This window comes from Spinacia oleracea, chromosome 5 (assembly GCF_020520425.1).
Source record: "Spinacia oleracea cultivar Varoflay chromosome 5, BTI_SOV_V1, whole genome shotgun sequence".
In the NCBI taxonomy this organism is placed as follows: Eukaryota; Viridiplantae; Streptophyta; class Magnoliopsida; order Caryophyllales; family Amaranthaceae; genus Spinacia; species Spinacia oleracea.
In genome coordinates, this window is record NC_079491.1 from 57,822,722 (window position 1) to 57,894,810 (window position 72,089).

At 37.7% G+C, this 72,089-nt stretch overlaps 1 protein-coding gene and 2 long non-coding RNA genes across 4 annotated transcripts; 1 reads left to right on the forward strand and 2 right to left on the reverse strand.

Annotated features, from left to right (window-relative positions):
- Positions 1–13,542: 13,542 nt before the first annotated feature.
- Positions 13,543–53,565, forward strand: LOC110793028 (exocyst complex component SEC6). Its single transcript, XM_021997854.2, has 25 exons — positions 13,543–14,015; positions 18,575–18,613; positions 18,734–18,822; positions 20,817–20,907; positions 21,953–22,042; positions 22,128–22,207; positions 23,498–23,590; positions 24,591–24,617; positions 28,672–28,779; positions 30,039–30,162; positions 31,430–31,474; positions 33,895–33,950; positions 38,455–38,563; positions 40,048–40,188; positions 40,304–40,483; positions 42,199–42,282; positions 42,377–42,463; positions 43,243–43,287; positions 43,887–43,965; positions 47,231–47,300; positions 51,493–51,580; positions 51,703–51,792; positions 51,906–52,022; positions 52,163–52,225; positions 53,066–53,565. Exons 1-25 carry the CDS (start codon positions 13,887–13,889, stop codon positions 53,195–53,197), a joined length of 2,256 nt encoding a protein of 751 aa, XP_021853546.1. The 5' UTR covers positions 13,543–13,886; the 3' UTR covers positions 53,198–53,565.
- Positions 53,566–60,731: 7,166 nt separating this feature from the next.
- On the reverse strand, positions 60,732–61,353 carry LOC130462098 (uncharacterized). The gene is made up of 3 exons (XR_008922235.1): positions 61,336–61,353; positions 61,026–61,227; positions 60,732–60,928 (listed from the first exon to the last, which is right to left on the reverse strand). It is a non-coding gene; the product is annotated as an uncharacterized lncRNA (long non-coding RNA).
- Positions 61,354–61,783: 430 nt separating this feature from the next.
- Positions 61,784–62,384, reverse strand: LOC130462099 (uncharacterized). Of its 2 annotated transcripts, none has more exons than XR_008922236.1 (3): positions 62,229–62,384; positions 62,002–62,086; positions 61,784–61,847 (listed from the first exon to the last, which is right to left on the reverse strand). It is a non-coding gene; the product is annotated as an uncharacterized lncRNA (long non-coding RNA). The 2 variants fall into 2 exon arrangements; XR_008922237.1 differs by having other exon boundaries at positions 61,789–61,838.
- Between the last annotated feature and the right edge of the window lie 9,705 nt (positions 62,385–72,089).

Consider the following 72,089-nt stretch of genomic DNA (forward strand, 5'->3'; position numbering starts at 1 on the left):
AGTGTCGTTGGTTTAAAGCTAGGTATGCGTTTATCTCGATGTTACAAGTGAGTCAAAAAGATTTCTAAATATGATTATGGGTAAAGAAAGGCACCTACCTTTTGGTCAAGGCACACTTCAACATGTGACTACCTTGACCATGGCAATGTCGCACAATACGACATTTACAAGAGAAGTAGCAAATCACTACTCGAACGTACCTCGCACTAAACGAGTCTGGTTCAAACTATTCATGATCCATGTCACCATGAATGCATAAAAACGTATGCCAAGCATTATAGCACCAAGCCAATCCCGTAGCTACAGTTGAAGGCTTGAGAAAAACACTCTAAAAATGCCTGAAATGACGATTTTATCGCAAATTCTCGACGCTAATGCTATACACACGTCATAGGGGCACAATCCTAAACTTTAATCGTGTAAAACGAACCTTAGAATGGCTACAACCCCTCCCAAATTCTAAGTGCTACTTAGAATATATAAAGTCATCTCACTAACAAGGGTAACTGAAAATCACGAGTCACCAAAACTCCGATCAAACTACTGCACATAACGCTCATCGCCCTACAAGCGCCCGTTACACAGTCTACGTCGTTCCAAAGCAAAGGTGAAAGAAAAAAAATCAAGGATAAAAAATAAAAAAAAAATGTCAAATTCTTCCCAGAAATTATCTTCAACGCCCAGAGCTGGGCGCCGATATCTTTAACGCCCCAGCCTGGGCGCTGAATCTCTCTGCTTGCCAAAATTTTGCCCAGATATAAAAACAAGAAAGAAACATCTATGAATCCTCGCATCGAACGAAGTAATAAACCGTGCACACCCACGCAGAAGGTGCTACACTTGTTCAAGCACCTGAACAAGGCGTGATGAAGTACTCCAATGCAAAAAATAATAATGATATCCCAACACCTGGAGGAATGTTCTAAGACACCCCGTTAGGCCACACGAGCCTACGTCGCACCATAAGTTCAACCGTCCCACGGTACAAGTCTAAAAAAAAAGAGTAAGGCATATTGCACTAATGCGGGCACGACCAAGAGTAAGAGGCAAAGACTACTTATCGCCCAAATTCAAAATGCAAGCCCCACGATTCCTACATTAAGGATTAAAGGTAGCGATATATTACCTACCACGGAAGGGATAGCTCGCACCTACACGAGCGGAACCCCAAGGCGTCTTTCTCGAAAGAACCTACAAAAATCGTACGCCAAAAGGAAGCATCCCAACATGCATACTTGGGGGCTCCAAGCTACGAAGCAACCATAGCAAAATAAAAAAATCTCGAAGCAAATGTTTGAACAATCGAAAGGGCACGATGGTTGAGCCCACTTCATGAATGGGCCTGAACCCTATCAAGCTTCTAAGCAAACTATTCAAAATCAGTCATTGCTCAAAAAAAAAAAAATGATTCAAGCAAACTGATTAATGGACCGCACACAACGACCATTCTATGAACGCTCGTTCGCACATACATATCATCGTTCTAAGTATCGAACATTCACGAACGCGTTCAAAAGAAAAAATATATACGAGCGATCAAAAATATACGCCTCAAGGTATGTTCCTCGGGCCATATAGACTCGCCCAACTATTGCAATAACTGCACGCCTTAAGAGCGACAGTTCCTTTAAATAAGCGCCCCAAAGCGACAAACACCGTAGTCCACCAATCGGCTACGGCTTCTCGAGAAATCATCACGATCACTCAGCTTATTGTGATCTCTAATAAAATTCTACGTTCCAAAAATAAAGAAAAACAAAAGAGAAGAGAATACGTAGAATCTCCAAGTGAAGTAAGCAAACGAAAAAGAGACAGATCTGCCCAATAATCAACTCCGACGCCAAATCCCACGCCTGACTTTGGGCGTTGAAGATTAATCCCACAATCGTTCTAAGCTAAGAAATGGCGAACGAATAAGGAAATAATAAACACCGTTGGTCCACTATTAGGCTACGGTTTCTCGAGAAATAGGTTCGTTCCAAAAAGAGAATCTCTAGACGAAAAGAAAAAAAAGAAAACGAACGAACAAGAGGCCAACTGTGTCATCAAGAAACCTCGCCAGAAATGATTTTCAGCGCCGAGCGCTGGGCGCCGAAATCTTTAACGCCCAGGCAAGGGCGCCGAAAATGATCCCAGACCCAAAAAGGCCCCTGACTTCTATATGGCCCTACCGTATCCATTCGACTCCAAAATTGCCGATTTCTTTACTGAAAGTCGCACCTCACGGCTTTGTTAGGAGTAGCACACCACTAGAAAGATCGCTCGCACTTACGAGCACGATCCCAAACACGATCAAGGACATTACAAAATGCTTATCCCCAAGGAACCTCTTTGACAAGAGATGACCGTCAAGCACGAGTGCTTGGGGGGTGAAGGAAAATATATATTATGCAAAGTTAAAACAATATTCCCAGACTACGCTGTACGAAGTCCCGTGTTTGGATGTCTCAAAAAAAAAAAAAAACCGGTTTACGACCTCAAGACAAAGGCCGTCGTTGATACTTATACATAGTCCCCTAATCAAGGACCCAGGTAGTGGCAAAATTGAGCCGAAAAGACTAGCTCAAAACCATGAAAAGGTGATGACCACAAAACAATGGTCAGTCTAAGCACGTTGTCAACCCACATTCAGGTTACAACTAAATCCGAGCATCCCTCGAAAGAATTCGCTCTTACAAGAATGAATAAAAGAAATTCTCAAAAGAAATCACGATAGGGACTTGCCCACCTCAATCGGGCAAGATCGCGCCACGAACCACGCAAGTTCCAAATAAAAAAAACGAATTCAGAGACATCTACCCTCAGCGGACAGGGCTCGCCCACCTTCAGCGGGCGGGGTCTGCGTCACTAGCCGCGCAGGTCCTCAGTTTTCGAAAAATAGAATCTTCAAAAAACAAATGAAACAGGCTCGCCATCTTCAGCCGGCAGGGTCTACGTCACAAGCCGCGTAGGTCCTTATTTTCAAAAAGCACAAACAAATTTCAAAATAGATTCGTCCACTTCTATCGGACGGGGTGTCCACCCTTAGAGGACAGGTTCGCCATCTTCAGCCGGCGGGGTCTACATCACAAACCGCATAGGTCCTTATTTTCAAACTTCAAAACAGATTCGTCCACTTCTATCGGACGGGGTGTCCACCCTTAGCGGATAGGCTCGCCATCTTTAGCCGGCGGGGTCTGCGCCACTAACCGCGCAGGTCCTTAGTCACTGCAGCGATAACTTTTTCGGGTTTTCCCTTTTTCCAAAAATTAAAGGATTGGTTTTCCGTTTTTCCAAAAAAGAACGATGTGAGTAGTTTTCCTTTTTTCCAAAAATTAAAGGATTGGTTTTCCGTTTTTCCAAAAAAAGAACGATGTGCTGGATTTTCCTTCGTTTTACGTCCCATAAAAACAAGGGGGTTTTCTCGTTTAGCTAACCCTGAAAATGAGAATCTTTCAAAAACATATTTACCTCTTGATTGGGCTTGGCCAGGCCCAATTACACTTTATAGCTTTGATTTCGAAAACATATGTAGCTACTCCCAATGACAAAGTGAGGGAGTTTCTACGCCTCTTTAGATACTTCCAATGACAAAGTGAGGGAGTTTCTATACTATCCGTTGACAAATCCCAATGACACGTGAGGGATATGTCGACACTTCAAGTGATGACCCTTAAGTCAAATGTTATCACTCGGGGGCTCGTGAGACCCTCGCAAAACAAGTCACACACACTATGGCTTGTGTGACGCACTCCGTCTAGTACTTTGACCATCGTCTCATCCCGAGACTCAGTCAAAGTGGGGGCTAACTGTAGACACCTACTTTTGTCCCCATTCCCGAAAGGGAAGGTTCGATGATGAGAACATAAATTCTCCACTTGGCAACGCATCTCCTATAAAATAACGAATCTCAATCCCCCTTTTCATTTCACCCGAAACCTGCTATTTATAGAAACCTGCTATTTATGGAAACCTGCTAAAAATAGCAACTGTCGTAATGGGTAGTTGTTAAAAGTGGCAAGTCATAAAAGATAGAAACCTGTCAGAATTAGGTGTTGCACTCCAACATAAATCCTAAATGAGATAGAAATTGCAAGGGGAATCCTATTCCTAATATGATTTGAAAATAAGAGTTACGTATTAATTAAAATCCTAACGAGCTTAGAGTTCATAACGGGCCCGAACGTATTCCGTCATAAAGTTCATACGCACTAAAAGACTCGAATAAGTCTCAAACACTCCGTATTCCACGAGTCCGAATCTGACAAGGAAATACGGCCCAGACCCTATTTTCAACGCCTGGCTCTGGGCGCCGAAATCTTCGGCGCCCAGCCCTGGGCGCTGAAAATACCTGGGTACGTGTTCTCTCCTAATCCTTCTTGGATTAGAGCTCTACAATTCTATCTTTCCACGAACTCTTTTCTATAAATATAGCCCCAAATTCGACGTGAAGGAGACACACACAATTCATATTCTGAGTATTGACTCCAACCCTTAGGCCTAAGCCTCACGCTGCGAAATTGATCCCGCGTTCTGTCGCAACCGATCCAAAAAATGAACAGAACGTATCATGTCCCTTGTAGCTAAAGAATTAAGCCTAGAAACTTGAGATTCGTTAAATAAAAGGAGAAATAGCAAAGCCAAAGTGGTTAGTTTTCTGAGAACCGTGACGCACCTCTCAAGGGTGCGTCGTAATGTGTCCCTCCGCGTGATTTAATTGCTTTCCTCGCCCTTTTATAAATTGTTAAACTATTAAATCTGATTGTTCTATCACGCCTAATAAAGATAATATTTCTGGAAATTGAACTATCATGCTAGGTCCCTTAAAACAATCTAAATCAGATAATCGCGATCGATCTAGTATTATGTGTTGCATATTGTTAAAATCAACTCAGATTAGTTTAATAGTTAACGTATGTCCCTTCAATTGTTTATGCTGAGCTAGTAAGGATATCCTGCCTCTGGAGTTATCGAAGAGCGAGTACTCCTCTCGGTAGTTACAGTCCCCCGAACCCTCAATCTCTACCTTGCGGGTGTATGTTGAGAGATCCCCACACCAGGGATCACAAGGGAACCTATGGCCGTCGTGGTCAAACATAATTGCACTCCCTTTATGTCACGATAACCGGGTTTTGTCAGTTATTCTCATTGCCGTTAAAAACTGAATGGCGACTCCTATATTACTAGTCAATTGGGTGTAAACTCACAAGAAATCCAATTACACTTGATTTGACAAAAAGAAACGTCACACCCACGAGGGACGAGGTCACGCATTAGCCTCGTGCTTTTTCGACCCCCTCACACATAGCACACACAACCAACACCATTTCCCCGCGCGCGCACCATGCTATGTTGCTCGCTTCATTCGTACCGCACGGGCGACGAGCTCCCTTGCTCGTCGTCGCGTGCCCGCATGACAGGCTAAAGTCGTATCACCTAGTAAAAAATAAACCTAATTCCACTAACAAGGTAGCAAGGGAAGTCAGGATCGTATCCACAGGGAAACAAGCGTTCTTTCTACTATTAAAACTAAGGTCTAAACTATTGGGAAACAAGAAAGTTGGTTGATTTGTATATTAAAACTAAGACAATAACAAAAGAGGAATAAATAAGATATTAAGAGGTCTAGGGCATAGGTTCACCAATGAACAACAATCCGGGATGATAAACAATATTAATAATCAATAGAACAGTTAATTAGATTAGCATGCTCTCTCGAATCGATACTAATCATAGACTTAGAATTAACGGGCTCTCGCTACGTATTAATCGCAGTTCTACCTATTGACACAAGCCTAAACATCAAATTGCATCTCTCGAATCTTAACTTGATATTGCTAGACTAATACAATTAGACCTGCGCAAATCTAATCGCATAGTAAATGAAATCAATCAATAGGAATTAACCACAATACCAACAATCAACAACATTCAATCATCCCTTCATATTAATTCATGGATTCCCAAAACCCTAGAATATAAACTACTCACAAATATTTAATTTAAACAAAGCAAACATGATTAATGAAAACATAATTAAAATTGAATAAAGAAGGAAAGAAATAATAAATACCAAATTGAAGAACAAAGGATGAAATTTAAAGTTTGAAACTTGAAAGCAATAATAAAAGTAATTAACAAAAGTTTAGAGAAAGAATAAAAACTAAGCAATAAACTAAGGTACTAGAAAAATAAGATCCCAAATAATATGTCTAAGGGCTACATTTATAGTCTTGCCCAAAAGTAGAAGAAAAAAAACCGGAAACAAAGCAAAAATCCGCGCCCAGGGGTTGTCGTCGCCCGATCGGGCAATGGGCCGCCCGATCGGGCGATCTCCTCGTCAAATTGCACGATCCCGTATCTTAAAAACACCATATCTCCTTCGTTATAAGTCGGAATTAGGCGAGTGACCACTCGTTGGAAAGTTCTTGAAGTCTAGAATCCAACCCAATTTGAATCGCTGCATTTGGAGTTGTATAACTCGAGTTATGATCAAAAGAGTGGACGACATTCAGTTTTCTACTTCTTTCACTATTCGCTTTGCATGAAAATTCTTCCAACTCAATGTTTGCGCTCTCGAAAGTATATAATCTCTTGTATTGATTCAAAAAAAATATGTTAATTCCTACAATGATGAACCTGAAACTACAAACACACTACAAGGAGCACATTAGTACTAAAAATCGCTCCGAAGAGCTCATTTGAGATCAAAAAGTACTAAGGGACGGGGGTAAAAACTCTATATAAAACGCATATATCAAACTCCCCCAAGCTAGATCCTTGCTTGTCCCTAAGCAAGGAAATCATCGATGAATACAAGATCAACTTCACCCCTAACATATTTCAAAACGAAAGACATAATTCAAGGCAAAATCTAACGAGCATGCATCAATGTCAACCAATCAAATCCACCAACCACAAATCCTCCCTAACAATCGTCACGCAAAGTGAACCACAAATGCACAATGGAATTCAAGACTAGTGCTCACACACTCGTCACTCATTTATGTGGCGGATAAAAGATGTACCCGTTCGCTCTCCTCCCAACATATAAGTGTACAATGCCCTCCCAAAACTCACAACACTCGTGTGTCTAGAAAAACATACACTCAACCTAATAGTCGACTCGGAATATGTCATGTCATAACTTGCATTGATAAACAACTACTTTCACATTAATATGACTATGCACAAAGGTCGGAAGGTCTTCAAAGCTTGTAATGATAGGCTTAGGTAGGGGTGCAGTAAATTTGGGTAAAATGTGAGCTTAAAGCCTTGGCTTTGGGGAGCATAAATCCTAGCAAAACCATGATCAACCACAAATGATGACCACAACTCTCCCACTCAACACATGATGAAACAACAAACAAACCACACTATACTTTCTTGCCTTTCTTTCACAATTAAAATCAATCACTCATAAAGATAAGAAATTACAATACTTCAGTGAAACAATGCTTTGAATTTTTTCTGAGAGTAATGAATTTTTTTCTTTTTATTTTTTTCAATTTCCTTTTTTTTTCCTTTGGAAACCTTCATATTTTCTATTCTTCTCATCTCTTTCACTCTTCATTATTTTTTTTTTCTTTTTCAAACAACAAACAAGATAAGAAGAACTCCCTTATTTCCTTTTCAACACTCACTTTGTGCTCAAAACTAAGCACACTACAACTCCCTCACCTCACTTACTATTAGCTCCCCCAAGCTAGGCTTGGGACTAGTAACCAATGGGGCTTTCATGGGCTTGTAATATGGCTAGTCACCGAATAAAGGGGCACAAGCAACAACATGGGTAGAAAAGGAGGGAACAAATGTATCTAGATTCATCTGAAGGCTACCTAAACAGAAAAATGCCTTCGTCCTCCACAATGTGCATGTATATGAGTCATAAAACACTACTAACAGTTGCAAACCAATACTCAAAATCAATGACACACCAGGAAGCTATCACACATCCTAACCAAGTCAACTAGCCAAGCACCAAGTCCACAAATAGTTAGTCAGAGTTGACTCATGTTAAGGCATCAAAGCAATCGAATATCAAATCATGGCTAACACATCCACATTGCTCGTCATCAAATACCAAGAATCAAATCAATTTTCAATCAAAGGGGCACAGGGAAGCATGATATTGTATTCATTGGGACGTATTTTTGTATTTTTTTTTTCAAAAGCGATAAACTAATCTAGAAAGCAATAACACATACCTCCCCAAAGCCAAACTCAGCAATGTCCCCAGTGCTTAAAGGAGTGAAGATCGAGGGTCTCAATAATCGTTGAACCCCTCCGGGTCCAAGTCTTCTATGCCTTCCGCTCGACCTTGGTTAGTAAATAACCAACCAAGGAGCGCAGAAGCTTGTCATGCGCACTCGCACATCTTTCGTGCAACCGGACATGCACGATAACCAACAACAAAAATTGCATAAAGTCCGAACGAACTCTATGCCAGTAAGGAGTAGGATGCCTAAAGGAAGAAGAACAAAAGGAAAAAACAATAATAAAAGAAGAATAGGAAAAAGAAGGAAAAGAGAAAGTAGGCATACTCTCCTTATGGAAGCTATTTTTGTGGACTATTGATTCTTCAACCTCAACGATCAATGAAATATCACTCTCTGTGTTTGGGAATTCATGGTGGACAAGCTCTTCACCATATAGAGCTCTTTGCAAAGCATCCACCTCTTCTTTGTAATTACTGCAAGTACCTGCAAAAGATTCACAAAGAGGAACCGGAAAAGAATAATAATCCATTTTTTTTTCCAAAGAGAAACTAAAGAAAAGAAAATATGTACATGCTCCCAAAAAACACGAAGTTCTTCGAGACTCAGGAAAATAATCTAGACCACAAAATTAATAGCAGAAAATAAAACCGTTTTCCCCGGCAACGGCGCCAAAATTTGACAGGCTAAAGTCGTATCACCTAGTCAAAAATAAACCTAATTCCACTAACAAGGTAGCAAGGGAAGTCAGGATCGTATCCACAGGGAAACAAGCGTTCTTTCTACTATTAAAACTAAGGTCTAAACTATTGGGAAACAAGAAAGTTGGTTGATTTGTATATTAAAACTAAGACAATAATAAAAGAGGAATAAATAAGATATTAAGAGGTCTAGGGCATAGGTTCACCAATGAACAACAATCCGGGATGATAAACAATATTAATAATCAATAGAACAGTTAATTAGATTAGCATGCTCTCTCGAATCGATACTAATCATAGACTTAGAATTAACGGGCTCTCGCTACGTATTAATCGCAGTTCTACCTATTGACACAAGCCTAAACATCAAATTGCATCTCTCGAATCTTAACTTGATATTGCTAGACTAATACAATTAGACCTGCGCAAATCTAATCGCATAGTAAATGAAATCAATCAATAGGAATTAACCACAATACCAACAATCAACAACATTCAATCATCTCTTCATATTAATTCATGGATTCCCAAAACCCTAGAATATAAACTACTCACAAATATTTAATTTAAACAAAGCAAACATGATTAATGAAAACATAATTAAAATTGAATAAAGAAGGAAAGAAATAATAAATACCAAATTGAAGAACAAATGATGAAATTTAAAGTTTGAAACTTGAAAGCAATAATAAAAGTAATTAACAAAAGTTTAGAGAAAGAATAAAAACTAAGCAATAAACTAAGGTACTAGAAAAATAAGATCCCAAATAATATGTCTAAGGGCTACATTTATAGTCTTGCCCAAAAGTAGAAGAAAAAAAACCGGAAACAAAGCAAAAATCCGCGCCCAGGGGTTGTCGTCGCCCGATCGGGCGATCTGCTCGTCAAACTGCACGATCCCGTATCTTAAAAACACCATATCTCCTTCGTTATAAGTCGGAAATAGGCGAGTGACTACTCGTTGGAAAGCTCTTGAAGTCTAGAATCCAACCCAATTTGAATCGCTGCATTTGGAGTTGTATAACTCGAGTTATGATCAAAAGAGTGGACGACATTCAGTTTTCTACTTCTTTCACTATTCGCTTTGCATGAAAATTCTTCCAACTCAATGTTTGCGCTCTCGAAAGTATATAATATCTTGTATTGATTCAAATAAGTAGGAAATGCACAAAAATATGTTAATTCCTACAATGATGAACCTGAAACTACAAACACACTACAAGGAGCACATTAGTACTAAAAATCGCTCCGAATAGCTCATTTGAGATCAAAAAGTACTAAGGGACGGGGGTAAAAACTCTATATAAAACGCATATATCACCGCACTATACAACACCCCTTTAGGGTAACACGTAGCGTCCTTTGCTTTGTGCGTGCAACATTTATGAGCGTTTTTCATAAAAATTTAAAATTTTTAATTCAAAATTAATGACAAATTAATAAATCATATTAATTTCATAATTTTAGGGCGAAAAATTGAAAATTTATTAATTAATTAATTTCCGATTAACATGGATTCAAATATAGGTCATAAAAATTTAAAATTTATCACAAATTAACAATTTTTATGGTGGTTTTTAATCATGGATACCTAATTAAATTATTAATTAATTATGAAAATCAAATCAATTCTAAATTATTCGAATTTCAACAAATTAATCATAATTACAAGTTAGGTTGTATAATTAACAAGTCTAGGCATTCAAATTTGTTAAACATATACAGTAGGTCAATCAAAAATTCAAGATTTATCAACAAGAATCGCAAATATTCAATTTAACATCTTAACTTTACAAACTTTTGCGTTGAAAAAACTAAAACCTCCGAAAAGTCATAGTTAGGCTTCGAATTTGGAAATTCTGGGTTCGGCCAAAAATAGTACTTTTGTCAAAATTTTAGAATGCCTTTTACATGCGGGATTGACACAAAAATCACTCGATTTGGATGAGTAACAAAGAAACTGCCGAAAAACTGCGTACATATAATTAAATAAACGCAATTTGCAATTAATTAACAATTACGAAAATTAATCGCCCCTTTTTAATTATTTGCAAATTTGTAAAATTTAACCATGTTTAAGCAATTATAGATCATGCAATTAATAAGGGGCTCGTGATACCACTGTTAGGTTATGATACATATGAACAACATAAATCATGCGGAAAAACCTTAATGCCAGGAATCAAATTAATTGCACATAATCATATAATTAGTCTAGGATGCATACACTTTGTAGCGTGCCCTCCCTAGCTGCGCCCGAACCGAACAAGTCTTTAGGACTCCAAGTGTCGTCCCTCCGTAGAAAGTCCACAGCACGTCCGGATCCGCCTTAAGCTTGACCAACTAGAATCGCCCTTAAGGTTCTTAGAATATTCGGCTATTAGGGTGCAAGTGTTTGGCTGATTTTTGCTTGAAAATCTTACCTTTGAATACTTGAAAACTTCTTGTATAAATTTGTGAACCTAGGCACATATTTATAGAGTCATGAAAAAGGATTTAGAATCCTATTAGAATACCAATTAGTTTAATTAGAATCCCTTTAGAACTCTATTAAATAAATTCTATCTACTAGGATTAGGATTTAATCATAGAACGAATTCCAATAGCTTTAGGATTCGTATCGCACACAACCGCACACGAGCACGAGCACCGCACAGCCTGTGCAAGCCTCACGGCCCACGCGAGCTGCACAGCTCGCAGCCCATGAGCATTTGCTCGCAGCCCATGTTGCGCGCGCGCCATGCTGGGCCTGGCCTTGTGTTGGGCCTGACGTGGGCTTGCTGCGTTGTGTTGATGCGCATGGCTTGCTGGACGCAGGCCTGGCTTCGTGCTGGGCCTTCGTCTAGCAAGTCTCGTCCGATGCTAATTCGTACGATGCGCTTCCGATTAAATTCCCGATTCCGGAATTCATTTCCGATACGAACAATATTTAACATTTCCGATTCCGGAATTAATTTCCGTTTCGAACAAATATTTAATATTTCCGTTTCCGGAATTATTTTCCGATTCCGATAATATTTCCGATTCTGACAATATTTCCGTTTCCGGCAATATTTCCGATTCCGGCAATATTTCCATTTCCGATAATATTTTCCGATACGTACCATGTTTCCGTTTCCAGCAACATCTACGACTTGGATAATATTTATATTTCCGATACGATCCATATTTCCGTTTCCGGCAATATCATCGTTTTCAGAGTATTCATTTACTTGCCTTTGACGATCTTAGCTCCCACTGAAACCAAGATCCGTCGATTCCGAATATCCATAGATGGAGTAAGCTGATCCGTTTACGTACTATTTGTGTGACCCTACGGGTTCAGTCAAGAGTAAGCTGTGGATTAATATCATTAATTCTACTTGAACTGAAGCGGCCTCTAGCTAGGCATTCAGCTCACTTGATCTCACTGAATTATTAACTTGTTAATTAATACTGAACCGCATTTATTAGACTTAACATTAAATGCATACTTGGACCAAGGGCATTATTTCCTTCAACTCACTCAAAAGGCAATTAATTAATCACATATTCAATCAGGCATCAATCAAGCAAGAAAAAAAGGAGAATTTTTTTAAAAGGAAATTTAAATACAAATTTAACTCAATTAATCAAATTTACATATCTTAAATAATTACAATCTAACTTAATAAAAATCAAAGTTTCCGAAATAAGCATAAAAAATCAACAATAGGAAGAAATAATATAATTTCAGAAATAAACCTAAAATAAGTAATACGTATATAGCACACTATAAAAAGTAAAAAGAACAAGTACGTAGGAAATGATACACACTATACAGACTAGGGAAGAAATTAAATAATATAATTTCAATTTCCATTATACATACTAAAATCCTAATAAATAGAGATTTTAAATGAGAAAATTGGTTTAGTTAGAATCTTAAAAATACACTATAAAGTTATCTTCCAAAATCTCCTGTTCAATCTCTAACAAATAACAATGTCTATCAAAATCACACAATTAAAGAAACATGACATTGATTGAATTTTTAAATTTTGACAACTAAATTTGGAGGGTAAAGCATTCCCGTAATATGAAATAAAAAAATACGTAGTATAAAGATCCTTTGGTAAAAATTATAATTTTTAGATTTAATAAGTTTGGAGGATTATAAAAACTCAAGTTTATAAACACTAAAAATTATGAAGCATATCAACAAAATATTTACGTAAGCATCATATGAATTCATTTACTTTTATTCTACGTGTTTCAAAAGAAGAAAATGAAGTAATGTGGGTGGTGACTCACGAAAATCCTTTGAATTAGATGAGAAGAATAACTTGAATGGGATTAGAACAATAACTTTATTATTGCGACAGGGCATCCACAAATTAAAATTAACCGCATAATTATTTTCGAAGTTTTTATTTGCAAAGGTCATCATGATTTTCTAAAAATGTTCTTTATTGTTCTTAATTAGTTTCTTAATATGATTTTATGTTTATCCAAACATTATACGGAGTATTCATATCCATTGTGATGTTGATTCTCTATAAATATTGTTAATCATTATACAATGTATTGATTTACATACTAGTTAAAAGTTAATCAGGATATATTTAAAGATAATAATTCTTTTTTTTTGTTAAAAGTAGGACAATGTATAATAAAATTTATGGTGCAGCCTGACTTTTGCATTTTGATTTCTTTGAAAAAATTGCTGTTGGCAAATCTGTTGCATATTCCTTCCTTTCGCTTCCCCTACCCCTGGACCCTGGTAGAGTCTTGACTAATCTTGATCCCCATTTTGTTTTGCTGTCTCTTTCCATTTGTGTGCTTCATTTTCCACTCTCTTGAAATCCTGCCAAATCGCCGATAAACACACCAGAAAATCTCTTCCAATATCCCAGGAAAAATATTACCACTTCGAATTCCGCCATTGTTGCTATGATTCAGATCGCCTAAAAATTCACAATTTTGAATTTCAAGCTCACCTCAGTCGATTGGATTACATTGATTGACAAAAATGATGGTGGAAGACCTCGGCGTCGAAGCTCGAGAAGCCGCCGTGCGCGAGGTTGCTAAGCTTTTGCCGGTTCCCGAGCTTCTACAGTCCATTTCTTCGATTAAGGCTGATTACATTTCGCGGCAGCAGGTAAATTTGTTTTGTTTTGCTCTTAATTTCTGTTTATGTATTTGTAATTCTGGAATTGGAATGCAATTTGTTCGCGGTGATGTGAAATTAGGTGTCAGCTGATTTATATACTCTTCCGAATTAATTGTGACGTCAATAGTGTAAATTTAACCGGTAATGTGATAGTTATATCGGGACGGAGGGATTTGTTAATACTAGGAGTATTAAGGTTGTTGCAAATAGCTGATGACCTCAAACTAATGGTAATTGTTTGGTACAAACGTTTTTGGATCGATAAGGAACATAGCTCGTGATTTATACTATTCAGTAGTTTCTATGAGAAGAAAGAATTTCGTTGTTTTGATCACCTTTAGCCAGTTTCCTACGGGTTTTCATGTTTCGCCTTAATGAGAGAAATGGGTTGATGTTTATCGTGATTAGTTATTACCTTTGGTTTATCTCCGTGCCTTTTGTGTTTCATGGTACCGAGGAATGGCTGAGGTCTTGGTTACTAGGAGTTGCTATTCACTAGAATTTGAACACCATAATGCTTTTCCATCTATGGGAGTTTTACACTCATTTTGATTTTGAGAGAAATAGTGTTGGTGGGTTGGTGAACATACAAATTGATGTATGCCTGTATGGATATTAATAGAGTTTACAATTTGGTCGGACGTGGATTAACAAGGTAGAAGAAAATGTAGTTTGGCAAACGTTTATTAGGCAAATAGTTTATGGAAGCAAATGCCCTCATCATTCGAGGAACTTTGAATATGAAGGAACGGGCTACTGAAGTATAAATGAATTGACACGTGAAGCTCATGAGGCTACATCTGCTACAAAGCCCAAGTATTCTTTTCCTTAAATTCTTTGCATTTACGTTTGAAAATTCTTTAAACTTACCCGTACTTCACTTTACTGAAGTGAGCTTATGAGCCTAGGATTGATCTTAAATGTACACCTCTTAGTAGATAATTGGCTATAGCATATCCCTTTAGGATCTAGTTCTGACAGAGACTGATTGAAAGCAGATATGGACCAATAAATCATAGATTTCTGCAGGAATAATTGGGCTGCTATCTGCACCAGATTGCAATGAACTGACAAATGGGGAGGGGCACTTTGGGGAGTATCTTTATAAGTTAGTTATGAGTAGCTTGAGAATAAGTTAGGGAAGAAATTCTAATAAGAGAAGATCAGGGAGAATGAATTAATACTGAATATTATTAATAACTTTCATTTTGGGAGTGAACAAGCCTCTGGAATGCTTGTAACTATCATCATTATTGATGTTTTCCGGATTATAAGCAATCAAACTTCTTCTTCCCTTAATTTTCTCATTTTATCTTTTAATTATGTCCAAAGCTATGTTGAATCATAGCACAGATCTCATATAAAGTTTCTACATGGGATATGGATGTCTTATGCATTTTCTGATGTTCTACAAGATCGAAGCAGTTCTACAAGATCGAAGCACCTATGAATTAGATTTCATGTTTTGTTTGGGGAAGACTCATTGACTTCTAAGTTCTAACTCCATCAACATGTTTACTAAAAAGCTCTTTAATTCTGATGTATTGCGAAATAGGACGAAAGAAATAGTACAAACAAAGTGGACAAGTTGTCCTCTAAATGGAAACCAAAATTGCATATTAAACTTGTTTCTTTAAACCTCCCCAATTGAGCCCAATATCATGGCGCAAGCACAAACCGTCCATTGAATCCCCGAGGCTTGATCTAGACCAACCTACCCCATAAATGCAACAAACTTCATACACAACTAAATACGATGACATAACACGCAATGTCCCCTAAAAAAATAAAATAAATTGAAATAGTACGCAATGATATTTACCTGCATCAACATAGGAAACATGCATAAGGAGTTGCCTCATATGGGACACGATACACCATAGAATGGGGGAAATGCGAAAACATGAAACACGCGACACTCAACTGCCTTAGCCCATACTGAACCTAAGTGACTTTTCCTATAACAAAGCTAAATGATTAAGAAGAAGGCGATTTCTAAAAATTCTTTGAATTCCGCTCCATCCACATACACTACTATGATTACCATAAAAGTGTTGCTCCACAAGAACTTATCCTCCTTAACCTTAAAAAAACCTTCGATATGTAATCCGTAGCCAATCAACTCTAAAGAGAAAACCCAAGATTTGTCATGCAAACAGCCTCCTTCAGAAATATATTGCCTTGTGAGTAGCAACAATAACAACAACCAAGCCTTGGTCCCGAAATGATTGGGGTTGGCCAACATGAACCGTTATAAAGAACTGTGTGGGTAATGTGGAGTAAGAAAAATTAAAAGTTATGTTAAAGAGAGTAAAGATGCAAAAATGAGAAAGCGAAGGTGAGGGTAATGAGACACGGAAAATAAGGAAAAAGAAAACAAGATGGTTTAAAGAAGAGGCGCAAATATGTTTTGGAAAAATAAAGAAAAAAAGGAAAACGAGAGAAGTTTGCAAAGTATAGAAAAAAGGAAAAAGAAGTCATGTTGAGTTGAGTTGTCGACATATATTATCTCCCTCCATTCTTCCCTATCTAACACCATATTTTCCTCAATACCCAATAAACTCATATCACTCTCAATCACCCTTTTCCATGTTTGTTTTCGTCTTCCCAGTCTTCCCCTACCCCTCACACTTCCATCCCTTTGCCACTCTTCAAGCATTTTAACCGGTGCATGAGTTGGTCTCCGTCTTACATGGCCAAACCACCTTAGTTGATTCTTCTTCATCCTGTTCTCAACCGACGTAATCCCTATTTCTCCCTAATTACCTAATTCCTCAACCGATTCTTTCTTGTATGGCCACACATCCAACGGAACATACGCATCTCCGCAACACTCATCTTATGAATATGACATTGTTTCACAACCTAACATTCATCACCATATAATACAGAATTGTGCAACTATAATTGCCGCCCGATAGAATTTCCCTTCAATTTATGGGGCATGCCAGATCACATAGAGCACTCTTCCATTTCAACTAACCTGATTTAGTTCTATGGCAACATCTCCATCCAACACCCAATCCTTTTGGATAATAGATCTTAGGTAGCAAAAGAAATCTGAACCTTCAACAGTCCTCCCACCCAAGGTGATCGTCCCTACCTCTTTGCTTCTAATGTCGCTAAAACATACACTCGAAATATTGTGTCTTACTTCTACTCAAACTTAAAGCCATGAGATTCCAAAGTATGTCTCCTTAATTCCAACCCTTTTCCATACCTTCTTTTGTTTCATCGAATAACACAATATCATCCGCAAACAACATGCACCATGGTATACTGTCTTGAATTGAACTCGTCAATTTTTCCATTCTTATAACAAAGAGAAAAGGGTTAAGTGCGGAACCTTGAAGTACTCCAATCATGATAGAGAGCTCCTCTATCTTTCCAACACCCGCAAACTTGCAGTAGCTCCCTCATACATGCCATGTCATCGACGTCACAAATTAGAAATATGTGTGAACAAGACTTATTAGCAGCTCGACGAAGCATACATATAGCATATCAGGTGAAACAATCAAACCCCGCCTTCACTTTTGAAGCATCTTTTTACTATTAATTCTACCCAATGCCAAAGTCCACACAAATCTCCACTTTAAGGCTCCCTTTGTTCAATGGAAAACACAGTAATATTCCATGGAAATCAATTTTCAAGGGAAAACACAATTGTAAAATAGTTTCCCTTTGTTTGTTTCCTTACAAGAAAAGTTATTTAGAAAAAGGAAATGGAAGTGGAAAGGAGAGGATAGATGGGAGGAGAGGAAAAGAAATGTAAAGGAGTAGAGAGGAAAATGTGGCATTCCTTCCTTACAAAAGGAAAAACTACCCTTGGAAAAATTGTTTCCCACATCCTAACAAAACAAAGGAAAATGATTTCCCGGAAGGTGCTTTCGCGTAAGGGATGCTTTCACTTTCCAAATAAAATTTGTTGCTGGGGAAGATGAAAATTTAGGTGGTTGAGTCAAGCAACAAAGACAAGATTCACAAGCTGCCTTTGCCTTTGCCTTCGATTTTTATTATTGTTGTTAATGTTTTCTTGATTTCTCTTGGACTTCTGGTACCCCAATTTTACATCTCTCTTGTGCTTTTTATTAAAATGGAATTAATTTCATGTAAAAAAGAAGTTATTCATCCTTTTCACTATTCTTGTTTGTAAAGATCTCTCTCTTTCTTCCCTGTGTTAGAATTTTTAGGCTATCTTCTTCTTGGGTTTTCAAATTCAATATTTTGTGTGTGTTGATGTATTTACAAAATGTAATTTGTGAACTAACTTTTACAGTTGATTGGTTATTTCAAATTGATTAAATTTTTTTTCTGCTTGCATAGGGACTATCATACCAATAACTAGATTTCAGGCCATTATACAATTATGTTTGGGTAGCTTAGATGTTCAATAGACGTCATGTATTTGGATGTATTGGCTAGTGCAATTGTGTTTGGGTAGCTTAGATGTTCAATAGAAGTCCCCTTCTTGGTATGTGCTGTTATAAATTATATATGGTAGTCCCTTGACACTGCTCAACACTTTTTCTTATTATTATAATCAGGCAAATGATGCTCAGCTTAGCACCATGGTTGCTGAACAGGTAATTTTCAAGCTTGCTACAGCTTCAATATATTTCTTAATTATTTATATAATTTAATTGTTGTTTGATATCTTTCATTACAAATCTGCGGATCTAACGTTTGAAATGCCTTTTTTGCAGGTTGAGCAGGCACAATCTGGACTTAAATCACTTTCCTTGTCAGAAAAAACAGTCAACCAACTCCGAGAAAACTTTGTTTCCATAGAGAAGTATGTAGCTTGAGCATAACTTCACTTTAGCTTTAGAGCCTGCTTTTGTTATATATCTTGAATATCAGGTCATGAGTTTTGGAGATTTTTCTTTAGCTAGAATTTTCTTTTGGGAAATACACCCTATAATGTCTCCAAAGGTTATTGCGTTTTTCCATTTTCGACTAAATTCAAACCCTATGGAATTAAATTCAGCTTTTCCTTGACATATTCCGCATTTCTACTTGAAATGAGGGGTATAAATTGACATAGTCCACCAGAAGGGGTACCGTATAATAGTAAGGGTGAGGATTAGGCCTTGTGAGTTGTGATAGAGGTGTAATGCCCTAGCTTCAATGCTAATACCACGAGTTTATTGATTTTAGACATTGATGGATTCCTCACTCTCTTTGGTTGTAATCTTCATAAATATTCACAATCATATTTTCATTATCATTATCATTACCCTATTGCCTCAAAGAGGCTCCCGCAAGAAGCGGGGTAAGGGAGGGTCGGATGTACGCAACCTTACCCCTGTAATTGCAGAGAGGTTGTTTCCAATTGACCCAAAAGCGATAACGGGACAACCACGGGACGACCATCTTCTACTTCATGGAAAAGAAGCAAAGAGGTTTTAAGAGCCATTTTGATTTAGTCCATTACATCTCACAGCCAAAAGAACAAATGAATCTTTGGCTCCATCTGAAATGGACATATTATGTTAAGAAAATGTAAATCTGTACGTAAATTATGTTTATTGCTTAAGTTTAGGAGGCATGACATTTAGTAGAAAAAATTATAGGGCACTTGGTGCTTAACAACTTGTGGTGTGAGGCTAGGTAGAGGGTTAGTAGTTGTCCTGTTTTGGTCGATGAGCCAACCCCATACAGGATTTTCTTATCCAATGTGGATCGTCGCCAGTACATATTTGGGCCGGATTGTCTTACTGAAAGCACTTTCACTATACTGTACATATGCCGTTTCCTCGAAAACATTGGAATAACACAGCCGTCATCTACCCTTGTAATTTCAGTTTTGAGTTTTCTTGAAAACTAAGATCAAGGTTTTGGAAACCCGTATAAGTAGGTTCTTGTTTCTATTTACTGATTTATTAATTGGACCAAAAAACTATAATTACTTTAGAATTAACCATCCTCTGTCACTGAATTAACTATCCAATCTCTGTCGTTTTTTTAGAATTTCAAAGCAAATACGCTGAAATCTGCAGTAATAATAGGTCCCCTTAGTTTACACAATTTTTCGAGTAGATTGATGACATCTAAGAAATTCTTAAATCTAGGATTTATAAGGTTGATGCGAAGATCCTATTGTTTTATTAGTAAATCATACCTGAGTCTTTCAACTTCGGTTTGGACGTCATACTGGGAAGTGAATTTTTTTATGGGGTATGGGTTCGCCTCCTTCTCCACTAGTGTTTATGCACGCGTTGCGTGTGTGATAATTTATTTTGGTTCGAAATTATCTTTTTCAAATATAGATGAAAGGCTTTCTACTTTTTTTTTATAATAAAGTAGACACGTTAGTAAGGATATAATAGCAAATCCAGAGAGGGGACACTAAGTCTTCAAGAGTTCCCTTGTGTAATAGAGAAGATAGGTTGTTAAATTGTTTCTGTAACAATATTTTTTGGTTAGCAATCGTAGGGAAGGAAAAAGGATTGGGAGGAAGGAGTTGGCTTGCAGAGTTGCTGTTTTCTTCCAAATTTATGAGCTGAAGGAAAATGGACCGTCAAAGTCCCTTTACTTCATTTCTCCATTCCATACCCAATGAGGGTAAATGGACCCCTCAAAGGGTCGAAGTCCCTTTACTTCCTTTCCCGATTCCATTCCCAAATGAGGGGAAATGGATCCCTCACTTTCTCTACCCTATAGTCTGTGGTCCCCTCCCCCCCCCCCCCCCCCCAACCCCCCAAAATTCCCTCATCTATACTGTATACGTAATAAAAGTTGGTTGCTTACTCAGTTTGGACCTAATTTGATCTTTATTGATGTCAGGCTATGCCAAGAATGCCAAACATTGATAGATAATCACGATCAGATAAAGCTCCTTAGCAATGTGAGGAATAATTTGAACAAGACTCTAAAGGTAGGATGGACTTTGTCTTATTGCCTGCACTAATTTCTTGCATGCCTTTCTACCACTTGTAAAGGATATTAGATATATATTTTTGTAATTACTGAATAAGGTAATATGGATGCATTGTGCTTGCTCTGAATCATATTCTTGTCTGCTTGGAAATGACCTTTTCTCTGCTTACAATGGGGTTGGTATATACAAAAATCTAAGATGTAGTCAAGCATATAAATCACCCTGCTTTCTCTTCCTAGCCAACTGCACAAGAGATTCATCTCTTGCAGCGTAGTAGTCTAAGTTACTTGTATATCCTTTCTAAAGTTTCATAACCAACTCTCACCACACTCCTTTCCTGTCTTTTTCTCTCTCTTTTAAATGTCTAGGTCCTTTCCTAGGTTATAGCCATTTTCCTGGGCAGCTACTTTACAGAAATCAACACCAATACTCCGTTTCAGTGGAGGCGGCTGCGTAATCTATGTTATTTAGACTTGGCTACTGGATATGGGTGCGTATCTGGTGGCATACCTGGCTATTTCCTTAAATATTTGCTTGTTTTTGGTTCGGTCTCAACTGTCAAGCATACATATACATGTTAGAGTAATGAGTACCTGACAAGGGTTATTAGGTAAGATGGATATCTGAATAACATAGCCCGTAATCCTGTTTTCCCCAATGTTTGTCTGCTGCGTATTAAGTTTAGGGAGACAAAAAGACATATTTGATATTTCCGCATTGTCTATGTTCTTGGCATATAGGTCAGAGTTGGTCGTTTGAGGAGCATTGGTTATATCCCCTATTGTATGGCATGTGGCATGAGTGAGTGTAGAGCAGTCTCATGTTGCTGATCAAGTTTGAAGTGTCCTACAGTCCGGGACTTTAATATTTTCTTTAAAGTCGACGTTGGGTCGTTTACAGCAAAAAATTTGCTGGATCGTCATAGTCAAGTTTATGGAGTGATTTTTTTCTTTGAGGAGACGTTTTCTGTCAAATACTGCTGGTGATTAATTAAATTTTTATTTTTCTAACAAAACCTTCTATTTTCATCTATCTCACGCAGGATATTGAGGGGATGATGTCTATATCTGTTGAAGCAGCTGAGGCACGAGAATCACTGAGTGATGATATAGAGCTTATCAACACATACGAGGCAGATTAAAATTTTGCATACTTGTTTCTCTTTTTTTTGGTGTTAAATCTTTTTTCCCTGTGCTTAGCCCTGTTAATTATGACAGAGATTGACCGCTCTAGATGGAAAAAGGCGATTTGCATTAGCAGCTGTTGCATCACATAAAGAAGAGGTTGGAAGAATAAGGCAAGCTTTTCCCCCCTGTTGTGTGATAAATTTGGTGGTGGTTGAAGAAAAGAGAGATTCTCAATTATCAGAAAGATAGTTATTAGGTGTAGAAACGTTATCGTATATTTATGAAATGGGTAATACTCTAGCATTTATACATTATATACATATGACACAGTCCCATCACAAATGTCATACCTAAGTATAGCTATTACAATTGGCAAATCTTATTAATAGTTCCTTAAGACATGGTGCCAAACTGCCAACCTCTCGGGAATAAAGCAAAGATGAGCATTGAGCCATTACCGTGAGGACCCAACAGGCTTCTTGATCTCATTACAAGAATAGTGCAAACTATTATTCTCAGTCCGCTTATCTATATGTTGACATTTTGATTATTGTTAATATTAGGCAAAATTGTCAAAAAGTACCTTCTTTTTGCCTCACTTTGTGAGCTAGTACCTTATATTTGCAGTTTTGTCAAATAGTACCTTGAATTAAAAACTTGTTTTAAAATGGTACATTGTTACAACATTTCGGCCAAAATCACAATTTCCAACGATTGATTCCGGATGTTTCCACAATTTTAGAGGGAAATCATCGTGTGTTCACAGGCGCTCATCATATTACCAAATTAGAAATACTTCCAACGCCCTTTCTTCTTCTTATTAACTTCTCTGTCTTCTCTTCTCATTAAAATTTCTTATCTAAGTATTGTTGTGTTGTTGTTCATATAAGAAGTTAATATAGGCGTGTGATTATTGGCTAGATTTGTTAGACACACAATTTTTTTTTGAGGGAAGGTTGAATCAAATTGTGATTTTGGCTGGAATGTTGTCACAAGATACCATTTTTAAAACATGTTTTTAATTCAAGGTACTATTTGACAAAACTGAAAGTATAAGGTACTAGCTCACAAAGTGAGGCAAAAATAAGGTACTTCTTGACAATTTTGACTTAATATTATGCTACAAAAGAACTTGATCTGGAGTCTTGCTCGTGAATTTGGTAGTCTAGTTAAGAGGGTAAAGTTTATATTTACGTATAGGATGAATACTCTGAAGCAACAAGTTTCTCTTGTATGCTTTCCGATACAAGGTGATTGAATTTTGTCTCCATACAAAGTGTGTTGAACCTCGAATTCTAAGTCATGTCAACTCAATTACTGATTCACTGTTTGATTGGATTACCTTGCAGCTGTTGTGTTTGTTTTTTGTTTATGTGGCATTGACATGCAGACTATGCTTGTGCTTTTGATTTCCATATCATGTAATGCTGATAAGACTTACAATACACATTGTCACCCAGAGAATATTTTGAAGATGTAGATCGAACATGGGAGACATTTGACAAGACCTTATGGGGCCACATTAGCAACTTCTATAAGCTTTCTAAAGAAAGGTATGTGCGTGTTTTTCTTAGTAAGATGTAAACTTACTGTTAATTTCTTCAGGGATTATTTTCTTCCGTAGATGTTTTTGATTTAAATACTAGAAGATCACTACTGGCTAGTTCAACAGTGTTACAAAAGTCATTTAATGAGAAAATGCATGCACTTCATTTCTTGGTTGTTAGTTTGTTACACAAGGGCTTAAGGGGAAGAAAAAGGAGGAAGGAGCAGACACCGGGAAAAAAAATGATGTCCTTAGTTGACTGTGAGAAACTTCCCATTTACAGTTTATTTCCTTGTTAATTGCACCAAGCATGGATGTGATTAGTGAGTGATCTGGTACAGGAAGGTACTTCTTGCTCAACCCAGGAAAAAAGTGGACCACCGTAGTGATATGTTCTTTACCATGTATGATTTATTGTACGAAGTAAAATTTCTTAGATCTAGCAATTGTGGACTGTACACATGCCATTTAGCTATCACATATGACTTGTATTGTTAATGGTCATTCAAAGATTCAAAGAGCTGAGAAGTTTATCAGGCATGTCAGTTAAATCTCGACGGGACTTTCTAAATTATTAGAGGTCTAAAGGTTCATGAATTGCAAAGTCAAGTAAATGTAGAAATTTTACATTGTCGGAAGGGGTAATTGTTTAATTCTTCTTACAGTTTCAATTTCTCTTTGGACTAGGAGAGAGAAAGGGCAACTAAGGCAAAAGCCAATGCCCCTTAGAAAAGAATGGTTAGAAATGTCTGAAGTTAGGTTAGGTAATTAGATTATTGAATGAGAGTGGAAAGATCTAATATGGGTTTTTAAGTTGAAATGCCATTGTCTCTGAAAATTGTGTGTAAATAGCTTTTTGGTTTTGTTTGAAGTTTGAACTTATCTTGTGTGGATAACAGGTTTTATGGTCAGTGTTTTTTTTTTTTTTTGTAATCTTAACATTCATATTTTGCCTCTGGAATGCATGTGTGAATGCACTAATTGATACCTGATGATCTTCTTTGCAGTCCACAAACCCTTGTCCGTGCATTAAGGTACGCACATATGTCTGATTCACCTTTTATTTAAATGCTTTATATCACAAGTGGTGAAATTGTCTGCAAATATTTTAGTTTAAGCAATGCATCTGTTTGTTTTCTGCTTAGAGTTCGATGAGGTTGATATATTATGGAGCATTTTTCATGAATGGGATCATACTTCTTTTACCCTTTCTGTTCTTTTTGTTCTTCCATATGTGGAAAAAGATAAATAATACTCCCTGAGGACTATTATCAGGTCATCCTTAAAATTAATGTTTCATAATAATATCTGAAATGGAAAGTAGGCCCTGATTTCACTTTTGCTCCATGTCCAGACATAGCAGAAGGACCATGACTTTTTATTAATATGAAGTTGCATTTCTGAACTCAAACTTAATTTCAAATACTGAAATTCAATCGTGTAATGTTAAATGATGAACTCACTTCCAATGTTTGTGCTTTTGGGGTGGGGACGTGGGGTATATGTTGGAATTCTAGAATAGTGGAAGCCACTGTTTTGAGAAAAAAATGTAAGCACAAAATCATTTTCACTCAACTCCCCTTACGATGGGGTAATACCTTGTAAAAGATAAGAAAACGAGGTATCATATATTCCTCAATTACACCCTCCACTTTCCTCTGTTCACTCAGTTTCTGTAGATACAAAGACCAAAACGAAGCGGAAGTGACTAAAAATAGTGAGGCCCTCTTGGTGAAGAGAGGAGAGATATGGATAGATTACGTTGGGTGAAGAAGTCAGTAGGCCCTCTCTGTCGGGGTTATTAGAGGGTAAAGAAGGGGATACAGTTTGCCAAAACGAATAGAGTGAAAGTGAGGTGGACTCGGAAATACAAATGAAAACGGATACCTAACAAAGGATTCAGAGGGAGTATATATGTCTGAAGTTAAGTATTCTCAACATAAAAGAAGTCGGAACAAAAACCAGTTCGTCCATCGACTTTGACCAACAAACAGGAGCAGGGGAGCATCAACAGGTGGAGGAGAGAGATACTGGATTTTGGAGAGGAGAGAGAGAAAGAGGGAGTTTTTGACGATTTGGCAACCAGAAGTTCATCTCTTTCTGTTTTCAACTAAAAGTTCTTCATCAACTGGCAGGTGTCTATGATTCACAGGTCTATTGATTTTCTTGCAGTTCCAACATCAACGTCAAGACTGTTGATTAATTTGAAACCAGCCGTCGGCAACGATCTTATCTGCAGAACCTTATTTGTAAAAGGTGTGAGGCATACCGAGGCTCAAAGGGTTGTGGAGCCTAGGTGCAAGGCGCAAGCGCCTTTTGTAGGAAAAAGCGCACTTTGTTTGCTTTTTTTTAACATTATTTCCGCTATTAAAAAAGTTGCTGCTATAAAATGATAGTAGTTGCATCGTATTAACCAATAAATGCAATAAAACCAACATATTTTGCCACTATATTTACTTTAAGGGATGCATAATTAACAAAATTTGATTAAAAAAGGAGTTAAAAATATTTAAAAGCAAAGCACTGAGAGTTTAAATATTAAAAGAAGAGGAAAAATCGTGGAGTCTATACCAGCTACAGCACAAAAAGTTGTGCCACATAAAAAAGCATAAATGAAAAGAGATCATATTTAGTGTCTTACTGCCAGAGTGGCAGAGGGAGCGGGTTATAGCTTGCTGACAAAAGAAAGAAAAAAAGGTGAAAAAGTGTCACTTGCCACTCTCTTTTTAACTTGGTAAAAGCTTATACAGGGATGGGGGTGGGCCAGGGGGTAGGAATAATAAGTCACATGACCTCCTTTGTAAAAAAATAAAGTCACTCTGTTTTCAGGGAAAACCACACAAGCACGCATATCAAAAAAGGCGCGCTGCTTGCGCCTTCCAAAAGTGATGTGGGGTAGATAGATAGATAGATAGAGAGAGAGAGAGAGAGAGAGAGGCTGGTGGGTATCGGCGCTGGGGAATTTTAACTGATAGGGTACCATGTCTTTTCGAAATCTTCATTTATTAGACTTTTCAAATTATCTTTGGATGTGGAAATCCGCCAATTGCCGACCCCAAATCATTTTGGGACTAAGGCTTTGTTGTTGTTGTTGTATGTGGAAATCCGCCAATTCTAAATATGAATATTTTTTACAAAAATCTTGATTTCACCTTCTTCCATAATTTCTCAATCCAGCCATTGCAAGCAGTGGCAGACCCAGCTAAGGGCCGGGGGGGGGGGGGGGGGGCACGTGCCATTCCCGAAAAAAAAAAGGAAAAAAAAAATTGGAATTTTGAAATTTGACAACCTTTGATTACTAGTTATATATTTAATCTGCTTAAAAGAGATCAATAGCGCAATTGTCACAGTGGTCAACGAAGAAGGTCGAATTATCTTCGGTGTGCCCTTGTCCCGGGTTCGACACTTAGATTAAGCAGGTTTTGTATATTTTGTCCCCCTTAACTTATTTATCATTTTTTGGGTTCTTTTCAACTAGTTTTTTTTTTCCGGGTTCAACACCTGGATTAAGCAGGTTTTGTATATTTTTTCCCTCTTAACTTATATATCATTTTTTGGGTTCTTTTCAACCAGTTCTTTTTCCTATTGTTCATCAATAAACATCAATTGTATTTTTTTACATATCAAAGCATTTTTTCTTTCTTCCACCTCTTTAATTGGACTATATTTTTTTCTTCTTCTTCAAAGAGTCCACTTCAATAAGAATAAATAATTTCCTTTACCTCCTACGGAATATTCTATCACATTAATCATCTTCATTTTTGTACATTATTTTATAAGTTTTTAGTGATACATTTACAAAAAAAAAAAAATATTCTCAATCAATTTGAACTTTGTGTTATCTAGAATCATTATACGAATTTAACATCATAAAAAAATCTAAGTGTACACACTTTTTAAATTTTATACAAAAAATTATTATAGTCTTTTTATATACTGGAGTAGCAACTACTCCGTATATTTTTTGGACTATATTTTTTTTCTTCAAAAAATCCACTTCGATAAGAAAAAATACTTTCCTTTAACTACTACGGGGTATTCTATCACAATAGTCATCTTCATTTTTGTACATTATTTTTGAAAAAATTTCATTTGTAGTGATACATTTACAAAAAGATTCTTAATCTATTTGAACTTTGTGATGTCTAGAATCAACTATATGAATTTAACACCATTTAAAAAAAACCCTGTGAGTTACCCACTTTTTTATTTTATTCAAAAATTTATTATAATGTCTTTTTATATACGGAATAACAATTATTCGTATAGCTTTTGTGCCACCCCTGACTTAAGATCCCGGGTCCGCCACTGATTGCAAGTCCCAGCAACGGAGTAGTTCCCCACTCAGAGATTACTTTACCACATTCCAAATTCAACGGTTTCAATATTAAACAGTAGATTTCAATGTACAAGATGTTTGTTTCATATTTCAAAAATATGTACGACAACTCATAGTATGTTAACATTGTAAATATCAAATTTTAAAAGGGTAAATAAGAAACAGGGGCACTTTAGGTATTTTAAGTGAATGCTAAATTCCTCAAGAATTGGCTTTTATAATAGAGATTAATGCTTAAGGTATCTTCAAGCTTTTTTTCATCTCTAAGAACAGATCTAGATAGTAGAATATCAATCTGTCCTGGGAAGCTCCCAAGTGGGTCCCATATTACTGGACCATGGGTGTTCCGAAGGCCACAGAGTCCGAGCCTCATCCATAGCATGTTTCCATGCCCTTCATATCACCCAAAATGCTGGAGTCCTGTTTCTGGTGCTAGTTTATTACCCGATGCGGTTATGCCTCAATCCTCCCTATTTGAAGGAAATAAAATAAAGTAAAATTTTGCCAGCTGGTAATAACTGTACTTTGTTAGTGTCATACACTCGTCAGAGGGTGTTCACTGATACCAAATGTTTGGTTGAGTGCTACTGCTTAGCCATCTTTCTACATAGTAAGGGTTTTGTGTCGCATGCTTTTCTTCCGAAGCAGTAGATTATCCTTATTATGTCACTGCTGTCTAAGTTGACTATGTCAAATTTGTATCTAGCTTTTTTCGTGCTGTCTATCTCAATTGTCCGTGAACTTTACAGGGTTGTTGAAATGCAAGAGATCCTTGATCATCAACTTGCTGAAGAAGCTGCTGAGGCCGAGGGAGATGGAGCAATGGCATCAATTGGAAATGCTCGTCGAACCACAAAGTAAAAACTTCCGGCCCGAATTATTTGCATTTATATGGTCCTATATTGTTTTTACAAATCTTTCTTTCCTTCAGGATGAAACACATTATGTCTCCCGACTGTCGATTCTACTTTTCTGATAATGTGTTCACATATGTTGTTTTAAATACTCACCCTCTCTTATCTAAGGAATTCAGCAAACCTATATACATTGAATGTGGATAATTTTGTTTTAAATCAAGACTCAAGAGTAGTTCAGCCTCCTTCAAGGTGCTCTTTCTTTTTGGAAGATCAGCAAGAAAGAATTATATTTAGACTTTTAAAGGGTATACCTAAGAACAGAAAAGTAGACAGCTTCATCAAGTTTGCAAAGACATATCTGCTGACTAGGCTTGAAGTTACATATTTTTAGTTCATCTTCTGTAGCGATCTTCCTCTTTTTCCAAATGGTCTTGGAAGGGAGGAAAATGTTACCAGCCCTTTCATTCGTGTTGCAGATTTACTGATGGACAATATACCTCCGTACTACTATACAATAGAATCATCCTCGTTAGGTTTTGTAATTATCCCAGGATAGCAAATTTATCATGCTGTGGATTGTTTCTGCTGCCAGAAAAGGATAAATCCAAATGCATTTGCGTATCATTTGACGACACTACTTTATGCTCTGGAGTTTCTTGAGCCCCGTTCAGTCGCTGATGCTAATGTCGAATAGGAGTATGGGGAAGAAAGCTGTTTCCAGGAATTTTGAAAAGACGAAAAATCTTTTTAATATTTGTGAATTGGCTATAATAGTGTGTACATTCGTTTGGAACTTAGCGGACTTGAATCAAGTAATAAGATCTTGCGAACAATCATTTGTTGACCACCACCAGCCCGCCACCCCTGCGCTCTCTAAGTTACCGTATCCAGTATCCTTTAGACCCTCAGTTCAAAGTATATCAAGTGACCCTGCTATTTCACAAGAAATCCTTAGTGATAGGATGAGCCATTGCTTTAGTCTCTTGAGATTCATATGGTGGCAAAGTCACCCACTATTTGTTGCTTTTCTTAGCTGATGATGGACTTTATTCATAACCAGTCCCCATACATTCTCAATACGAAGCTTCTTAATAACTAAAATATGATACCTGCAATTGTGATAAGTGCAATGGCATCTGACACATTACAATATTTTCCCAATTACTGAACTTCACATTTTCTTTTTATGCAGCCGCTTTTTCCCTAGGAGTAACTCAACTTGTGAATTCTTTCCTAACTATAACTGTTGCTGTTGTTAGGGATGGGAAAAGAATTAGTGCAACATCTGCTCAGCCGAAGGTTCAGGGAAAAGGCTACAAGGACAAATGCTATGAACAAATAAGAATGACAGTAGAGGAACGATTTAGCAGGCTTCTCACAGAGGTTAGTCTTTCACAACGATAGCTGTTAAAAAGTACGACGGTTCTCTGGGATATAATTTTGGCAAGTGGCAGACTATATGCAAGTTACCTCTCTTTTTTCTCTTACCTTGGCTTCTTGACAAGTCGAGCTATGGAAGTTGTTCTGGATGCAACCAGGATAAAAAGCATAGTACGGGGGGTATGTGATATGTGACAGACAGCTGTTCCCATTTTCCAATATTGATAGGTTGTTTTTTTGGAGGGAAATGATTTGGATTTCTTGATTTGGGTGTCAAGTCTCAAGTGAAATTTTTTGTAGGAATGAATTGTGGATTTAACATCTCTTAATCTCTTGTTGTCGTTCTCAAAGAAAACTCCCTAGTGTGTGCCCTTTTGTTATGTTACATGCAAATTGCAACTGGAGTTTTTTTGTTTGTTATTTTCTTGTCTCCTTACTTAATTTTCGAGCATCTTGAGCCCTTTATACAACTTTATTTATGTTTTTTTTTTAACATTAATGAGTTTCTCATACTTTTAAGTAAATAGTTTGACAACCCCCCTTTCTTCAACCCCAAAGAAAATTGATGAATGGAGGGAAGACTTATGTTGCCAATGGCACTGACATTGTGTTATTCCTCTACTTCTATGTATTTGAGGGTACTCTACAAAGCCAGTTTGTATCTGCTTTGGTACTTTTGTTGGAAAGAATATCTTGCCGCTTGTTGGGGACTTCTGGACAATTAGTCTGTTTTATTTTCTTTTTAGGCAGTTTGGTTATAGATCCTCATTCCTGATTAAAAATTAGAAAGATTTGTCGATATCTTTTTACTAGTGTCTTGTACAGCAATAAAAAGGATTGATTGCAAAGAATGATAGAAGGCAAGCAGTCGAAGCAGTGACAAGGAGGGGTTAAAGAAATTTCTTGGACAAGGAGGGATTAAAATAATTTCTTGGACAGGAAGGGGTTACAATAATTTTTTTTATCATGCTTTGAAGAAAGGAATGAAAGCAGCGTACTTTCTACAAGCTAGAAGCCTATTGTTGTTTTGTGACTAAGACGTTCTCTATAGAAGTCTTGAAATATGTTCTTATTCATTTATTTGAAAACTGCTATCAATCTTCTTTTTGTTTTATCTCTTACTAAATCAGTGTTTGATTCTTCCTTTTTCAAACAAGAGCCGTTGTTTATTGCAATTTGTGATGTGAAACATGTTTTTTTTCTGGTAATTTATGCGAGCAACTAGAATTTTTTGCCTATTAGAGCTGTCTAACTATAGTGTGTATGCCAGCTTGTTATCGAGGACCATAAAGCAGCACTGGAGGAAGCTCGGGCGGTATGTTGAGATCCTTTTGTTCTTTTCCATTTTCTTTCACCTAAGAATATTTAAACTAGCGTTTTCCTTTACAAACAGAACTGTACTTATTCCGATTGACCTACTAATCTACTACTACATGCTTATTATATAGTCATTGCTTACAAGAATTGCAGTTCTTTTTTTCGTTCGTCGGAATGGTTTGAGGTAGTAACATTTAAACCTATATAAAGAGAGAGCATATAGAAATCACAGAGTTGAAATGCCCTGAGGAGCCCTCACATTAGGCGAAGTCTGATGGCTAGAAACCTTTACCAAAGCTAGTTTCTGATCATTCTTCTTTTTTCAACAGTGTGGTCAAGTGAAACATATCCTTCTTGACTTGCTTATTGCAGCAGTTTTGTTTCTACTTTTTGTTGTCTTCCATATCATAGATTCTTCTTTTGAGGGAACATATCATAAATTATGAGCTTAATGTGAATTTTTATGCACATAGTGTATGCCATCTCTTTCTCTCTGTATAGAGGAGTTATCTCCTTTAGTTTATATGTCAGTTTAAACTTGTAACTTCTATAGTTCATTAGTCAGAAACTCAGACCTTCCATGTTCATCACTAATAAATTCATCAGATGTAAATGGTAGGTTCATTAAGGTTAACTTGTAGGCCATTAGTCATATTCACTAATAGTTTTAGATTCATCACTATGTGTTAGGTTAAAATGACAAGTCCGGTCTAACATTTGAAATTGTAGGTTCATCACTTGTAAACTCCAGGTTCATTCTAAATAACGTGTAGAATGCCCAAATTAGTTTGGTCCAACTCTGATAATTTGCGGTTTCATCTCTTGTAAATTGTATGGTTCATTCTCAATACATATTCTAAGGCACAAACATATTTGAAAGCGACGTTAGTTACAGAATCAGATCAAAATAGCTAACCTAGAAAAGGAAGCAAAAATAACCAGAGGCTCCTTTACATTTTCCCATTAAATGCAGACACTCTGCTTTCTGCTCCAAATTTATGTGACATCTACTTCATGAATTCTAAAATGTAGCTATATATCATGTGTAGATCTGTCTTTGCATTGTTATGATGTTGACTCACACTTCCCTAACTCATGGTTTATATATTGCGTTGAAACTATGTTAAATTTCTGCAAAATGTAGTTGGGTTAGAGTGTAACGTGTTTGAGAAACTTAAGGCTGATCTAATTTGTTTAAGTAAATGATTTCGTTTTTACCCATTTATAAATAGGCTGATAAATCTCTTATACTAACCCTTAATTTTTACCTCATTCATGCTGTGATGTGTTAATTTGATATGTTCAACCTATGTTGATTTATTTCAGGCAAAATAAGTTTAGATATAATAAGTTCAGATTAGTTCATAATTCGTATTTTTTTCTTTTACTTTCAACATTTATCCCTTTCACGCTTACAATAGTTTTGAATCAGTTTTGATCATTAATATCCTTAATTCTCTTTAAGCAAATATTATAAAAAGTTTTTATTTTGAAAATACACATTGAGATGAATCCAACAAACTTGCGCATGACTATGTTTGATTTTAAGTATAAATCGGTAACAATTGTCAAAGTAGAATGTGCGAAAAGTATAAAAAGTCGTAACGTTGCGAGCATTAGAAAACGGAGGAAGTGTTAGTTAACATAAGTTCAGATAAGTTAGTAAAAGTCCACATTAGTTGAAATAAGTTGAATAGAACAGACCCTAAGTTAGCTTATGCCTGATGTTCACTCTTTGTTTTCTACGAGGTTTTTCAAAACACAAGGAAGAATAATCCATTGAATCTAAAGAGAATTATATGTGCAACCTTTTCTCTCTAAGAAACTACTTCGTTGTTGTAAGAAAGGGAACTAATTCAAACAATGTGTTGGCCCAAAATATTCATGTTCAAAACTCACAGTACTCCCTCCGTCCCAATATAATCGTCGTAATAAGATTTTCACGGAGTTTTATGGATAAGTTGTTGTTTTCTATAGAAAAGTAGGTGGTGAGAGATAGTGGATTGTTTTTTTAGTTGAATGAGAGAGGAAGTGAGACCCTAACTTTTGGTAGTGGGAAGAGAGATAATAAAATATTAGTGGCTTCACACCATAAAAGGAAGTGTGACAATTAAATTGGGACGAACATAAAAGGAAATTGCGACAATTAAATTGGGATGGAGGGAGTATCACAATATGTATTGAAGTATAGATTCAATGTTTTTCTATGTATCTCTGCAAAGAAATATTTATGATATGGAAGTCATCTAGCACTATGTCATGATATGGAATTGTCGTGATTTGTGGCATCTATTCTTGTTGTACTTCGTCTAGCGCCCTGGAAACAGAAAATGAACCTGAATTAAATTAGTAGGATAATAGGATTCTTATACATTTGCTTATGTTAAGTTTATATTTATTTTCTCTCTGGACTTTTAGATCGGAGAAGAGCTTGGAGATATTTATGACTATGTGGCTCCTTGTTTCCCTCCAAGGTTTGTGTTTTTCAGAATTTTCATTGTGTTCTCTTTGTTTATTTTCATTATTATCAATGCATTCCTGCTCACAGCTTATTAACAACTCTATATCATGGTGTTGGCATTTGTTGCCAACCTTAGATGTTTGTTAGATCTGCATACTGACTTAAAATTTCAATTAAAGAAAGATCGTAGAAAGAGTTTCGGTGATGGTTCTTTAAGATGCCTAGGAGATCTTAGGACCTGTCTTTTCATTATCTTCATTAACGGATCAGGGTTTATTGGCTGCTTGTTTTCCTCCCTCATCGTTGCCTTCATTTGTTTATCCTGTGAGGATATCTTCATGCTGTTGTGTGGATAATTCTGTAAGGGATTTGTCATATGTCCATTTCCGATGGAGCCAAAGATTCATTTGTTCTTTTGGTTGTGGGATGTAATGGACTAAATAAAAATGGCTCTTAAAACCTCTTCGCTTCCTTTCCATGAAGTAGAAGATGGTCGTCCCGTCGTCGTCTTGTTATCGCTTTTGGGTCAATTGGAAACAATCTCTCTGCAATTGCAGGGCTAAGGTTGCGTACACCCGACCCCCCCTTACCCCGCTTCTTGCGGGAGCCTCTTTGAAACAACGGGGTAATGATAATATACATATAATATATATATATATATATATATATATATATATATATATTTGTCATATGACATCGATTTTTCTTCTGCATATATCCTCAATTTGTTTATCTAAAAGCGAAATGGTGTGAAAAAAGCTCTTTTCTCGCTACTGGTTGTTTAGAACTGGGTAGATATGCTCGCGAAGGAATAAATCTTGAGAACCCGCGGAGCTGCTACAACAATAAAAAACGGAACATACATGTTTTATTTTAGTGATGTGTATGTATGAATTAAAACATATTAAACTGTTTAATTGAGGAAATGTCTAAATGATATCATATTGAATTAAGGATAAGATGGATAGGGAAAACTAATTGTCATTAGATGGAAATCTTTTTGGTGAAAATTTGAAACAACTGCCCTTCTCAATTGTTAACTGGACATTCTATTAATTAGCGTGCTCATCAGAAGAATGTTAGAACCACGGACGAAAAGTTGAAAACTCAAGGTACAAAATTCCCTTTTAGGTGCGTACTACAATAATTACTGTGCGAACCAAATATAACCACTTGAGCTGTTTGCCCAAATTTTAACTGAACAAGGAACCTAACTAATTGCTTTTAAAAAGAATTGAAATTTTCAGTTCAATTTACCTGATTTTTCAGTTGGAGTGTTTTGGGTTTGGTTTTGGTTTTCTGAAGTTTTTGTATAGCCCTACTCTTTTTAAACATGATCCTAGAAAGTATGGGTCATTGTTGACTCAGTCAGGCAGCCTTTCATCTTTGCAAACAGCAGTGATATAAAAAACTTCAGCAAGATGATCCTATAGAAAGTATGGCTGTACGGTCATTGTTGACTAAGTGAAAAGCCTCTTAACTCTGGCCTTTTTCGCTTTACCTGTTATGGTCTGATTTATCTGGTTTCTGGTCTGATCTGAATGTTTTCTGTGAGTGCTTTTTCTGGTCTCTGGTCTGGTTTGTTCCAATAAGCAATAAGGATAAAGTGAAGAGAACAAAGCATGTTTTTTTTTTTGGTAAGATGGGAAGTTTTTGACAGTCTGATTTCTCACCTTCACTGTGACTATTAAGAAGACATACAATGGAGAATATTCTCAGGAATAGAGGGCTTAGAGGCTGCTTGAGAAGTGACTTCTTTCTCATAGGCTAAATATGTGAGAAATCAGTAAAACATCTAAATGGAGTGTTATTAGCTACCACAAAACGAGATAGGAAGAAGATTGCATAGGTAGCGGAAACATAGTCTGCCACCTTAGATTGATTTGTTTGTGTCTAAAATTTCTCCAATAAAAAATAGGTTAATAAACTACATAGAACTTTTGAGGATTAATCAATAAATGAACATGAAACAGCTAAGTCTCCATATGAATCCACAATGAGCATAATTCTTGATTTCAAACCTTTGAGAAAGCTGTGGAACAATTGTGTAAAGCCCTTCAATATTGAGAACAATTTTTTTTTTAAACAATCTTTTTAACGAACAGTGCAAAGAAAACCAACTGACTTCTTTATTAAAACTTATTCTTTCCGGATTCATATTTGTGAATGTAAATATATTTCTTTTATTACTTATTTCACACAAAGGAGTTACCGATATCAAATTTTAGTTTTTATGCTAGCAAATTATACATAATATTATGGAAAATTCTTCTAAAAGACGGTCTGGCGAGTTCTTATTCATTAAACCGAATCTTAGTTCAGCAAAAAACATAGTTGGTTAAGGCAGCCCATTTGTTCAGACTGATAGAAGACCTACCCCTAGATTATTACAAACAATATAAAATATTGGGAACTATTTTGTGCAGAAAAAATAGATTGAAACTAAAATAATTTTGTTTTATTACTTTATAAATTTAAACCAAAAAGAAAAGGTGAGAAACCAAAAAATTAGTTTCTTTTGTTTACGTTGTACACCCAAAAAACAAGAAAAGAAAATAATTTTGTTTTTCTCAATATTGAAGAAACTGCTGTTCGTAATTGTTCCATAGCCAAGGGTTGAAATCAAGAATTATTGTTAGTGTAGATTCATAGACTTTGTTTGTTAGAAGTTCCATTATTGATTAGTCCTTACAACCTCCAGGTTTTTAAATTACCATTTTGTCATCGGGTTTAATTTGAAATGCAAACAGACCAATTTATGGTTGCAAATTTGTCTTCCTACTTTCTTTGTTTAATCCTTCAATTGGCCTTAACTTGGGACATTCAGAATCTTGTGAGTGTTTACTAGTTTCATTGTGCAATTACCTAGCTTTTTGTATTAGCTTAGTTGTTTTCTCTCAAGATTTACTCGATTTTGGAGTATTTATTTCTCACAGTTTTCCCTCTTGGCTTCTTCCTTTGTATTTTCTTTTTGATGTAAACATAAATATTATTTAATTACCAAAAAATGGCTGTAATGAACTTGCGTGGCAACAAGTTGTAAATTCTTGATTTAGCAGCATTCATACGATCTATTAGCCTTTATTTAGTTTTCAAGATATCATTCACTTTTCTTCTTTTAAGAAGATGATTTGAGAGAAGGACTAGAATTGGAAATGTTAAAAAACTGGAACATAAGTATTTAGTTTCCATAATGTTTATAATTGAAGTGAAATTTATGTTGAAACCTACCTTTTATATTTTGATTTAAACTACTAATCCGTGTTATAAATTTATTACCTTTGGTACACTTTTATTTGTATGAAACTCTACCATAAAGTTAAAAGATGACCTAAATTCATCCTGAATCAATTATCATGCCTCTAAATTGACCTTCGAGCATACATGGTGGAAACCATTGCCATTTCTCTGTTGGTTGATAAAATGTGTTCAATTGAAAGTCAAATTAGGTACCTAGTAAGTTTAAAGTTAACAAGAAAACAGTTTACAAGGTAATTGATCAACAACTTCATAAAAATATTAAATTTCAGAGAATTTTCTATGAAAGGATAAAAGGTTGTTTACAACAATTTTCCTTAAATATGAACAAAGGTATTTGTAAGGGAGATCATCTGAAGTTGATACCTCATTAAGCTTACGTTATATAATAGATAATCAGAATTATAGAAATGAAAAAGAAGAAGAGAATTGGGGAAATGTGATAATTGATTGTAATTTGATGCGATTAAATCATGAAATGATTGTTACGAACCCCTTCGAGTGGCTGTCTACTCTCACTAATAGCTAAAATAAATAAGTCAACCAATTTTTTTCGTGTTTCCTCCTAATTGATCCTCTCTGTATATAGCCTTCTAACATGCTCTCCCTCTTACAGACTGTCTTCATGCTTTCCCAAGCTATCTCTAACAAACTAATTTGCATTACCAAAAATGCCCTATTCCCCTAGCTAAGTATATGACAGCTGAAAACAACATGCTATGGTTTTTCCTTTGACATTATTACGGTGCCATGGATGATTGTTAGGTACTGTAATAAACAATTTGTTCTTAAATTTGTGTGCACCTGCAGAATCCTAAACAAAACATCAATATATAAGCAAATCATTAGTTGATGTGATGGCCTCCATTCTTGGGTATTCAGTAACATTTTAAGCATGAGTAGTACCAAAATGCATTATGTAATAATAACAATTATAATATCGTGAATCAATTAAATAGTTGTCTGTGAAGAATATGTGTGAGCATTGAACTATGAAAATAGTGCAGTTTGTTTAGAATTCCTAATCCTTTATTCTTTTGTAGTTGATTTCTTTTAACCTGACCTTTTTCTAAAGAACCCTTTTGTCTTCTCACTGTAGACTTCTTGTCCTCATTTGGAAGGAAACTGACTTTCTAGTTCTTATATTCTGTTTTATCAATTACATTTGTTTCTGGGAGAATTTTAATTGATATAGTTGACATGTATGCATCTTTTATCATCACTTTCTAGTTAATATTTCCCCATTTTGCTGATGGCAGATATGAAATATTCCAACTGATGGTCAACCTGTACACAGAGCGATTTGTTCAGATGCTTAGGTTGCTTAGCGACAAGGCAAATGAACTTACGAACATAGAGATATTGAAGGTATCTTCTTGCAACCATTAAACATGATAAAGGCATAATATTTCTGATATTCCCATGCAACGTCACTTCTTTGGTGTAGAATTGGACAATTTTTAGTTGCTGTCAGTAACATGGTCAGTTTAGGAAGCACTTAAAGCCATGGGGCAGCTTTTTCGTGGCTTAATTTTGTAGTTGTATGCTATGAATCAATATTTATAAGAGGAGCCTTTTAGGGAGTATCTTTATAAGTAGTTACGGGTAGCTTGGGGAATAAATTAGGAGCTAGCTAGGGAAGACATGCTATGTATAGAGCACATTAGTGAAAGGGAAAGACATGTTGAATATTGATTAAGTGATTGGTGAGCTTTTAAGAGTTCATTTTGGAGAGAATCATGCCACTCGAAAGCTTGAATATCATTACATTTCGGTTTATGAATTAAATCATCTTCTTCTTGTTTTCTGCCATATTTGATGTTTAAGCTATGTTTATTCATAGCATGGTACACGCCGTACACCATGCCTTTAGTCCATTTTCCAATAGCCATAATTTGGTGTACGGTTTGAGTTCAAAAGATTAGTCTATTGGTGAGGGTGATGCCTTATCATTCTCAGCCTAGTGGCTTTGGACTAGATGGGGGGATTTTAGTGTCCAAATTTCCATGTCCAGTGTCTCACTTATCGAAGAAAAGTGAAGATAGGAGGAGCTGAGGAGGGAACGAAAACAACATCAGACAAGTAATAGGATATTGTATTGTGGAAAATAGGATTCCTCTTAGTTCACGTCTGACACCATCAGCCACCAATTTTCTTTCTTTTCTGGTTCACGTCTGACACCATCAGCTACCATTCATTTAAGATGGTTTGGGCATGTAAGCAGAAGATCAAGTGGTGCTCTGGTTAGGAGGTTAGAAGGGTGGCAAAGTGATAAAATTGCAAGGGTAGGGGAAGACCTAAGAAAACATGGAGGAAGGTGATTGAGCACGATATGAGCCTACATGGGATTGAGGAAAATATGGTGTTGGTTAGGACAGAATGGAGGGAGAGAATATACGTTGATGACTTCATTTAACTTATACATCTTCTATTTTGACTCTCTTAATTTTAGTTTGGTCACAATGACGATCTCCTATGACGATTCATGTTAGCTGACCCCAAATCATTTTGGGACTAAGGCTTTGTTGTTGTTGTTGTTGTTGTTGTTCTGGTTCTCTTTATTCTATGTCATTTTTTCAAAATAGAACAAATGAAGTCTTTGTGTTTGCAATAATTATGATTATGATCTTAAGACAGAATAAGAAAATGCATTGAATTTCTCAAATACCTTTTTGAATCACTTAGTTTGGCTTGTAAACTTGGTTCTTTGTTGGCTTTTGTATTTGTATATTTTTTCCTCAAATCTTGAGCAGTTGATTGACAGTGTACTTTCGTGTCGGATATTAGGCTATAGGTGAATATTATTGGATTTTTGCACTATGAAATATCAATGATACAGTGCTTATGTCCAGGTCACTAGTTGGGTGGTTGATTACCAACAAAACTTGATTGACCTTGGTGTGGATGAGTCTTTAGCCCAAGTTTGTTCTGAGAGTGGTGCTATGGATCCTTTGATGAATGCTTATGTTGAAAGAATGCAAGCTACAACAAGAGTAAGATCTTCTAGTCTAATTTCATTTCACTTTCAATATATCTGTTTATGTTTGTACCGTTATGTTGCTTCTCGTAGGCAGAAAAATGGACACTCATTCTGCTTCTTCTTTTTAGAAATGGTACTTAAATATCTTGGAGAATGACAAGACACAACCTCCGAAGAGAACAGAAGAGGGGAAACTGTACACACCAGCTGCTGTGGATTTGTTCCGAATCCTAGCAGAGCAAGTGCAAATTGTCCGTGATAATAGTACTGATGTCATGCTGTACAGGATTGCATTAGCCATTATACAGGCAAGTTCACTGGCACAAACTTGATAAAATTAAGACAGGTGTCAAAATGTAATGTGCCATGTCTTGTTTCAAATTTTTTCTTTATGAGCTTTTAATGATCATTCACCTAAGCATGATGCATTATACTTCTCTATTGTAGCCCTATTGCCCTACTCATTTGACATTATCCTTGTGTTTTTTTTGGGAGGGGGGGGGGGGGTGTTAAATGTCTGATGTACATGTATTTATTGACTCCCTAGTCCCTACTCCCTAGTGTTGCAAATGATTTTCTTCCGTTACCTGTCACAGAGATGAAGCTCAACTGTAGGCTGTTGAGTTTTTAGGATGTAGATGGTTGATGCTTCCAATAACTTTAAGATTTTTTGGTTTCTATATGCTGACATTTGTATTAGGATTGTAGAATACGACCAACATAGGGATCTTGCAATCACTTACTAAAAACAACATATCAAAGGAATTACTTGATTACAAAATGACATTTAATGTTGCATTTCTTTTCGAGATGAAGTAACAAAAATATATTTATTAGTAAGTCTGTTTCCATCAATCGACTGACTTGGGTAGAGGGGCAATCAAGTCATTTGGATTGGGTTTGGGTTGCATCACAGTCGGGTGATTAGTCATTTGGTTATATTTCGAGTCTGATTGGTTAGCATACTCTGATAAAATAATCATTATTAGACACATTAATTTCCCGATCAAGTCAGTCCGGATAAAGTTAGGATTCTGTTTGGGTAATCTGAGTGTGAGTCAGTTTTGCATGGTCTAGCTTTGGAGAGAGGAGATGACTCATATGCTGTGCAACAATTCAAAGAGTCATAAGGACGTATAATTCAGAAAAAAATGGCTTCTAAATAGAAACAAATGGAGTAATATCGGTGTCATTTGGAAGACATCCACAGCATTTCTTATTGAACTCGTTTGTTCTACCTTCTCATCGTGTAATTTCTTTTTCGAGCTCCATTGTGTTGTTTCATCATGATGATCATACTCCAACTGGTGACATATGATGTTTCTAAAACAATTTATCGTTGTTGGAGCAATTATCCTAGTCGATTAGTTGTGCCCAGTGTTACCTAATACATTCATTTACCCCTCTTACTACGTACTGAGTACACCCGTATTATGTACCGTGTATTAGTATCGCGGAACACATTGGACTAACTTAACATAGTTTGGTAGCGAATTGCGTACTCGTACTTGTACCACGTACTGAAGCATACTACGTACTTGGTAACACTGGTTGTCCCCCTGAGATGGCCATTTACGTCATATGGGCGTATACACTACTATGAAAACATCATATGAATCTCAAGTCACTTTCAAGCTCCAACGCATAGTATCATAATAATGTTAAATCTTCCAATTTATCAGCTCATGCCTAAAATCTCAATGCAATGCTTCCAAGCGGGCATTTATGACAAGTTATCATATTTTCGACTGCGACTGTAGTTTCTACAAATTATTAGGATCAATGTTGCTAATTTCTGAGAAAAGAAATTTTGTAGGTATGATTGAAGCATAACGTAATATCCTTATATTCTTCATACCTTTTTTTTTTTTGTTATAGTGTGTGTGGGACTGTGGAGAGAGTGGTGTTATATATTGTGTGCATAGTGTTTGTTTGAATAGGTATCAACTATTTAGTGTTTTTTGCACTACTTTCCAGGGATTGGTAAGCTTATAGCCAATAACCTGATTGTGTTTCTTTCTAGGTAATGAATGACTTTCAAGCAGCTGAACGGAAGAGGCTTGAAGAGCCTGCATCAGAAATTGGCCTGGAACCTCTGTGTGCTGTGGTTTGTGAATCATCCTTTTTTCTATTATTGCCCCTATTACTTGCTCGAGGTGCATATGTTATTGATAACATGCTTACCAACTCTGCTAAAACAGATCAATAATAATCTTCGCTGTTATGATCTTGCAATGGAGCTCAGCAACAGCACTCTAGAAGCTTTGCCGCAAAATTATGCTGAACAGGTCAATCGTTTTTGTGCTTTGATTGTTTACTACGTGAATTTCCCATCGCCGTCCCTTAGCTGTACTTTTGTTTTCCTCCTTTAGCACGTGACTTTAGGGGGTGTTTGGTTGGGTGGTGGGGAAAGGTGCAGAAACAAGGGAGAGAAAGGAAAGGAGTTGAATTAAAATTCTTTAAGTTACGCTGGTAGCTTGGTGAAGCAAAATAGAGAGAAGGCAACCAACATGCCCACCCCTTCAATTTTCTCTTCCTCAACAACCCATTAAATCAGCATTGACTCTTGTTGATCATTTTTCATGAGCTCTGTCACCATGCACCACCGATCATTTTCTTAAAAGTGCTGTCACTTTCTAATCGTCAACTGCAGGAGATTTCTTGTTGTCGAATTTTGCCAGAAGTCTTAATTATTGAACCTCATAGCCAAATTCAACCATGAAATGACCAATTGTGGGGGAAATTCATCTGGTGTTTTAAATTTGACCATGGAAGTTGTCGGCATCGTTTCCAGGAGGTTGGAGTTTGTGATGCTTGTTCCAAGGGGTTAGGGTGATGGTGGTTTGCAATGTTAGTGTCCAAGGTTCCGGGAGTTGGTGGTCTGAATTATCTCCACAGCCTCTTGTTAAAATTAATACATCTTCAGAATTCATATGAATAATTTAAAAGCCTTCTTGAGTAATTTAGGATCAAACATCAAACATCTTTTTGTAGAAAATTATTGATTGGGTTTCTTTGTTTCTATCAAGTTAGTCTCAACCTCTCTATCTTTGTTTATGACGGACAGGTTAATTTTGAAGACACTTGCAAAGGTTTTCTGGAAGTTGCAAAGGTGAGTTGAAACATTTGTTGTTCTTTTCCTTCCTCCTTTCTTTACTTGATGTGGTTGTATGGTACTACCTCCGTTCCTTAATGTTCTTTACGCTTTGGAATATGTGTCCAAAGTGTGAAAACTTTGACCGTGAATTCTCACTGTTATATACATCAAAATGTTATCATGTAAGATCTTGTTAGATTGATCTCATTATGTATTTTCAAAATATCAAGTTTTTATAATTTTTTCACATACGGAAATGGATATATAAGTCGTTAAATATTGCATTGGAGTCCGTGCAAATAGTAAGCGTAAAGAACATTAAGGAACGGAGGTAGTACATGAAAAAGCATATTTTACCGGTTATTAAATTAAACAATTTTTTCACTAATTTTCTTATTAGAAGCGTAATGCAGCCATGGACTTTCTTAATCAGAAAAAGAAAGTGTAATTCTAGATTCCTTGATGGTTCTTGGGTATGATCCTTGAGAACTTCTGAGATTTTGACAGTAGAACTAGAAGCACAAATTTCATAAATTGTCCAATCATTGTCAGTAAAATTAACATTCTGTCACATAAGAGCAGTATGGATACTAAACTGTGCTCGTGCCCAATAGGAAGGTGTGCATCAAACTGTTACTGTTATATTTGAAGACCCAGGAGTTCAAGAGTTGCTGATCAAGCTCTATCAAAAAGGTAATGTACCTTTGCCTTTTACCTTGAATTCGTAAACGTTTCTGATGCTGTAAATAATGATTTTTTCATTCATAGCTTAGAGATGCCCTTTTCCCTCATAACGGGATCCTTTTACCTCCAGTTGGAAGCAATATGTAACTATATGTTGTTAATATTTCATTTTCATATTCTTCAGTCGGATATCCCAATAGTTGTTTTTGTAACTCCGCGTAACACTAGAGTTTAAAGCGATGCTTTTGTTTTGGAAACCGTTCTATTATCTCCTTTTTTGAACCCTTAAGCTGGTTACCTTAAGCTTGCTAATCGGACTGTATTTTTTGAAGTATTTATCAAGTACAGTATTTTGTATGAGAGGCATCTGCACCTCGTGTCTTATATGCGTTTGTCTGGACTAATTATTTGCCTTGTTTGCCATGTAGATCACTGTATTACACCTCATTCTTATTTGCTGATGACATGCAGCTAAGCCTCCTTCACAAATACTAAATATATATGCACATCAAAAGATTCTCCTAGGTTTCATAGAGAGGCTGCTTAAATTTTCGGACCTTAAGAGCATTTCAGTTTCCTCTTCTGAAATGTAAGAACTGACTTGTCATAAAAAATAGAAAAAGCTGAACAGTGTAAGACTTCATATGTTAGAAGTGTGGTTCTGATTCTCGGGCGTGGGTAAGAGCGTCATATTCAGGTGTTCTAAAATTGAAGGTGTGCGGACATGCTTATGGGTTTCCATGGATGTCCAAAGATATGACCGGCCTGATGGACGAGGGTGATTGAATTTGTTCTAATAAATGCATGTAAACTCAAGTAGAAAAGTATTAATTTCCTGTTTTTGGACAAAATTAAATTGGTCTAACTGTCACTACCCATTTGGTCAGTCAGTGCCCAACATGGGTACCTGAGCTAAAATGAGCATCATGTAGTGAGGCAAAAGCTTACTCGGATAGCACTCACGAGTCATAAGAAGTTTTCTTTTACTATCATGCTGATTAAAATATCTAAGAGTTCGCCAGAGAGGTCAAGACTTACGAACCACCCTCAAACTCACATTGCACACGCCACACACACAAAGAAAGAAGAAATGGGAGAAGAGTAAAACAGAAACCCTATGCTAAAGTGGCTATTGAATGTTGTGAATATCAATTTTTGTTTTAGTTAGTGTCTTTATTGTCTGGGGTGTTTGAAACTTTGAATGCCATGAACACAAAGTTTGTGAACATCACTTATTTCTTAGTATTACTTGTCCTTCCTCTACATTGTACTTTGTGTCTATTACTATTTTGTTTGACTGGCACTTGGATGCAATGTTGCCACATTCATGACCAAACCACACAACTAGATATATGTAGAATTCTTGCCTGACACTTGACCTTGCAATCAGACACTTCATGTCGCTATAAAAGTCACAATAAAACGAGCGACAAGTTTTGAAAGGGAAGAAAAACAGTTTTAAAGGCTATATATAATTGATGTGACTATAGACCCAGACACCCAGTTGTTTATAGAGCTTTAGCCCCTATTTACACGCAGCCCCGGCCCTAAGGGTAGGCCGGGAGTGCAACGGCCTATGGCCCGCCATTGAAAATAATTCAAGTGATCTTTCAATCTCCTCCATCTTTTTTCTCTTATATTTGCGTATTTAATTTTACAGTTCTTTTTTATGGTGATAATTTGATAAACTAGTTATGGTTGTTCCATTAAAACCTTGAATGAAACTTGAGAGGTCAAGAATTGGTAATGTAGAATTCAATAACAAGATGATGATGAGAAGGATTAGTAGCAGTTGGTAGTATTTAGATTTAAGTTTCTTGAGTTGAATTGAACATGAGGTACTCCGTTTCGCAAAACATTGGAAGTGATCAAGTGAAGGAGAAGAAATACAAAGAACTTCATAGAAAACAAGCAGATGTCTATAAAACTATAACCATGAGTTATCTATACGGGTTTAACAATGAATATTTATACTCCGTACTACTTACTACTCCCTCCGTCCCGGAATACTTGACTTGTTTTCCTTATCGGGCCGTCCCTTAATACTTGACCTGTTTCTAAAAATGGAAATATTCTAACAATATTATATTATTTCTCACTCCACCCCTATTAACCCACCTACCCCCTACTCCATACAAAAAATAATTAAAAATTCAACCCCTACTCCCCCCCAACCCCACCTCTTAACCCACCTCCCACTAACTACATTAAAATAATACCCCACTATCAACTACTACCTATTAAATTAAATAAGTCAATTCAAGTCCCTTAAACTCTGTGCCGGTCAAACCGGGTCGAGTATTCCGGGACGGAGGGAGTACGTATTATATGTAGAATTTTAAGGGGGCCTTACCTAATGTTTTGCCTGGAGCCCATAAAATGTCAGGACTGGGCTGTTTTCACGGTAAAATTTGTATTATTTTTATATATTGAAATTTCTTTCGACAAAGATTGTTCCAGCACTTCTTTCCAGCTGGCTTGTTTGTGGAAGGCAAGCCTGTTTGTTATTTTTAGGTTCAGCTCTTTCCAAAATGATATGAATATGCAAAAGAGCACTTTTTTCTTTTCATTTTATCTAATCGTCCGTCCTTCTGTGTTTCTCTCTTCTTTCCCAAGTCCAGTATCTCTGAAGTCTAGACTACAAGATATTCTATATTATGTTCACTCTTTATTCCTTTTTTTTTATTTTCTCTGTCTGTGACTTTCTTGACCTACCCACCTGTTTCTTAGATTTTCTTTTGGTGATTGGTATCGAACACATCAAATGTTTAAAACTCCCGCTTACCCCTTTCTCTTACTGGTTTGCAGAAGTAATATCTGGTCACATATCACTTCCTTTATCCTTATTCCAAGTACTGATAAAAGTGTTCTAAAATCAACTAGCAAGTGTTAAAGTTTATTTTATTTTCATTTACTTTGAATAAAGTTCTCAGTTATATTGCTGCTACCGAGTTATCTAAGTACTTGATTATCTTTGTGTAGAAACCTGTGTATCTGTACATGTGTCATGTATTTAATAGTTTGTGTTCCATTTGAAATTTTGAATCTGGTCAAACCCCACACCTGAGTATATTTAACATAAGTGTATAGGTGATAAGCTTCAATATGATCCTTCTTTCAGCAACTAAGGATTCTCTAAGCTGACTGCTTAAAGCTGTGCTGTGATTTTCTTTCATTTTTCAGTCAGTATAGAGTAATATGTTTTGGTTTCTTGCTGCGTTGATCAGATATTATTTTATATTTGGCTGAACTTGGTTCTTGTACGTTGTTTCAGAATGGTCTGAAGGACAGGTGACAGAGTACCTAGTAGCAACATTTGGAGATTATTTTGCCGACATTAAAATGTTAGTTCTTTTTCTTGTTTATAGCAATCTGGTTGGGAATTTGCTTCCAATATGTTATGCCCCTTGTGCTTGACAAAAATGGCTTAGGTGAAGCTGCTTTACGTTGCTACTGATGACTTTCATTCTTGATCACTGATCTGCATGGCACTAAAAGTTTTAAGAAGACTGTTAGCAATCAGATTATACCCAGGCCCTTGCTTGCTCTTAGTAACTATAAAGCTTAAAATCGGAAGAACACTGGAAACGCTGAGCAAATGAACTTGATATTGAAAATCTGAAAACTGCTCTTAGTGATGCACCATAGCATTGCAGTGCAAACTGAAGTCTTTGTTCTCTAGAAGCATTTTAATTCACTTGTCTTTAGTTGCATGTTCTTCCTACTTTAAGCTTTATTGTTATCCATATTGATTTACTTGAGGCTGTTGAGCACAATCCGATGTTGAACAGTCTGACTTGTGAGACTGGAGGGAAACTAACAAATTTTGGGTATAGTTCCTCCATCTTTATTCATGCAACATATAGGGGATGTGCAGAATTTAAGCAGCCCTTGGGGTGAGGAAAAACATGGAAAGGAATAAAGAGCAGGACCTATGTGATGAGCAGAGGGATAAAGAGAAATCATATGCAAATAAGGAAACGTTGCAACAAATATGAAACTTCAAAAAAAGAGAAATTTTACAATATTATAAAAGCAAGGGATGTAGTTTATTTGTAATCGTAATGGTAAAAGTAATGATAATCTTAGAGGTTAAGATAATGGTAATTCTGTAATAAAGAGGTGTGTGTCTACCTAAAGAGGACACAATGATGCAAAAGAACACTGGGTTGGAGTTTCAAATCCCGACCAGCTTAGATAGGCTTGTGTGATCATTGTGGAAGTGGGTTAGTGTTAGAATGGACCCTTTTCCATGTTTAGTCTTTTTTTCTTCTTCTAGGCTTTCTATTTCTTTAATTCCTTATGGAATACGTGTTGGATACTTCTGGGTTTGACGCAGACTGCTTTAGTATTTTTTAGGAAAATGGGTTATCTTGTAAGCTTTTTTTGTAGGATGTTGATGAATGATGTCAAAGCTTCACACCTTGACCCTTGGTTGTGACTTGGTGCTAGTTTACACAAATTATTTTGTTTCTACCGTTTAGTACTTTAGACTCTTTAGTGTTTCTGATGAAAATAGGCTACTTTGTAATTATGTCTCTTTGTGGTATGTTGATGAATGAATGAAATAAAAACTGCATCATTAAGTCTCACTTGCCGTATCGATCCTCTTATGCTCGTTGAGCTCTTGTTAAGCGCGCCAACCCCAGGCTCACACTCTTGTCACCAAAATGCAAGAGTGCCCTCTCATTTCAGGTCACTCTAGTTATGCTCGCTAAGCATCTGCACCAGGCTCGTAAGCTTGTCACCAAAAGGCAAGAGTGCGCTGGACATTCCAAGTATATCTTCACAAGACATACAACACGGTGAATAGGGCTCGATTTCTGTGTGTTGAAAGGTTAGGGATTAATGTCCAGAAATGAGATGGATGAGGATTCCTGTTTCTAATGATGATTTTGTGTCGGTGAATTTAAAGAGTTGTTCTCTGTCATGTGAATTATTCGAAGTAGATCGTTTGTCATGTTTTCTCTATACCAGTGGAGTGCTTAATAGGCTGCCAGAGAGAGGTGATAATGTTAGAAACCTGAGAACGAGGGAGGAGATTCAAACAAGAGGGGGTGGGGGGAATTTTTGTTACTGATTCGCAATATGTGTTGCTTGCTGTTCTTAATGAACTTAGGCACTGATGTCATCGTATGAGGATTACTCTTTCCCTATGTAGTTTAGCAAGAATAAATTTTAACCATAAATCTATCGGTTGGTTTGTTGCATTAGCAGATTTCCAAACTCGGTGATGGGCTCACTTTTTTAGGGTTTACTGATAGGAAACCCCTTTTTTTAAAAAAAACCTTTTCGAGGTCCAATGATCGAATGGCTTTTGAAGAGAGTCAGAGACTGGATAAGAGGAAGAATGGAAAAGAGTCTATTTATCTCTTGGTGGAAGGATTATGCTCTTACAATCTTGATTGTCTAGTATCCCCCCTCTACTATATGTATTTCTATCTGTGGCTGTTCAGAATCAGGTATATTGTCAGACGAGTTGCAAATCAGGAGGTGATGGGAAAGGAGCGACCATCTTAAGTGGGATATAGTATTTGGCTCAAAAGTAGAGAGAGGACTAGATATTTGGAATTTTGGATTTTCAAAATATGTTTCTTTAATGACTAATTGGTTGTGACACTTTCCTTAGACTTGGAGTCATCATGTTATCAAGAGGAAGTAGAGATTGTGCCAAAATGAGGGGATGTTGATCAGGCTACAGTGAAATATTTGCATTTCCAAGGACATTTCTTTAATAAGTGGCCTTTGTTGGTCAACTTACCGGTTAGAAATGTCAGTAGATCAAGTTTCAAAAGGATGTATGGAGCGAAGAGCACCATATTCAAATATGTTTCCTTGTCTTTTTCACCTTTTACTTGGCTTTTAGTACTTCTTTCGGTTCCTTTTTGTCAGAAATTTATGTTGGCAGTTCTTGGACTTACATATGAGACGATCATCCCTTGACATGGAGTCTCACGAGCTTATGGTGTTGGTGAAGGTTTTTGATTTCCGGGAATAGTGACTGGTGTGTGAATAGAGAGTCCTTCAGGATAATTTTTTTAATCCTTTTTTGGCTGGTTAACCTTTGACCCAGAACCCTCCTTTTCCTGCTTCCGATTTCGTTTGAAAGACTTAGATCCTCTTCAAGTTAGAGCGTTCGAAAGGACGCTAGCTTTGGATAGACTTCACTCTAATAATATGCTTTAGCTTGCTGGACATATGTTTTCTCCGCGCTGTTACAGTAAATTTTGCTCACATGTCTCCTCGTTGTCAGAAAAGTGGGGGAAAGTGTTTTCCTGTGGAAAATTTCCCTACTGTCAACTAATGCTACCAAGGAATGATTGGAAAAGCTTACCAAATCTTCCAAAAAGTACTGAGTGTGCTAGAAGTTTTTTTTGGTGTTACCACCCGGTTCACCCTTAGGGCTAATCCGGATTCGGAGTGTGCTAGAAGTTAAGATAGAGCATCCCTACTTTGACACCAAGTGATGCCGTGCTAAACCTTGTTGTCGGTATGAACCAGGTTTTTTTGAGCTCATCTTTTCTGTTAGAATACAGAGGATAGTAGTTATAGTTCCTGTGTGTTCCCTCGCTTGGTTCTGGTCTGCAGAGGTTTTTGTCTGATGATTTTTTGCCCATGTGCCAATGTCAATAACAATCAATTGAAGAACATGGAAAGAAGCTGTACTGTGAAAGCCCTTTTATGGATTCAAGCAAGAAACAATCAGACCTGAAACCGACTAGCTTTCTCTTTTGTTCTTCTATGTTTAGACATTTTGATGAATTTTGCACTTGCATTCAGTTTCCCTAAGAAACTAGCTACCATGGCAATTAGGAGAATCAAGAAAGATGATACTGGGATTGCAAGTCCTTTTGATGCTGGTCTCTTGTGTCTCTCCACTCTTTAATGTTTATGCTCCTCTTAAGCAGGGCCACTTTGTGAAAAATGAAGAGAGCATCCCATTCTGTGTTAGCTTCATCAAGCTTTCAACCTTTAGGAGAAGCCTTGCGAAGTCTCTGTTGTAGCCGTAGTTGCGAACTTGCCATGATAAGTGCCATAAGAATTTTAACCTTAGCAGTTCCCTGACAATGCCGAAGGAACAAAAATGAATCCCAGTCCAGTGCTAGATACTTTGAAGCTGAATCAAGCATGAACCCAACTGTAGAACAATAAACTATGCTCCATAACCACAAGTAGTCTGTTGTGGTCATTAAAATAGTTAGATGTTCTGACTTCTGAAAGAAACAAAAGTTCCTGATGTACAATGTCATTAGCAGCATTCAGACTCAGAGCCTTTGGCATATCAATGGAAGATATCTTCATCAGTTGCTGACTTGCTGATAGCTGTGTCTTTTATTCGTAATTGTAGCCACTTTTCCGAGTCAGTGAAATTATCTACTTTTTCCTTTTAGGCGTTCTCAGTGCTACTGGCACTAGACAAAATAGATAAGTTACTATTTTATGAATTTTGTCTTTTTCTTGATTCAGTATTGGTTTTTTTATGTCGCAACTTTAGCTGAAGTATATATTTTTCCTATGAAATCTGGTTTTATACAGGTACGTTGAAGAAAGATCATTCAGGAGATTTGTTGAAGCCTGTCTAGAAGAATCGGTGGTGGTCTATGTGGACCATCTTTTGACACAGGTTGTCCTAGAGTTGTGGAATCATCAATCATAAGTAGATTTTGTTATGCCTGCATTAAAGTCTTATAGTTTCCCACTTGTCTTTTTTCTCAAGTATTCTTTGTTATTGCCATGTTTCTGCAGAAAAATTACATAAAGGAAGAAACTATTGAGAGGATGAGATTGGATGAAGAAGTATTGATGGATTTCTTCAGGGAGTACATTAGTGTTTCTGTAAGTTTTCACAATTAAGATATGGTCCAAACATCAATTTGTTTTGGTGATCTCTGTAATTTTCTGGAAGCAAGTCTTCGTACCTAGTTGTCATTTACTAATCTATGCTGCAGAAAGTAGAATCGAGAGTTAGAATACTCAGTGATCTGCGAGAGCTTGCTTCAGCTGAGAGTCTCGATACGTTCACACTTGTCTACACCAATATTTTAGAACATCAACCAGACTGCCCGGTAAGACTAGTAATTTATTTCACCATCCTTCCACTTTATGACTAGGGAAGAGCTCTTCTAGTACTACTATACACTCTCACTTCCGTCTTCAATTTCATTTATTTACATGTTTTGTGAAACTATATTATTTCAATCTGCAGTCTGATGTGGTTGAGAAGCTTGTGGGCTTGCGAGAAGGCATACCTAGGAAAGATGCTAAAGAGGTAAGTTTACTTTGTGATTTTTTATTCTTCTGAGAGATGCTTTTTGATTTTTCTGTTCGGACACCAAATAATGAAAGGAAAATTGAAAGCCAAAATTTTGGGAAACTACATATTTTTTTTGGTGTTGTTTGCAGCTAGGCATGTATTTCTTGAATTTAATAGGACTTTGTATCCGACTATAATTCTATCTAATATTTTAATAAAAAAATAACACCATACATATGAATGTATAAGGTCCTCTTTCAGGTCAAAGAATTCCTGTCAGATTGAGTACGATTATATGTGTGATTGCATCTATTCTGGGACTTCAATGAGCTCATGAATATTTTTAAATGCTCTGGATACCCTTTTATAAACTCTGGACCCCTTATATTACGGGAAAAAAAAGTATTGCAAAGGTCAACCTCTGGTATACTTTATCCCTTTAGTTAAAGCAGCTTCCGTCATCTGAAGCATATCTGATGTTTCGAACTTTCGAAATAATAGTTTAGCAGCCTACAGAGGAATTGGTATACAATTATGTCTTAGAAATAAAAATGAAACAGCGACCCCTCGCCGAATGTGTTTTTTACACATAAAAGAACACTAATTTACAGATATAATCACTAAAAAAAAGAACACATATGTTTTCCCCTGAGAAGCAATAGTATGGAGTATTAATTTTCCCATTGGAAGTGTTTTCTATCCGACCAAACAGATAAAGAACTTACCATCCTTGAAAATTAATATATGTAGAATGGATCATTTTAAAAGATAAATTAATTTGACAAAACACCCGGTTTTACAAGAAGTCAATTTCTTTGCAACCTAAGTTCTTAAAAATTCATTTTGATTGTACAGGTGGTGCAAGAGTGCAAAGAAATTTACGAGAACTCAATGGTTGGCGGAAACCCTCCTAAAGCTGGATTTGTTTTCTCCAGAGTGAAGTGCCTACAAGCATCAAAGGGCTCCATATGGCGTAAATTAACATAGGACTCGTCTATACTGTTGGTTTAGACTGCATATACGCATCCACATTACGTAGCTGTTTTCTACAGATCATCATTATTTTTCCGTTTATTTGTGTGAATCCCTCTGTCTCGCACCCTTGTTCCCAACCCATTTTTAACCTTCTTATATTTTATTCTTTTTTGGAGCTTTTATTATAGGTAAAGTTTTCATGTCAGTTAGTTGTTGTAAATTACAGGTCAACAATAAGCAACACAAAACTTCCTTAGATTTTGTTTGTAAAGAACTTATTGGATTTGTTAATTTTGTTGTTTGTGATTTTGGGTCTTATATTGTTGAAAATACAGTCAATTTATAGTTTTGATTTCGGTCCAATCTTGGGCATTGCATTACTACATGTGTAACAGATCTATATTAGGAGTATTCACTATTTACTCATGTACTTCACTGTGAAAAATATACCTCTACTTCCAGATATAATATTTCTTTTAATTTTTATTCTCTTTCCGTCTTGGATGTCCCATAATAGCCTTGGAGTTAAACATATTCGAAGTAGAGGCAGTTTCTATTAACAATTTTTTTACAAGTTCATTCAGGGAAAAACCGATTACAACAACACAAGAAAACTATTAACAGGCTTTGGTTACATAAGGTCGGAGGAGAGCACACAACATCTACCTTGCTTGCAAAAGAATCGTTGGACCTTAACTGTTTATAGGTCCAACACCCTTTGGTAAACGACAGTGAGTTAGAAAGGCGGGGTAATCGAAATTGAATGAAAACGAGGAATCTAGTGAAGAAACCAGAAGGGCATGCAGATGGAAGTCGTTGTGATGTGGAGCCATCTTCACACTCAGATCAACCTAACATGTTGGAATATTTGATTGTGAGCCACGTATCCTAGTAACACATCGGCAGGAACTTATTTCCCTCAACTAATTGAAGAGTCCTTTCAAAATATGATTAACAATGAAGGATGGACTAACCATCACCAAAACGACGTTGGGACAACTAGAAACAACTAGCCGCCAACACCTTTGTGAGATTGGGATGAAAGACCACCACTCCAACGACGGAAAATGGAAGGAAACTCAACTACAAGGCTCGTTGGCAATGTAAGGAGCGGATAATTTGTCATCGGCTAGCTGAAGATGAAATTTTGCGCGGTGGAAAGAGCAATGGATGGGAGTTAGAATACAGAAAAATCTAGAGACAAAAAGAGGAACTATCCTTAAACGATGAACAATAACTATGTGTACATGTGCCATGAGCTTTGTACAACTTATGTTATGCTTTTTCCCATACGCTCAGTGGTGGTGCCAGTAGGGGTTCAGTGGGTTCAACTGAACCCTAATGGACTTTGTGAATCTGGAAAATAAAGAAAGAAAACAACAATATATACTTTTGCGGGCAAAGATAGGTATTGATGAGCAAATATAGCGCAGTGGTCCACTTCCCTTGCAAATACCGTGTAGACGCGTGAACGATCCTTATCCAAAGCCTATTTTTACCTTCTTTTTTGTTGTAGTTAATTGTTATTTGTTTTTGCTTTGTACTCAATGAAATTTCTTTTTTCAGTTATTGTTCTTAGTTTCTCTGTTTTTTTATAGTTATTATTCTTTGTTTTCTATTTTCTTTATAGTTATTGTTCTTTGTTTATCCTTTGCTTTCTATTTTTTCTATAGTTATCATTCTTTATATTTTTTGTATTTTTAATTCTCAGTAGTTTAGGGGGCTTTTTTTTTTCCTGAAAACTTCAAACCCTTAACGGAAAATTCCTGGCACCGCCACTGCCTACGCTTGAAATCTTGTGCACACATGTGCATGAGAATAGCATTTGTTGTACCTTGGATATTCTCGCTGAGGTTCCACTCCATCATTTGACGTGTTCCCATTGCCTATTCCATATTCCCATTTTACCTTGTCTTTCTGGGGTTTTTTCTCCAAGATTCAGCAAAGGTGTGACATGATTTTCTCCCCCGCTCTTTATTATAGTTTCTATCTCTCTTGCATCGAATAAACAACTAGAAGAGGAAAATTCACCATTTTTTTGCGCCTCTGTTTTATCATATCCACCTCTTTGTTGTTCAAATGAAAGAAGTAGATGTGGATTTCGTAAATGTTGGATCCATGTTTGAGGTTGATAAATTTGTTGAAGTGGAAAATATATATATGCAGCAAATTTGATTGTCTACCTTGCTACATCGGTGAGTCAAAAGGGGTGGTAGTGGAGGTGATGGGATTGAAAAGGCACTCGGTCAGTGGTAAAATGAAAATGGAGTTGATTGGTGTGTAATGGTGACAGTGCTAGGTGTACTGTATCCAAGACTCTATGAGTACCACAATATAAGGGAAAATTATGAATAAAGTGGAATTTTCGACTTAAAAGCTAAAGGAAAACAAAAAGTAACTTATATTGTGGCAAGCAACACCATCAATTAATGGTGTAGCGTGTTCACAATAGCAAACAAAATCCCCTAGCCTAGGCTCAAATAGCTTATAATTAGAACATATCGCAACAAATTTACTGAATGGTTTCTGGATCAGTCGTAAAACACAATATTTAAAGTTGCATGTGATGGCTTGGTTGTGTTTTCGATCATTACTGCCTGCATTTTTTTCCTCTTTTTTTGTACTTTTCTTTTGCTTATTTCAGGTTCGATTGTTGTTGTCTACACTTATTTCACGCTTATTATTTGTGATATTTTCTAATTCTTGGTTTGGAATTGATGTGGGCTTGAATGCTTCCACAAGGAGGCCCAAGACAGGGGTAACCTGAGTATAGCCCACCTGCAGGTGACACGTGGTTCCAAGGGCTGAATGATGGCCCAAGCCCCATCACTTAAGCAATAAAAGGACGTTATCTTTATTAAAGCCCACTTGATTCATGGCCAGGCCCAAGTCCAAAAGGGTCCATCAGATTCTATTCACCTGGACACGTGTTCCAATCCCCAGCAGGCATCACATCTTACAGCTAGGGTTATGGGGGTCAATTCCCAAGGAACCCTAGCCCTATAAATAGTTCAGATCCCAAGGTAAAAGGGGCATTAATTTCATTCCCACCTACCAAAAACTATCTTTGCTCTGCCTTCTTTCTACAATTTAGTTCTCTCTCTAACTTATACTTACTTAAACATCGGAGGGAATATTCCTACGGAAATATTCTTGTTTTGCAGGTTGCCAGAGGATCGTGCCAGTTCATACTTGATACCTCCGAGGAGCGCGTGACACGTCATCACCGTAAAAGATCCCACAACATTTGGCGCCGTCTGTGGGGAGGTATAGTATCATGGCCGAACAACAATCTGAGGAAAACGCACAGGGAGCACGGTCTGCTATCAACAAAGGGAAGCCCCCTGTTACAGGCAAGGTTGACAAGCATTGTGACGCCTCAGCAAGCCGTCCAGCCTCCGCGAGATCCCTGCGGCACCTGTTGCATGGTCTCCATCAGAACCTCACGGATGAATGGCAAGAAAGACTTCAGCACATCCTCCAAGAAGAAATCACCAAGTCCTTCAGCGAAGCCAACCCAGAGCAAGGAAGCGGCAGGACGGTGGAGCCGGTGGCAGATGGTCACGGCCCATCCAGGGAAAGACGGCCTCTGAAGGAGGAAAGTCACCATGTAAGAGAAGAACGTCCAGGACGGCGGACAAGCCTAGCACCACGAAAGCCAGCTTGCAAGCCTCAGGATCGTCACTTCACAAGTAGACCCACCATGACCTCCAGAAGGCCGCAAGCAAACCTCACCCGAAAAGAAACTGTCCGAGACAATGAAGTGAGAAGGAAACGAAAGAAGCCGCCAAGGGGAAACCTGTTTTTCTACAACACAGCTCTTGAAAATATTCTCCTAGCTGAGGGACAGAATCTGGGAATAGAACAGTGGTCCCCCAAAAGGCCGTCTGCATCGAAGCAGAACACCCCGTTCTGCGCCTTTCACAAGGAGGATGGGCATGACACCCAAAGCTGCCGGATGCTGAGGAAGGACTGGATGGCTACGCGGCTAAAGGATACCTACATCAGTACCTATGTTTGACAGATGCAAATAAAGCCAGCAAGAAAACAGGCGAGGAGTCGTGTGCCTCTCCCATTTCTGACAACAACGACAGTTATTCAGACGACGGGTTCATAGCAGTAATATCAGGAGGGATTGCGGCATGAGCACCATCTAGAGAAGGACGGCAATTCAGTTTGTCTCATCTCTGCACCAGGAAAATGGATTTGCCCCCTGTGGACATTTCCAAAGACGATTACCGCAAGACGGCAGCACCATATGATGATGACCCTTTGAGCTTGGAAATTAAAGTGGCCAATCTCAGGGTGAAAAGAGTATTGGTAGACACAGGGAGCTCGTCCGACATAATCAGTTTGCAATGCCTATAGAAATTGAAGTATGACCCTAGAACGATAGAAAAAGTATCCATGCCCCTTGTAGGTTTCGGGGGAAGTATCGTCCGTCCTATTGGCTCCATCCTGCTTCCCGTCTCCATTGGCACTCCTCCAGTAACTAAAGAAGGTGCAGTCCGATTCACGATTGTGGCAAGTCTCACCTCCTTTCATATCATACTAGGCCGCCCAGCCCTCAATGATCTAAATGCAGTGATTGTCCCCCACTTACTGTTGGTTAAATTTGTGGGAAGCAATGGTGGCATTCGAGCCCTTTACGGAAACCAACAATTGGCCAGAGATTGCTACCTATCTATGTTGGAACCGGAAGCTTGGGGAGCTTCTCCAAAAAAGAGCGAACAGTTGAAACCTCAGAAAAAAGAGCGAAGACTCAAAGAGATGACCATGGCTCATAGTGCGGACAGACGACCCGAGCAGGTGGGAGCACACTATGATATAGTCCTGGACCTAGAAGATCCATCTCGAACTGTTCCTATTGGAATCCCACCGGACGATCCCATGGCAGCGATACTGGTGTGAGGGGGTCGAAAAAGCACGAGGCTAATGCGTGACCTCGTCCCTCGTGGGCGTGACGTTTCTTTTTGTCAAATCAAGTGTAATTGGATTTCCTGTGAGTTTACACCCAATTGACTAGTAATATAGGATTCGCCATTCAGTTTTTAACGACAATGAGAAAAACTGACAAAACCCGGTTATCGTGACATAAAGGGAGTGTAACACTAGTGGAAAAACAGTCATTTGCGTCGGTCATTTAAGCTCATTTGCGTCGCACATTGGTGCGACGCAACTGGCTGCGACGCAAATGAAAAAAGTCATTTGCGTCGCACATTTGGGCGACGCAAATAAGAGTCATTTGCGTCGCACTTTAGCTAATCTGACGTTTTTTTAACATATTGAAAAGTCATTTGCGTCGCTGTTTAGCTAAACTGCGACACAAATGACTTTTTAATATGTTAAAAAAAACGTCATTTGTGTCGCAGATTAGCTAAAGTGCGACACAAATGACTTTTCATCATGTTAAAAAAAAGTCATTTGCGTCGCAGTTTTAGCTAATCTGCGACGCAAATGACTTTTGGATATTCTAAAAAAAATGAGCTGCTGATTTTATTTAATCCATAGATTAAATAAAATAAGCAGCTTTCGGTACTAGTATATTCAGAGCATAAAAATAAAAGTAAACTAGGTGAAAATTTCGACAATATTTCCTTTGTAATTTGACCCTCCCCAATACCGGGAATGTTATAATACATTAATATATACCTGTCAAAAAGTTTACAACCTAATAAAAGGCAAATTCACCATAGATCAACCAACAAGTTGATAACCTAACTACACTTTAAACATAAGTGTAAATATTATAATAAACTAGCTAAATATCGACATTGCTCATAAAGTAATCAGCCCAAATATCTTTAAAGAGCAATTGTTAACAAACTCGGTAACAATTACTAATTTGGAACAACAATCTTGCTCTTGATAAGAAACTGAGAATTATCACCTTTGATCTTCAAACCATAGCAGAAAACGCCACAGCAGACGAACTCTCTTTTGTCAAAATGGTTTATGCAACCTACTTTACCATATCAGAATAACCTAATGTTAGAAACACGTCTACAATTCCACACTAACACTCGAGCATCTATACTTCTTCAATATCAGATGAGACAAAATTGGAACAAGTGATAAGGAATGCAGGTCCTGGTTAGAATTTTCTTAAGCATTATAGAACCGACTTGACTATTTTACTTCTACCACCTGATCAACAATATAGAAAACCTCTCCGCACTAATAGACCTGACATGTAAATAGTAGGACATGATAAAACTAGCATAATCAGAGTACCGAACATGCCGAAACTTGGATGGATACAAGTCGAATATTTGATTAAACAAAGTTGATCAAGCAACTTAACAAAGTTGATCAGCAGCAGAAATGAAGTGTCTGTCGAAGATTAATAAATTCAAATTCAAAAGTAGTAACTTACCACACAGACAAACTTCAATACGAGATTTTTGGTAATGTCATTGCATCATAAGCCATTATCTTGGGCAAACCAAAGAGTGTTTCTAATAATATCCACCACATCCATTTCTATCCTAGGAGGCTAGGACAATGGCCTTAAACACCATCACAGTAAGACAAAAGCATTGTTATCAGGCTATACACTGTATATATTTAACCTACCAGTTTATCATAAACTTATCATGAACCTAGACCAAAAGATTTGGGTATAACGAACCTTGTTCTCTTTGCCACAGAAACAAAAAATCTTAAGACTACAAGTGGGATCCGTACAGGGGATTTAAAGTTATAATCCTTATAGGAACACTCATATAACCAAGAGACCAATATAAAGTGAAGCATCAAATCAAAACCCAAAAACACCGAACTATCAACCTAATGTCTCTAAAATGAGATAAGTAAACATAATCTCACCATTTGAGAAAAGGGTTCCCAAAACAGAAGTTGTCACCAGTAAACAAAGCTTGTACAACTCCATCCGCTCCGGGTCCAGGAGGAAGAAACTGCACAAGGAAATTTCTCTCCTTTTTTGTTAAAACAGATTGCCAAACCTGCAATTTCAATGATATACTAAGCACTCATAGCACAACTTCAAACCACCAAGACAAAGTTTCATATTCTTATGTTTGGGCAACTTTTGGAAAAGACAATATATATCCTCTAAAACTCACAACCTGACAACCATATATTCTTTAATCCATACTATCAAAGTCACATCATTCTCATACTTAAAAAAAATTGGACGAAGTCAACTCCATTTGAGAACACCACCCCTGCAATAGACAAGTAATGGTGCGTTGCATTATGCAAAAAGAAACGCAAGGGATTTAAAAACGTATATTTCCTCTAACTCTCGTGCATTCTGCAAATCCTTGGAGGATATGATGAAATTTGACTTGGAACATAACTATAAATCCTAACTATGCCCTGACCTTCAGTTATAAAAAACATTTGCTTTGAACTTGGATCAACAAGCCAACCTTCAAACGATCACCTAAAACAACAAAAATCTTGCCAGAACCCGATCAAGTCTTGGGTATCATTCCAGTCCAAGGCACGGGAAAGACAAACAGGGAGGACTTCTCCTGGACGCTTCAAAATTTCAATTACCAAATCAATTTGAGATTTGAGATCATGCTTGGATAAGCAACTTCCCATGACACACGTAGCACGCAGCGTCAGCGTCAGCGTATTCAAAGACAAATGAGGGAACCATTCAAGAGTCCCAAGAGCAAGATCAAAGGCGACAATTCTCACAAGTTTAGCGGATTGAAGAGCAATTGTTACCGAGTTTGTTTCCCTTTCTCAAGTTTTAACTTTTCAGTTCTCCTACAATAAAAATTTAGAAATTCATTAATTATCTGAACAGCTTGTTTTCAGTCTCAAGAAATGATTCAAACCTACCCAGATCAACAAAAAAACTAACATTAGGTTCATATTTCTCACTAACTGCGCCACCTTTTTGTTTCTGGAATTGGATGTACCGCAATGTGCTTGCAAAGAAAGCTTCAGCAGCAGAATCTGTTGCCGCATTATCACTTTGCATCTCTGTAGTAATTAATTCCATTAGATCCTGGATTGTATTGACGGTGATTTGGTTGTTTCCCTTCTCAAAAAAATAGAGATACCTAAATATGATGGCAAACTCCAAACTTAAATATGCTATGAATTATCATGGAAATTCAAACATCCAACACGGTCAGAAAACAAACTTTTCTAGCAAGTAGAGAGCTTACTTATTGATGATTTCAATGAATAGCATAACTAAACCACCACTACCCCGAGTAGCATTAGCCATCTGTTGAGCGGCATTTGCGATTTTTAGAGCCTGCTTTAAGCAAAGTAGAACCCTGCATAAAGGAAAACCAATTAAATACACGATAAGGAATTCCAAACCTACCCAGATCAACAAAAAACTAACAACTTAAAAAAAAATCAAAATCCTCAATTAAAAAGTTCAAAATACTCGAATTGACAAACTAACCAACACGATCAAACCCTATATTTATAATAAAACAACTTCAATCCTGCTGTGAGAAACCGGTTACAGTAATTGGCTAAGCTGAAACTGTCATTCGACAGACCGATAGTAATGCGTTGAATAGAAAAAACATTTCCTTATTTTACTAATTGAATAGAGGCCTCACCTTGGGAGAAAACTAATGGCACTGACCCTCATTCAGTGGAGTATCCGAACTACTATAACTGCAGTTGAAGAATACACATTGGTTGTATCCTCCTACATTCACTAAATCATATTAGAACAACACAACAAGCATCAAACTGATGTTTAAATTTGTGTGAGCACAATGTAAGCAACAAAAATATCAAAACAACTAAAAATATGAAAGAAAATAGTTTAACTTCCAAAGAACTATAGATTTTAAATATTGAATACTCACCAAGACCAGGACTATCTCTGAGCTCATACTTGATATGAGGCTGCCTCCCAACAAACCCATCACCCTCTACAATATCAGGCACCATCTGAAATCAAAATCCTCAATCAAAAGTTCAAACAATTGCTAAAAATGTTCGAATTTACAAACTAACTAACACAATTCATCAAAACAATATAAAAAGTAAAAATTAATTGAAGTTGGATTCATGGTAAAGAGGGGGGAAATACCTAAGAAATAAGGTAATCAATGACGGCGGCGACGTTAACCGAAGATCCAGCTCCAACGGTTTGGCGTTTCACCCAACCTTAAAAACCCTAGAAATAGGCTGATAAACAAGAACCCTTGAAATCTTCTATACACCGTAGGCTGATAAACAAGAACCCTAATTAACATAAATTGTACTGTACCTAAATCGCCGACGACGCCGACGAACTAATTCGCAGAATTGGATCGGAGACTCGCTAGCAATCGAGCTGCACTGCTTTGAAATGTCTCCTTCTTCGCGGCGGAATCTAGGATTTTTCCTCTTCGAGCCGTGTTTTCGCAAATCTTGATTTTTCCGGGTAAATTAAAGGCAAAATACGTATAGTGGTTAGAGGAGATTTCAAATGAATGAAAGATTGAGAGGTATTGACATCTCATGAATGGAGTTCTGGAAAGAAGAAGAGAGAGAAAAAGAGGGGAGAAGGAAAATGCAGAGACTCGGTGATATCAAAAATTCGAAAGCTTAGGGTGTAATTAGGTGTGTTCGCGTGTATGCTAAGTTGGTGCGTCATTCATTGTTATTTTGCGACGCAAATTAGAGATCAGTTGCGTCATTCATTAGTTATTCTGCGACGCAGATGACTTTCAAAATCCGTAATAATTATATTTGCGTCACTTAATAATAAATGTCCGACGCAAAGGTTGTTTTTTTACCAAAACTAGTCCTTTTACGTCACTGATTAAAATGTGCGACGCATTAGTAGTGAGGCAAATGAGCCTTTTTGTACTAGTGTAATTATGTTTGACCACGACGGCCATAGGTTCCCTTGTGATCCCTGGTGTGGGGATCGCTCAACGTACACCCGCAGGGTAGAGATTGAGGGTTCAGGGGACTGTAACTACCGAGAGGAGTACTCGCTCTTCGATAACTCCAGAGGCAGGATATCCTTACTAGCTCAGCATAAATAATTGAAGGGACATGCGTTAACTATTAAACTAATCTGAATTGATTTTAGCAATATGCAACACATAATACTAGATCGATCGTGATTATCTTGTTTAGATTGATTTAAGGGACCTAGCATGATAGTTCAATTGTCCAAGATATTATCTTTATTAGGCGTGAAAGAACAATTAGATTAATAGTTTAACAGTTTTATAAAAGGGCGAGGAAAGCGATTAAATCATGCGAAGGGACACATTACGACGCACCCTTGAGAGGTGCGTCACGGTTCTCAGAAAACTAACCACTTTGGCTTTGCTATTTCTCCTTTTATTTAACGAATCTCAAGTTTCCGGGCTTAATTCTTCAGCTACAAGGGACAGGATACGTTCTGTTCGATTTTTGGATCGATTGCGACAGAACGCGGGATCAATTTCGCAGCGTGAGGCTTAGGCTTAGGGGTTGGAGTCAATACTCAGAATATGAATTGTGTGTTCTTTTCACGTCGAATTTGGGGCTGTATTTATAGGGAAGAGTTCGTGGAAAGATAGAATTTTAGAGCACTAATCCAAGAAGAATTAGGAGAGAACACGTACCTAGGTAATTTCAGCGCCCAGGGCTGGGCGCCGAAGATTTCGGCGCCCAGAGCCAGGCGTTGAAAATAGGGTCTGGGCCGTATTTCCTTGTCAGATTTGGACTCGTGGAATACCGAGTCTTTGAGACTTATCCGAGTCTTTTAGTGCGCATTAACTTTATGACGGAATGCGTCTGGGCCCGTTTCGAACTCTAGGTTCGTTAGGATTTTAATTAATACGTAACTCTTATTTTCGAGCTATATTAGGAATAGGATTCCTCTTGCAAATTCTATCTCTTTTAGGATTTATGTTGGAGTGCAACACCTAATTCTGACAGGTTTCTATCTTTTATGACTTGCCACTTTTAGCAACTACCCGTTACGAAAGTTACTATTTTTAGCAGGTTTCTATAAATAGCAGGTTCGAGTGAAATGAAAAGGGCGATTGAGATTCGTTATTTTATAGGAGATGCGTTGCCAAGTGGAGATTTATGTTCTCATCGTCGAACCTTCCCTTTCGGGAATGGGGACAAAAGTAGGTGTCTACAGTTAGCCCCCACTTTGACTGAGTCTCGGGATGAGACGATGGTCAAAGTACTGGACGGAGTGCGTCACACAAGCCATAGTGTATGTGACTTGTTTTGCGAGGGTCTCACGAGCCCCCGAGTGATAACATTTGACTTAAGGGTCATCACTTGAAGTGTCGACATATCCCTCACGTGTCATTGGGATTTGTCAACGGATAGTATAGAAACTCCCTCACTTTGTCATTGGAAGTATCTAAAGATGCGTAGAAACTCCCTCACTTTGTCATTGGAAGTAGCTACATATGTTTTCGAAATCAAAGTTATAAAGTGTAATTGGGCCTGGCCAAGCCCAATCACGAGGTAAAAATGTTTTAAAAGATTTTCATTTTCAGGGTTAGCTAAACGAGAAAACCCCTATGTTTTTATGGGACGTAAAACGAAGGAAAATCCAGCACATCGTTCTTTTTCGGAAAAACGGAAAACCAATCCTTTAATTTTTGGAAAGAGGGAAAACCAGAAAAAGTTATCGCTGCAGCGACTAAGGACCTGCGCGGTAAGTGGCGCAGACCCCGCCGGCTAAAGATGGCGAGCCTGTCCGCTGAGGGTGGACACCCCGTCCGATAGAAGTGGACGAATCTATTTTGAAATTTGTTTGTATTTTTTGAAAATAAGGACCTACATGGTTTGTGACGTAGACCCCGCCGGCTGAAGATGGCGAGCCTGTCCGCTAAGGGTGGACACCCCGTCCGATAGAAGTGGACAAATATGTTTTTATGTTTTGAAAATAAGGACCTATGCGGTTTGTGACGTAGACCCCGCCGGCTGAAGATGGCGAGCCTGTTTTTTGTTTTTGAAGATTTTTTCCGAAAACTGAGGACCTGCGCGGCTAGTGACGCAGACCCCGCCCGCTGAAGGTGGGCGAGCCCTGTCCGCTGAGGGTGGACGTCCCTGAATACGTTTTTTCAAATTGGAACTCGCGTGGTTCGTGACGCGATCTTACGCGCTGAAGATGGGCAAGCTCCTATTTCTTTTGTTCATCGTGATTTCTTTTGAGAATTTCTTTTCTTATTCATTCTCGCATGAGCGAATTCTTTCGAGGGATGCTCGGATTTAGTTGCAACCTGAATGTGGGTTGACAACGGGCTTAGACGGACCCTTGTCTTGTGGTCATCTTCTTTTGTGGTTTTGAGCTAGTCTTTACGGCTCGATTTTGCCACCACTTGGTCTTTGATCAGAGGACCATGTACAAGTATCAGCGACGACCTTTACTCTGAGGTCGAAATCCGTTTTTTTTCATTGAGATTATCCAAACATGGGACTGTGTATAGCGTAGTCCGGGAATATGATTTTAACTTCGCACACTCTTCGTTGGAGTATATATTTTCTTTCGAGCCCCCAAGCACTCGGGCTTGACGGTCATTTCTTGCCAAGAGAGGTACGTATTTTATAACGTCCTTTAATCATGTTTGGGATCGTGCTCGTATGTGCGAGCGAACTTTATAGTGGTATGCTATTTTGACGAAGTCGTGGAGTGCGACTTTGCTTTCCGGGCGACAAAGTTTATTTTTCAATAATATCAGGTTTAGCTTGGCCCGGATTACTCCTTTGACAAACAAACATTTTTTTATTTGAGAAACCAACGACTTAATAATATTTTTTGGTGTTTCGAAGAATGACCTTGATATTTATTTTGGTTATATTTGTTTTGAAAAATGTACACATATATATTCCTTGAGACGAGTCTAAGTTTCGACAAGTTTTAACATTCATTTTCACTATTTGGGTGCTAAAGGTGCTTTTGGGCTTGATCTTGATTTCAATAGGGCCTCGTGTATACCAACACGGTTTTAAGTCCTTTCCTGCTCCGCGTTTCGCGAGATCCGGGCCTCGGGCTGTATTTTCGGCGCCCAAAGCTAGGCGTTAGTCATTTCGGCGCCCAGCCTTGGGCGCTGAAAGTCTTATCTTGGCAATTTTTGGTTTTCGGATTTCTTAACGCGTTTCCGAATGGGATCAGGATGTCACTTGATGGCTTCAGGTATATATAGGGGTTAGATACGTCCTTCTTTTCCATCACTCTCAATCTTCCTTTCTCTCGTAATTACTTAGCTTTAATTCTTCCTTGCTTTTGTCATGTCGATTCCTCCCTTCTCCCTCCAACGAGCTGTCAGGCGTTGGCTAAGAGCCCTTACTCCTACAGAAAAGGCTTTGTTGAAAGAATACCACTTAGAGGCACTTTTAGGCTTACAACAAATTAATATTGATTATAACTTTCTGTATGCAGCCCTGAGCTTTTGGGATTCTGATCACCATGTGTGAGGGGGTCGAAAAAGCACGAGGCTAATGCGTGACCTCGTCCCTCGTGGGTGTGACGATTCTTTTTATTCAATCAAGTGTAATTGGATTTCCTGTGAGTTTACACCCAATTGACTAGTAATATAGGAGTCGCCATTCAGTTTTTAACGACAATGAGAAAAACTGACAAAACCCGGTTATCGTGACATAAAGGGAGTTCAATTATGTTTGACCACGACGGCCGTAGGTTCCCTTGTGATCCCTGGTGTGGGGATCTCTCAACATACACCCGCAAGGTAGAGATTGAGGGTTCGGGGGACTGTAACTACCGAGAGGAGTACTCGCTCTTCGATAACTCCAGAGGCAGGATATCCTTACTAGCTCAGCATAAATAATTGAAGGGACATGCGTTAACTATTAAACTAATCTGAGTTGATTTTAACAATATGCAACATATAATACTAGATCGATCGCGATTATCTGATTTAGATTGCATTAAGGGACCTAGCATGATAATCCGATTTCCCAAAAATATTATATTTGTTAGGCGTGGTAGAACAATCAGATTTAGTTAGTTTAACAGTTCATAAAAAGGGTGAGGAAAGCAATTAAATCATAGAAAAGGGACACATTACGACGCACCCTTGAGAGGTGCGTCACGGTTCTTAGAAAACTAACCACTTTGACTTTGCTATTTCTCCTTTTTATTTAACGAATCTCAAATTATGGGACAGGATACGTTCTGTTCGATTTATGGATCGATTGCGACAGAACGCGTGAACAATTTCGCAGCGTGAGGTTTAGGCTAAGGGTTGGAGTCAATACTCTGAATATGAATTGTGTATTGTTTCACGTCGAACTTGGGCTATATTTATAGAAAAGAGTTTGTGGAAAGATAGAATTGCAGAGCTCTAATCCGCAAATAATTAGGAAAAAACACGTAACCAGGTATTTTCAGCGCCCAGGCCTGGGCGCCGAAGATTTCGGCGCCCAGAGCCAGGCGTTGAAAATAGGGTCTGGGCTGTTGTCTTAGTCAGATTCGGATCCCTGAAATCTGTAGTGTTTGAGATTTGATCGAGTCTTTCAGTGCGTATCAATTTCATGACGGAATGCGTCTGGGCCCGTTACGAACTCTAGGCTCGTTAGAATTTTAATTAATACGTAACTCTTATTTCTGAATCATATTAGGAATAGGATTCTTGCAGTTTTCTATCTCATTTAGGATTTATGTTGGAGTGCAACACCTAATTCTGACAGGTTTCTATCTTTTATGACTTGCCACTTTTAGAAGCTACCTTTTACGGCAGTTACTATTTTCAGCAGGTTTCTATAAATAGCAGGTTTCTATAAATAGCAGGTTTCGGGTGAAACGAGAAGGGTGATTGAGATTCGTTATTTTATAGGAGATGCGTTGTCAAGTGGAGATTTATGTTTTCATCATCGAACCTTCCCTTTCGGGAATGGGGACAAAAGTAGGTGTCTACAGTTAGCCCCCACTTTGACTGAGTCTTGGAGTAAGACGATGGTCAAAGTATTAGACGGAGTGCGTCACACAAGCCATGGTGACCTGTTTTTTGCGAGGGTCTCACGAGCCCCCGAGTGATAACATTTGACTTAAGGGTCATCACTTTGAAGTGTCGACATATCCCTCACGTGTCATTCGGATTTGTCAACTGATAGTATAGAAAGTTCCTCACTTTGTCATTGGAAGGATCTAAAGGTGCGTAGAAACTCCCTCACTTTGTCATTGGGAGTAGCTACAGATGTTTTCGAAATCAAAGCTGTAAAGTGTAATTGGGCCTGGCCAAGCCCAATCACGAGGTAAAAATGTTTTTATAGATTCTCATTTTTAGGGTTTAGCTAAACGAGAAAACCCCCTTGTTTTTATGGGACGTAAAACGAAGGAAAATCTAGCACATCGTTCTTTTTTGGAAAAAACGGAAAACCAATACTTTAATTTTTGGAAAAAAGGAAAAACTACTCACATCGCTCTTTTTTGGAAAAACGGAAAACCAAAAACTACTCACATCGTTTTTGGGAAAAACGGAAAACCAAAGGCTACTCACATTGTTTTTTGGGAAAAACGGAAAACCAAAGGCTACTCACATCGTTTTTGGGAAAAACAGAAAACCAAAGGCTACTCACATCGTTTTCGGGAAAACGGAAAACCAAAGAAAGTTATCGCTGCAGCGACTAAGGACCTGCGCGGTTAGGGACGCAGACCCCGCCGGCTAAAGATGGCGAGCCTGTCCGCTAAGGGTGGACACCCCGTCCGATAGAAGTGGACGAATCTGTTTTGAAATTTGTTTGTGTTTATTTTTTTGAAAATAAGGACCTACGTGGTTTGCGCCGTAGACCCCGCCGACTGAAGATGGCGAGCCTGTTTCATTTTGTTTTTGAAGATTCTATTTTTCGAAAACTGAGGACCTGCGCGGCTAGTGACGCAGACCCCGCCTGCTGCGGGTGGGCGAGCCCTGTCCGCTGAGGGTGGACGCCCCTGAATTCGTTTTTCAATTTGGGGCTCGCGTGGTTCGTGACGCGATCCTGCCCACTAAGATGGGCCAGTTTCCTACCTTTTTCATCGTGATTTCTTTTTTGAGAATTTCTTTTATTCATTCTTGCAAGAGCGAATTCTTTCGAGGGATGCTCGGATTTAGTTGTAACCTGAACGTGGGTTGACAACGGGTTTAGACGGACCTTTGTCTTGCGACCGTCTGCTTTCGTGGTTTTGAGCTAGTCTTTACGGCTCCATTTTTGCCACTACTTGGTCTTTGATCAGAGGACCATGCACAAGTGTCAATGACGACCTTTCTCTGAGGTCGAACCTGCTTTTTTTTTTCTTCGAGATATCCAAACATGAGATGGTGTATGGCGTAGTCCGGGAATGTGATTTTGATTGTGCGCTCCTTGTTGGAGTATATTTTTTCGCGAGCCCCCAAGCACTGGGGCTCATCGGTCGTTTTTAGCATCTTGTAATCATGTTTGGGGTCATGCTCGCATGTGCGAGCGACCTTTTATAGTAGTGTGCTACTTTAGCGAAGCCGTGGAGTGCGACTTCAGTTTTCAGGCGACATCCGGTTTTAGCTTGGCCCGGATTAATCCTTTGACAGACAAACATTTTTTATTTGGGAAACCAACGACTTAACGACACACATTTTTTGGTGTTTCGAAGAACCCAAATTCTTATATGAGACTGTCCTCACCATCAACTGATGGTGAGACCATTTCACACTTGCGAATTTAGGTATGTTACTTCTATAGTTTAGACATGTTACTTTTTTTTTTTACAATTTTAGAGGAGGTACTTTTTTAAGTTTAGGTATGTTACTTCTATAGTTTATACATGTTACTTTTTTTATACGGAGTAGTTTTAGGGGAGATACCTTCTTAGTTTAAGTATGTTAGTTTAGACATGTTACTTCTTTTTTTCATAATTTTAGAGGAGGTATTTTTTTTAGTTTAGGTATGTTACTTCAATAGTTTAGACATGTTACTTTATTTTTATAATTTTAGATGAGGTATTTTTTTTAGTTTAGGTATGTTACTTCTATAATTTAGACATGTTACTTTTTTATACGGAATAGTTTTAGGGGAGGTACATTTTTAGTTTAGGTATGTTACTTATATAGTTTAGAAATGTTACTTTTTTTTTTTTAAATAATTTTAGAGGAGGTACTTTTTTAGTTTAGGTATGTTACTTCTATAGTTTAGATCTGTTACTTTTTTTTTAATAGTTTTATGGGAGGTACGCTATTGGTTTCGCGCTCGTCACACCATCAAGTTGATGGTGTGACTGGTCTCACAGGAGACGCGCTGTTCGAAGAATGACCATGATATTTATTTTGATTTGAAAAGTGTACATAAGCATTTTCTGAGACAAGTCTAAGTTTCGACCAAGTTTAAATGTTTATATTTGCTTATTTGGGAGCTAAAGGTGCTTTTGGCTTGATCCTACTTGCAATAGGGCCTCGTGTTTAGCAACACGGTTTTAAGTCCTTTCCTATTCCGCGTTTTGTGAAATCTGGGCCTTGGGCTGCATTTCCGGCGCCCAAGGCTAGGCGTTAAACATTTCGGCGCCCAGCCATGGGCGCTGGAAGTCTTTTCCTGGTGATATTTGACTTTCGAATTTCCTAACACGTTTCCGAATGGGATCAGGATGCCACAGGGTGCGTTCAGCTATATATAGGGGCTAGATACGTTCCTATTTTCCACCACTCTCAATTTCCTTCTTTCTTTTTTGCTGTGTTTTAATTACTCATTGCTTTTGCCATGTCGATCCCTACTTTCTCACTCCAACGGACTGTTAGGCGTTGGCTGCGGGCCCTTACTCCCACAGAAAAAGCTTTGTTAAAAGAATACCACTTAGAGGCACTTTTAGGTTTACAACAAATTAATATTGATTATAACTTTCGGCATGCTGCCCTAAGCTTTTGGGACTCCGATCATCATGTTTTTGCCTTTCGGGGCAACGAAATATGTCCTTTGCCAGATGAATTTGCTGCGATCCTTGGTTATCCTACTAATGCTACTCCTGCTACCCCTGGCACTATTGAAGAGGGTAAAACAACCATAGGGGCTTTCCTAGGGCTAGATGATAACATGTTTGCTGAAATTGTTTTAGGTGACAAGGTTAACTTGGCAAAACTTGTAAAACATCACTTTAGGCCTAGTAAGAATATGACCGAACAGAAATTGAATATTCGAGCCCTTGTATTTTTCTTGTTGAATCACTATTTGCTGTCGAATAACAATGACGCGTTCGGTGACATAAGGTTGATCCCCTTGATTAGCCAGATGGAAAGTTGCTATTCTATTATGTCGTTGGTTGTTGCCGAGACTTTGCTGAGTGCGGATGAGCTGAAGAAGGATGCCAAATCTGAACATTTTAAGGGAATCCCCCTTAAAATCTGAACATCGCTCGCTGTGCGCGCGACATCGCTCGCTGGGCGCGCGACATCGCTCGCTGTGCGCGCGAGCAACGCTGGGCGCAGCGCTCGTGGCACGCGAGCTTGCGCTCGCTGCGCACGAGGCTGCGCGCTCTTGCGCGAGGCAGTGCGCGTTGTGGCGCAGCTCGCTTGCTGCCCACACGCGACTGCCTTGGCTCGCCCTTCGCCCATGCCCATTCGTCCATTGCTCGTGGCCCACGACACAAGGCAGGGCTGCTGCCTTGTGCTCGTGCACTACGCCCTTGCTCATTGCATTCGTGCCGCACGGGCGACGAGCTCCCTTGCTCGTCGTCGCATGCCCGCATTATACAACACCCCTTAAGGGTAACACGAAGCGTCCATTGCTTTGTGCGTGCAAGTTATATGAACGAATCGCATAAAAAATTTAAAGTTTATAAAATTAATGACAAATTAATAAATATTATTAATTTCATAATTTTAGGGCGAAAAATCGAAAATTTATTATCCAATTGATTTCCGATTGTTATGGATTCAAGTCTAGGTCATAAAAATTTAAAATTTATCATAAATTTACAATTTTTATGGTGGTTTTTAATCATAGGTTTCTAATTAAATTATAATTAATTATGAAAATCAAATTA

What these genes read in the sequence shown, in the direction of transcription:
- LOC110793028 (XM_021997854.2), top strand. Translation starts at nt 13,887, where the DNA reads ATGATGGTGGAAGACCTCGGCGTCGAAGCTCGAGAAGCCGCCGTGCGC. An exon ending in GCACCATGGTTGCTGAACAG is followed by an intron (nt 18,614 to 18,733) that starts GTAATTTTCAAG and finishes CCTTTTTTGCAG; the next exon opens with GTTGAGCAGGCACAATCTGG. An exon ending in AACATCAACCAGACTGCCCG is followed by an intron (nt 52,023 to 52,162) that starts GTAAGACTAGTA and finishes TTCAATCTGCAG; the next exon opens with TCTGATGTGGTTGAGAAGCT.